Genomic DNA, 70,026 nt, shown 5'->3' with positions numbered 1-70,026 from the left:
ACAACAGAAATTTATTTCTTCCAGTTCCGGAGGCTGGAAGTCCCAGATCAAGGAGCCAGCATGGCTGGGTTCTGGTGAGAAGCCTCTTCCTGGCTCCTGGCTGTGTCCTCACTGGGCAGAAAGACAGAGTTCTGGTCTCTTCCTCTTTCTACAAGGTGCTAATCCCATCATGGGGGCTCCACCCTCATGACCTTATCCAAACCTAATTACCCCCCAAAGGTCCCATCTCCTAATACCATCACATCGGGGGTTCGGGCTTCAATGTGGATTTGGGGGGCACACAAACAAGACACATACAGACAAACATTTAGTCTATAGTGAATTCAAACCGATCTTTGGGATCTAAAGGACTATGTGTCCCACAGTGGGTCACTGAGAGGGGACTATGCTGAACCTCACCTAAATAAATTAGATTTTCAAAATCAGTTTTAAAAAAGGCAAAATACTGTGGAATGCTTTTGAAAACTGTTTGGCAGTTTTCCGTAAACTTAACATATTAAACATACCTTTGACCTACCCTGTGCCCAAGCAATTCCACTCCTAAGCATTTATTCATCAAAAATGGACACATAGGTCCACAAAGACTTACACAAAAATGTCCATAGCATCCTCAAACTGGGAACAACACAAATATGCTTCAGCAGGTGATGAGGTAAAGAAATAGTGGTACATCCATACACTGGTACACTAGTCAGCAAAAGGGGTGAACTACTGGTGTCAGCAACAATTTGGATCAAGCCCCAGAACATTCTGCTGAGCTATAGAAGCCAGACACCAGAGAGCAGATATCACGTGAGTCCATTTATGTATATGAAATCCTAGAATGGACAAAACTAATCTATACTGACAGAAAGCAGGTCAGTGGTTGCCTGAGGCTCCGGAGGGAGGGTGATTGCAAAAAGTGGCTAGGAACTATCTGGGGAAATGGAAATGCTCTCTCTCTCTCTCCCTCTCTCAATTTGGTGATGGTTACACGGGTGTATGCATTTGACAAAACTCACTGAACTGTGCACTTTAAATTGCTATATTTTTATGGCATGCAAATTATACCTCAATAATGTTTTCAACAAGTCAAGATGGTAGGGCATATTGAAGAGACCATGCTCTCGAGGTGTGAGGACTTGACCTCCTTGGCCCCACAATTTTATGGACTCACCCCATGGCATGGGAACATGTTACTTAACCCATCAGAGCCCCAGCTTCTGCATCCCTTAAGCAGAGGTGAAGATGCTAAGGCTGTGCTGGGGAGGGTTCATTTGGGCTGCACAGAATAGAATCCTGAAGCAGATTTCCTGGAGATGTTTACAACACTTATGTTTGGACCTGGGTGGCTAAAATCTGATAGCATGGTCCTCCCAGCTGCAAGGAGGTCCCTATTCCAGGCAGCAAGGTGCCCTCCTAAAAACTGTTTCCAGGGAGAGGGGTGAGGATGCTGGAGGAGGCATCCAACAGCCTCTGCCCCAAATAGCTCTTCTCCCCAAATGATCTGAGGATCCAAAGAATCCACATACCTGTTCTGTGGAGCTCAGAGCACACGGTTACTGATACCAGTTATTAATTAGATATTAGTGATTGTTCCTTTTCTGAATGGAATGTGTTCTACGCAAAAGCTGTAACTTTAGAACTTCATTAAATAGCACCTGCCCCTACTTCTTTGTATCTTCATCCCTTTGCCAGCAGTCAGAGTTCCTGGCAGGGTCAGCCAATTGTCCAAGTCTAGGCCTCAGGTGCAATAATTATTAAAATAATAACAAATATAATCATGACAACTAGAGACATGAATGAGCTCATATGGTGTTCCAGGAGCTGTGCTAAGTGCTTCATATTCATTTTCCTACTTAATTCTCTCCACACCACCCTGAACTTGAGCGGCAGACATTTGCTATGCTTCGGCAGCCCAGCACAGGAACGTGTCCAGGGGACCCGTCCAGGGACCCCGATCTTGGAGGTGGAGGCAGAGGCTCACGTCTGTCCTCCCACCGCCGGCATCAAGGACGTGTCACGTGACCTGGGCTTGCCCAGTCAGCTGCTCCTGCTGGGACTCTGTGCCTTGCAAGGGAGCAGAACAGTTGATGGGTGGGTGGTTGTTCCCGGCAGAGACTGGTGGCCCTGCTGGGGGAGACCCGCCCCCCCACACCCACACACACTGGCAGCCTCTGCAGCAGCCAAGCTCTGACTAGAAAGTGCTTCTGGCCCGACTATGTGCTCATAGCTGTCTAGATTCCTTTGGCTCCTGCTTTTTTCTGAGCCAGGTCTCCAGCATTCCCATCTCTTCTTGACTTGCCCCATATCCTTCCAAAATGATTTCTCTCTGCAGAATCCCATTGCCACTTCTGCTGGGACCTGGCATGAGCCTGTACCTGGAGGTGCCCAATGTCACCTCTGTAAGCAGGTATGAGACTGGCCTCTGACTCCGTACCTGAGCCCAGACTCTCTTAAATTCTGCATGGAAATGGCTCCTTCACTTTCTGTCCCCAGCCTCTCTCCCTTTCGGGGCTCCAAACCAGTTCACTGGGCTGGGAAGAAGGGGGCAGACACCGTGCCATTCTTTGCCTCTTTTCTCACTGTTCTTTCAAGTTAAATAAAACAAAATTCTTGCTCTTCCCTCTGCCTAAAAACAAACAAAAACAAAAAACCAACTTCATCCACATTATTAACTTACCAAAAAAGAGACCATCAGGTCATCACGTTTAAAAATGAGCCAAATTCTAAATCCAGTTATGCATTTAGCTAGGAACCACCATGCTACCAAAATAATATCAAATACTGGGGCACCTGGGTGGCTCAGTCGTTAAGCATCTGCCTTCGGCTCAGGTCATGATCCCAGGGTCCTGGGATCGAGCCCCGCACCAGGCTCCCTGCTCCGCGGGAAGCCTGCTTCTCCCTCTCCCACTCCCCCTGCTTGCTGTGTACCTGCTCTCGCTGCCTCTCTGTCAAATAAATAAAATCTTTAATAAAATAATATCAAATACTCCGCACACATATAAGCCCACTTCTGATATTCAGATGGAATCTGAGGGGATAGACTCATCCACTAGTTGACTGAGCTGGCTGGTCATGTCAGGACACGGCCAGTTTAGTTTATTCTTAACCATCAGCCTCGCCATTAAGTGAATTCCCAATCTACTATTATTTGTTCAAATAAACTTATTTGAATTTTTTTGACAATCAGTTTGTCCTTAGATTTCAAAACAAATAGGAATCCATACCAACACACCAACAAGGAAAACTTATGCTGATGTAAATTTCCAATAGTGATGCAAGAATATTTTTCTTCATCTTCACCAGCATCAAGCATTATCTTTCCCCCTTAGTTTTGCTAATTTAACAATGAAGAGGTATTTCCTTGATGTTTTCATTTGCATTTGTTTGATAGAGAGTGTAATCTGTTCGTCATCATAAACTAACTTCTGAACTAAAGGCGATCTTTATGAAAGGCACATAACTCAGATATATGGCCCTGCTGGTTCTCCTTTTTTTCAGCATTTTTCATGTGCTTCCTTGTGGTTCCCATTTCCTCCCTCTCCACTCCCCTCTGGTGGCCTTTGATCTTAATGAAACTCCTTCCTCCCTCACCTTTGTCTCTGCCTTCACACAAATGTTCTCCACAGGTGTCTGTCAAATACTTGCTGTCACAAAAGAGAGGACCCTTGGCATCAGGCTGACCGGGATTCAAATCCTGCATTTGCTGCCTATTTGCCGTATGACCTCAGGCAAGGTGTCTGAGCCTCACCTTCCTTGTCTGTAAAGCAGGGTGACCATGAGGTTTAGGATCAAGGTAGAGTTCAGCACAGAGCCTGGCATACAGGAGCTCAGTAGCAGCTCCCATTATGATTGTGGTTCCCCCAGTTCCTTGTCCATCTCATTTTCAAGATCACCTCTCCCATTCCCCTGCCCCAGACCTGTTACTCATTAGCCGGGTAACTCAGCAAGGCATCTACTGGAACAATTCTTATACTATGCTATTACAAGTGAAATTTCTTGTATTATTTAATAATACTTTTTTTTGCTATTTTTAAATAATGGAAAATGTGTGAACTGTTCCTCTCCTTATTGCCAGGTGCTCCATTACTGTAAATTGTAAAATAACATTTTAGTGAGTAATATTCCTTCTTCAGATCATACATCAAATATATGCCATCTTCATTGTTTAATTGACACTTTATTTCCCCCATTAAGATACAAGCAGAAATAAATTTCACTTCCCCTCCTGTAGATGCAATTTCATTTCGATCACACGTGTCAGTGGGAGCAATAAAACATCAATTAAGCAATGAAATTGTGACAAATACATGGCATTTGATACATAATTGCCCCCTCCAATCTCGTTTTCCCCAAGGCCAAGGCTTCCTGGGCCATTTATGTTCTGTTTCACCCTGAAATCCAGCCTGAGCTTCCACCCCTTTTCCCCCAGGATGGATAACTTGAATACATCCCACCCAGAAGGAGCTGGGCTAGGGGTTTGGATCTTATCATCACAAAGTAGTGGTCTTGTTATTCAAGTGAGGAAACTGAGTCTCAGGGAGGCAAAAGCCTTGCAAGTCCCCTCTGGGGTCCCTCCACCCCCCACCTCCTAGGATCAGAGCTGGGGATGGAACTCAAGCCAGCTCACTTTCCACCAGCCCATTCATGACTGTAGGGCAGGGTAGCTCCCCACGCAGAAGGAAGGTAGGAAGGAAAGCGCTGGCTACAGGGGCTTGTATCTCAGAGAAGGGGGGGCTCCCTGGTAGGTCTGGGGCGGTGGGAACTTGGCTGAGACGGCCCTCACTCCACTCCAGGCCCCCAGAGGCTGGCTGACATTCTGCAAATATGTTTGCGTGTCCTATAGGTGCTGGGGCAGTTCCTGGGGGCTCCTGTGGCGCTGGGTGCGGTGGAGACCATGGGGGTGGGGGGCATCCTCTCGCCTGGGGGAGTAGAGGGGGAGGGACACAATAACACAACGTGAATGCTCAATAAAGAGTGTTCAGTGTCTTAAACATAGGATGCCTTGGCTGGAGGCAGCACAGAAGGGAATTTGCTCCCCCGGCCCACGGGAAGGGGTGTGAAACGGGCCGCGCCTGAGGTGCCATCGAAGGGGATGTTGAACTTCCACTTCCTGTTTCTGAAGAGTAATTTTCCACAAAGACATGAAGAATAATAGGAGGAACTTGGCTCATTTTGGCAAATTGCTCCAATTTTCCCGCATTCTCAGCCCCCTGTATCACCTGCCCCCACCTGTCTATTTGGGCCACTTAACGCTCTGGATTCGGACCTAATAGAGGCTGTTTATTTGGCCCTGGCCCAAAGGCTAGACTTGTTTTCAGGACAGACGCTGGACGAAAAACCAATCTGGACATCTAAATCACAGCCAGGACTCATTACATAAATGATATATTTACACAATTGATCCCTTTTCTACTGGGTAATTAATCCGGCATCGGAACTCTTAATGATTTAATTGTCATACGTTCCAACTGAAATGGTTGCCACAAATTTGCAAAGACAAGGCACGGATTGAGGAGAGGGCCCTCTTTTGTCCGCAGAGCAGGGCTGTTGCCCTACCTTTCAATATTGCTAACAAAATGGGGGAAAGCCAGCAGATAGCCCCCAAAGCGCAAACGCGGAAGGATGTAGTTCTGTCTTGGTGCAGGTCTTGCTGGATTGGATTGTTTAAGGGATGGAGGGGCCTAGGGCGGAGGAAACTTAAATCTGGAAGCTATAGATTGGGGTCCTGCCTCCACCACTGAATAGGTGGGTGCTGGTGCTCCAGCCAGATCCCCAGATCCTGCACACACACGTCTGCCCCACACCACCCTGGCACTGCTTTGGGTCTTTCCACTTCCCACTACAAGCACCTGTAACTTTTTTGCAGGACTGCCAAAGGGCTACTGGAGCCACTTTGCCCAAAAGATAAGGCTGCTGCAAGTAAGGGCTTGGGACTTTGTGTCCCCCCAGGGTGGCCTTACCCACACTGCTTCCAGGGAAGCAGGAGCACGACAGGTGCAGCACCTTTGCCTCTGACTAGGGCACGTGGAAGCATAACTGACTCATCGGGGCTCCCCCACGGGATCAGAACGAGCCCACCCACTGCAGAACTTGGCCTGGAGTTGCACCTGACTTGGCTTCCTTGTCTTCCCTGTGCAGCTTGCCCCACCCCTTCCCCGGCCCCCTGGGACCACTGCCATAATCCAGCAAATCCTTACCTGGGGATCTGCTCTGGGGGGCCCCCCACCCTGGGACGACAGTGTGTAGCTGAGTGACCTTGGCAGGCCTCTTGCCTCTCTGCGCCTCAGAGCCATCACCTGTGAAGTAGAAGAAATAGTAACACTCATTCCACCTGTTACCAACAGATGGCATCGATGGGGTGTGTGCCAGGAACCTTCCATGGGACACTTCCACACATTCTCTCCTCTGATGCTCTCAGTGGCTCTAGGAAGAAGACACTCATATTATCCCCATTATACAGATAGGAGATTGAGGCACCAAGCGGTTAGGCACTTTGTCCTCATTCACCCAGCTGGTAAGTAGCAGGGACAGAATTCAAACCCAGGCAGAACCATCCCCCCACCCCCCACCGCTCCCTCCTGCACAGTGCAGCCCACCCTGCAGCGCTCTGCTCCACACTGAACTATGGAAGCAGAGGGCCCTGGATCACTCCAGCACAAGGGATGCTCACGCCCGCACTTGTTGCTCCTTAGGCCCCAGGAAGAAAGGGCAGGGAGCTTGTCTCGGTCATGGGCACTGCCACTTCACTACTGCCTCTGCAGACCTCATGGTCTTATGGGGAGAGGCAGAAGCACGCTTCCCCCAGCCAAATCCCACAGCTTCTCCTGCCTCAAGAGGCTCTTGCCTAGCTTGAAGGACCCAACACGCCTCTTTCTGGAGAAGCCATGCTGGCCTGCGCCCTATGTGGATTAAAACACCTGTGCAACTGGGGCGCCTGGCTGGCTCAGTCAGTGGAGCATGAGACTCTTGATCTTGGGGTCATGAGTTCGAGCCCCACGTTGGGCGTGGAGCCTACTTTAAAAAAAATAAAAAATAAAATAAAATATTAAAACAAATAAACCCCTGTGCAACATAAGGGGGTAATGGCCATGTCCTAACGTCACAACCAAGATTTGCCGAGAGAAAACACTCATGAGGTGTCTGCACCACCCCAGGCCTCTCAGCTGGGTCAGCCAAAGAGCCTTTGCTGGTTGCATCTGCCCAGACTCTCCCCGACCCTCCAAACCCTGGCTGACTGCTCGGGTCTGACATCCCAAGTTTACAGCTTCCTACTTATGGGTATTCTCCACCAGGGACACGGTGTTGGCATAAATTTAAGAGCATGTACATGAGGCATTTAGCATCACGACTGACTCCTACTCTCTAAACACATGCTACAAATATGTTAGGGAGCTTTTTTTAGTCATGCACACTTGAGTAAGAATCAGTCAAACTTTCTCAATTGACAGGTGGAGAATAAGTTCTCAAGCTAGCCTGAGCAGAAAAGGGAAATTTAGTATAGGGATACACAGAGCCTAAAGATGGAAATGTAGTCAGGCCTCAGGAAGTGAGTGCAACCAGAGACAAGAAAGTCATCAGGGATAGGGCCAGCTCCTCTCTGTTGGGCAACCTCTTGCTTCTCTCTCCAGACCTCCTTCCTCCACTTCATCATGCACGTGGCTAGAAAAACACGTCCAAACGCTTCCAGTCAGTGGGCATTGCGGTGTGTTACAAGTAGGGCTACTGGGAATGCAGGGTGGGGAGGAGAGGAGAGGGAAAATCTCCAGGCAAGGGGGTGTCTCAATAACCTGAGGTCCATTTCATGCTGAGAGTGAGAGTATAAGGCCATGCGTACAAGGGAGGCAGGAGGGGTCTGTGAAAAAAAAAAAATTGCTGTGCTTGGAATTCATACCTTGGTCCCGCCCCTCCCAGCACTGGGTCCTTGGGCAGGTTGATCAACTTCTGCTTCCTCGGGTGTCGTCTTGCAGATGGGAGAGGATTGAATGCGATAACATTCATCAACACGCGCCTAGCCAGCACCAGCCCTGGAGTAGATGCCCAGGACATTTTGATGAGAGGGTGATGGAGAAAAATGTCACTCTCGCTAAAGGTTTGCCCTGATCACTGGGCTTAATCTCTAGGTTTAGTCACCTGGAAATTAAATCTACAATTAAAGTCTAATGATGTGAGAGGCTACACACTGGACCTATCAAAGAAGAGGACCATTTTTACAGTCGGCCATTAAAAAATCATATCATTATTCTGTTTCTTTTTTTTTTTCAAAGTCTGAAATCTTGTTTCTCTCATTTACTAGTTTGGCTTCCCCACCAGAGTGTGAGCCCCGGGAGATCAGGGCCCTCCTTTGTCCTGGTCACCCCCGTCTCCCTAGATCATAGGCTGGCACCTGCCACTCAGAAAGTACTCGAGAAATATTAATCGTGCTGGAGGGTGTGCCCCACCGTCTAACTCTGGAGTCCGTGGAAACACCAAATACTGATGCCACAGTGATCTGGTTGACCAAATAGAAACCAGGTGGAATTGGACACAGGAACATCACAAACCACTACAGTTTTAGGACATTTAAATGTTTGGGCAGAACCCAACTGCATTAAAGTTTTGAAATTATAATCTATATGCACCTATCTGGGAATGTACTATCAGGTCATTTTTGTTGAGCATTGTGTTTGGAACTCCAGGACTCTTGTTAGTCTGGAAAGAGCCAGGCCCAGAATATTGTGGGTAAGCCAGTGTTCCCTCTGTCTTGTTGTTTTCTCTTATTCTGACTGTGCTTCTCTACCCAACCAATCTAAACCCAGATTCATTAATAATCCCTCTCAGTATCAATCACCATTTATTATGTGAACTGGTGGATGGAGCCTCAGCTTGGCTGAGAACCTCTACTTGAAGCTGAGTGTCCGATCAGACTTGACGCCTCCCTATCTGGTCTCTGGTCTATCTAGTCCGGGGCCCAAGCTAAAAGAACAGCCTAAGCAAAGCAGACAGCCAGACCTGAAGTCAAGGGACAGGCAAGTGCATGCCTCATCATAAGGCCAAAGTAAGTCCAGGGCCAAGCTGGATGTCTTTGGAGTGGGAAGGGCGGGCCTCCCATGGATGGGCTGACTATTTTGAACAGCAGTTTAATCTGCCACCTCCTCAAACAGGTTTTCTTCTATGTTCCCTAAATGATGGTACTTCCTTGATTCTAAGGTAGATATGCTTTTATATTTAATATTTCTGAAATTGAGATCTGAATGACAACTAGTGTGTTTATTTATTGTAGTGAATTCATGCTTTTTTTTTCTTTTTTACCTAAAAGGCTGTTGCGAAATTGATGGTGTATTTTAAGATCGATAGTGTCTGAGAATTGTGGAAATTCAGTAATTTATGACCATCCTCCTGGATGCTGCACTCTCAAGCACGTTCAGCTCTTCCCGCTCCCTGACTTCTGTGTATAATTAGTTAGCAGGTCCTGTGGCTCTGCCTTTTTGATGAATCTCAAGACAAGTCGCTCCTTTCATCCCCATAGCCACCTCCCTGTTCAGACCCTCATAATCTATCTCCCGAACTGTTGTCACAACCTCCTGCCTGGTCTCCCAGCCACCAGACTCTCCCTGCTCCCACCCAGCCTCACTCTGATGGCAGATTTCTCTTTATGAGCTATAGCTTCAGTCCTACCATTCCCTTGCTCCAACACCTTCTCTGGCTCCCCACTGCTACAAGAATACACCCAGCCCTCTAGCTGGGCATTAGGTATTCTCATGACGTGGACCCAATCTGCCTTTACAGCGAACGCTTGCTCCCACGCACCACAGATAGGACAACCCCAGCCTCCATCTGCAAGTGTCTGGGTTTCTGCACATGCTGTCCTCTCTCCCTGGAATGCCCTCTACCCGCTCCCGTCCATGCTTGTTGAAATCCCTTCCACCTTAAAGACCCAGCTTCCATGCCACACCTTCCTCTCTCCTCCCCTTCTCCGTAAGACTTTCCAAGACAGCTACCCCAGGGCCCCCTCTTCAGAATCCACCTCCAGTTTCTCAGATGTCACCTGCTGCTTTCTCTCTATCTCTGCGGTGGCACTCACCCTGTGCCAACTTGACTCTATAGCTAATTGTGACCCCTATCTGTTTCCTGCCTTACACAGTAAGTTCCCAGTGGGCAGAGACCACATTCTGATCAAACCTGCGCCCCTTTAAGGGGGCTGGACACATGGTAGTTGCTTAATACATGTTTGCCAAGTTGAATTTGATTTTTCAGCATTCTAGATACCCCACGTTGCAGAAAAACAGCATACACCCCCGGGAGTGTCAGCGTGCAAATCGCACAAATCACGGTATCCTGCATACTTCAGGGGAAACAGTTTATCTGATCAATCATTACAACCCTTTCAGAGTTTTAGAAATTGCTGACACCTTTCAGGGAGGAATCTCCAGGGCTGGAGTTACTTTAGGACTTCCTATTTATGGAGAAAATTGGGGCAAACTCGTGTCCGGGGATGACTACCTTCTGGCTGGCATTTCTGAGAAAACCAGCCTCATCAAAGGTCAGTTGTGGACAGCGAGTGTGGGAATGTTCTTCTTTCTCAATTGTGTCTAATCTGCTGGAGTTTCTCAGCGAGAAAAGGACACAGCAAAATCACGGTTTGAGCTGGATCTGTCTAGTGCAACCCTTCACTTTGCGGAGGAGGAAACAGGGACTACTGAGCAGGACGGAGAAGAGATGACTCAGCCACACCACCCAGGAGGTCAGTGACACCCAGGACTGACTCAGATCCAGGCTCCAAGCACCTCCCCCTGTTACGGACTATTTGTGTCCCCCCCCCCACACCCAAGTCCATATGTCAAAGCCCTAACCTCCAAGGTGATGGTCTCTGGAGGTGGGGCCTCCAGGAGGTGACCAGGTCATCAGGGAGGAGCCCTCAGGAATGGGATAATGCCCTGGTAAGAGGCATGAAATGAGAGAGATTTCTTTCTCTGCCGTGTGAGGATACAACAGGGACACAGCTGTCCGTAAACCAGTAACAGGGTCTCACTAGAACCCGGCCAGGCTGACACCCTGATCTCAAACTTCCAGCCTCCGGAACTGTGAGAGACAAATATTTGCTGTCTGAGCATCTCTAGTTTATGGTATTTTTATTGTAGCATCCTGCAGGGACTAATACACCTGTCACCTCCATCCACACCCCCAACATCTGATCAGCTACCATTTACTGAGCAGGGACAAGCCTGATTCCACGCCCAGCACTCCTCACTCAAGACCTCCTCTCAGCCCCACGGCTGTCCAAGAAGTGGGCACTGTCATGGCCATCATCCAGATGAGGAGACCAAAGTGACAGGGAAGCAGACAGCTTGCCGAAATCTGTGCAGCCCAGAAGGAGCCAGGCTGGGATGAAAGGAAGGTCTGCCTTGCTTTAGATTCTAAACCGCTCATTCCATGCTGCTCCCCAGTTCCCAGCTGAATTCCCATTCCCTCTCGGGCCTATTATAATTACAACGCGAGGAGAGAACTTTCTTTTATGACGGCATGGAAAACCTCCGAGCCCTGCATGAAGACCTCAGCTCAATCTGACATGACTCTCAGCAGCTGAGGGCCTGGTACTGACTTCTAATGAACAGATTTGCACCAAGTTGTCAGAAAGGGTAAAGGCTCAGCAAAGCAGATGAGGAAGAGGAAGGCAAGTTGTCAACTTTCCTGAGACTTGGTATTTTGGTTTTGATTTCCCGGAGGGAGTAATAACTACCCTTGACCACAGAGTCACGAAGAAGATGTGGGAGGCCAGGTGAGAAAGTGCTTTTCAGAATGCAGCACATCTGAGGCCTGGCCAGGGTGATCTGGAGAGATCTGGGAGCACCAGGATCTCCGTGGTGCCTCAGCTCTGACCCTCTCTGGATCCTTGCTTCCTCATTGCTATGGACTGAGTTGTGTCCTCCCCCCGACCCCAAGTTCACGTGTTAAGGCCCCAATCCCCAGCGTGATTGTATTTGGAGATGGGTCTGTGGGGAGGTAATTGAATGAAGCCTCATAATGGCCATGAGTCCTCTGTCTGCCATGTGAGGGCACAGCAAGAATGTGCCTTCTGCCAACAAAGAAGAGGGCTCTCACCAGACCCCAAATCCGCTGGTACCTTGATCCGGGACTTCCCAGCTTTCTGTCCCTTCCTCCTCTGACAAATCCTTCAACTTATTCAAGTGACCTTTCCAGAACTTAAACCTGATCATATCCTCCTGCTTCCTGTTGAAGATCCTTCCATGGCTCCCCATTGCCTACCTCTTCAAGAGGCCGCCCTTCGTTCGTCAAAGCATGTAAGCTGAGAAGGCAATAGGTTCAGTTAGTTGATAAGACAGAGGTAACCTATTCATGGAGGTGACATTTTTCATCTTCGCTGTCCTCCCTTGGTTAGAATCAAGTTACTAGGCCCAGCCCACACTCAAGGAGAGGGCATCACACAAGGTCGTGAATGCTAGGAGGCAGGGATCACTGGGGGCTGTGGTGTCCCCCAAAAAGATATGTTGGAGTCCTAAGTCCCAGTACTTGTGAATGTGACCTTATTTGGAAATAAGGGCTCAGCAGGTGTTAAGATATAAGTCAAGTTAAATTAGATGATATTGGGTTAGAGTGGGCCCTAAATCCAAGGACTGGTGTCCTAGAAGACCATGTAAAAAGACACAGGGACGCACGGAGGGGGAAGATGGCCATGTAAAAACAGAGGCAGAAATTAGAGCGATAAAGCCACAGACGAAGGAAAAACAAGGACCGCCTGATGCGACCAGGCGCTAGGAGAGAGGCCTTCCTCCCCAGAACAGATTCTTCTCTAGAACGTCACAGGTAGCATGGTTCTGCCAACTCCCCGATTTCAGATTTATAGGCTCCAGAATTGTGAAAGAATACATTTCTGGAGCCCCCTAGTTTGTGGCCCTCTGTTAGAGCAGCCCTAGGAAATGAAAACACAGATCATTAGAGAAGTCTGCCTACCCCAGCGAACAGAAATGGCAGAATCCTGAGCCCCCGACTCACTATCACCATGTGATTCACTGGGTTTGGCAGAGTCTTGTTGATTTTGACACAGGAAGTCAAGGGCCCACGAAAGGGAAACAGCTTCCCTGGTCACATGTCAGCCTGCCCCTCCAGCCTTCTGTGCTCCCTGCCCAGCACGCAAAGCCCTTTTCCAACCTCTGTGGCCATGTCCTGGCTGTGTCCTCTGCCTCTTTGTCCTTGTCTCTTCTCTACCTGATAACACACACTGTAGCCAAACACCTCCTCCAGGAAGCCTCCCCTGACCACACCATACCCCCAGACTGAATTCGTTTGTCAAAGTTCATCTAACCATATTCTTAGAATGTGCGCATTTCTTTGCACACAAAAAAGTTGATTTTGGGGGGAGGGCAGAGGGAGAGGGTGAGAGGGAGATTCTTAAGCAAGCTCCATGCCCAGGGTGGGGCCCGGCATCGGGCTCAATCTCACGACCCTAAGATCATGATCTGAGCTGAAGTCAAATCAGATACTTCACCCACTGAGCCACCCAGGTGCCCCAAAAGCTGATTTTTTAAAACCTACAACTCTGTGGTGGTCCTCCTTATTTTGCTCAGAATAAAGACAAAATTCCTACGAAGGCCTCCAGAGGCCCATGTGTTCAGCAACTCTGACCGTCTCCCAACTACCCTACTATGTTGCCTTTGGTCACACCACCGTGCAGCTCCTTGAACATAACAGGCCTCCTTCTGCCTTGAGCCCTTAAGCACTTCCTTCTGCTTGGAACATTCAGCCTAATACCCCACCTCCTCAGAGTCTTTGCTTAAAGCCCACCTTCTCAGGCAGCCTCCTCTGACCGCCTGACTTGACACCCCCCCTCCCCCACCTCAGTGCCCTGTTCCCCTTTAAGGTTTTCCCATGAGAGTTATCATCCTCTAACATATTATGATTTACTTACTCCCCCTACTAGAATGTAAGCTCCGCAAGGGCAGGGAGCTTTGTTTTGTTCACCGGGGCATCTCAGGCGCCTACAACAGAGTCTGGCTCGTATTAGGTACTCAACAAACATTGACTGGATACATTATGGTGGTATTCTTAGTATCTATCGAGACTTGCTTTGGAAATCCCAGCCTGTCTCAGCAATGTGGGAGAAACCAAATAACAGTGGCTGTGTCCACAGTGGGGCCTTAGGCAACGTCAGGGATGGCAGCCTCCCCCCCCGACACACACACCCCGAGCAGAGGTGTGGAGAGCGTGAGTGTTCTCAGAGGGCCAGATCCGGGAGTGGGGAAGACCCAAGGGTGGGGTCTGATAGCTTGTGAAGCCTTTTCTACAAGGAGTATCTTCTTCTAAGACACAAGGGGTGCCCCGCCTTGTTTTCCTAATAGAGTCATTTTGGTGCACCCCGTTGCTTTTCAGATAGAGAGGCTGGGACACAGAGAAGTTCAGAGTCTTGTCAAAGATCATAGCAAATTATTAGCTGGAGCCCACAAAATATCCAGACACTTACAAATAGTAGGATATGGTAGAGCAAAATGCAGACACACACCCACACAAAAAAGCATTTGTTTTCCCCTAATGAGAACACGTGAGAAATTATTGGTTGGGGAGAAAGGCTTTTTTTTTTTTTAAGATTTTATTAATTTATTTGAGAGAGAGAGTGAGCACAAGTGGGGGGTAGGGGGAGAGGCAGAGGGAGAAGCAGACTCCCTGCTGAGCAGGGAGCCCGATGTGGGGCTCGATCCCAGGACCCTGCGATGATGAGAAAGTCTTTTTTAAGAAGAGAAAGGGGGTCAGGGATGGGAGAACTAGCTTGCTCCTTGATAGCAGAGTAAGGCCCCCTTGAGGCAAGGCATCAATTCCTGGGGGTATCTCTCCCTTGTAAGACTTCTAGATTTCTTGGAGAAACCCCGTAAGAATGGATTTCTGGCCCATTCTGGGCTCATCCTAAAAACTGAGTAAAGGATACCATCGACCATCGCTTACATAGCCCTTGCTGTATGCCTGCCTTGTCCTTATAACGACGCCCTGAGGCTCAGTATCCTTTAGGACTCTCTCTACCCTGCCTTTGTCATACTCTCTGTGTCTCGGTTTCCTTGTCTGTCAAAGAGGAATAATAAAGCACCCACGTCCCCAGGTTATAGTGCCTGCCAGCCATATAGTGGGGACTCAATGACTGTTAGCTGATATTACGTCCCTGTAATTTTCACCCTTAACTCTTGGGAAAGGACTAGACATTCAGTCACTTAAAGGAAATTATGCTTGACTCAGGATTCAGATGTGACCCATCTCAGAGTCACAATCGTTAGCCAAAGGGAGGGGTCTCTGGCAGCATTCCTGGCAGCCCTGGAACAGATGAGAGAACTTTCCAGTAAAGAGGGCCAAAACACATGCAGGCTGGGGCACAGTTTCCCCAAGATGGTAACTCCAGGCTTTTATCCATTCTGCCTGCAAATCAAGGACCTGCTTGGTGAGAAGAGTTAAGTGATAAAGTGTGGCCGTCAGGGCCTGTGCCTGCTGTGTGGGGAGCCTCCATGCCTGGGAGCTTGGCACCCTTGGCTAAAAGTCTGAGCAGATCCTCCCCACTCCATGGGTAAGCAGGTACCCCAGGAAGCTGCACATCCAAGGACGACCCTGTGGAGGAAAGCAGGTAAAGTTCTGAAGAATATGGAATTGCTCCTCTCCCCTGGAGAGCTCACTACTTACTGACTTGTAAGTGTGCATATGTATAGCTATTTTGTGTGTGCGGTGGTTATGGGAGGGGGGATGGACAGGAAGGCAGGTGAGCCAGGCCTCATTCTCTTTTGTAAAAGTTGGGTGCTAATTACTAGCATTCTCCAGGCCCCCTCTGCCCTTGTGCGGCAGAGACCCCATTCTAAACAGCCCATCTACCCAGGATCAGACTGTGAATGTCCCCTCCAGTAGTCCCATCCCTGGGGCTCCTTTAGATTTTGTAAAACGTGTTATCAAAGGACCTCGGGTTCTCATTAAAGTTTTTGAAAAATGCTATTGGATAGGATCAGGCTATCTGAAGAACCATAATCAACTGGACAAATCCTCTGAAATGGGAACTGTGAATTCACTCAGTCATTCATTCTCTCATTCACTCAGGCATTCAGACATGAACACAAGTGCTTACTGAGCACCACTGGCCCTTCCAGGGTCTCCCATCGAGCCTGCAGTCAGGATGGGCACCTCAGGGATCAGTTAGTAGCAGGAACAGAAAATGGGCCCTAAAACAGGGGCAGGAAAAGAGGAGAGGAGGGTGCGAGGCAGGGGAGACCGCTTCTTATGGTGGCCAGGTAAAGATCAGCAGTGATCTGCAATGCACTTCACTCTCTGCTTCTTCAGGAACCCAGAGAAAAAAAATGCTTTTGTTCTCTAGCCTGGCCCGGAAGGGTAAAACAGCAATGGCTTTTAAATGCTTTTCGTGTGGACTGTGGTTTCTCCCGCCGAGCCCGCAGGTTTGGTTTAGAGGATGTCCCATAGAGGGCGCTGTTTGCCTGCCGTGGAATGGAGTCCTGGGCGTGAGTAAGCAGAAGCCACACCCCTCGCCAGAGGGCGAGTAAAGGGCTGTGTCCGCGCCAGTGGCCCCACATCCACGAGCTTTCTGGCAGCGGAAAGGAAAGATTTACTCTGTGCAGGAAGCCCAGCATCCCTGAAACTCAGGGTATGGGCCGAGGGTGCTGACAGCCGAGAAACTCCTCTTTCTGGTCAACACGCACACACACGCGCGCGCGCGCGCGCGCACACACACACACACACAAACACACACCACGCACACCGGCGCACCTGCGCGCCCCCTGGGAGGGGAGACACCGGGAGAACTTGGGAAGACAAGAGAGAGTAAGGTTCGGGTAGCGGCGCCACAGGGGGCGGGGGCGCCTGTCCGGGACTCTGCTCCCGCCAGCCTGAACCCCTTGCCATCTGGGTCTAGTCCTCAATTTGCGGATCAGCCAAAAACCCACTTCCCCAGCCAGAACTTTGCAGCGACGTCTGCCGGCTGCTGCTTTTCCCCGGGAAATGAGCAGCTTTTCGGCTTGTCTCAGTTTAAAGGCGGTGTCCACGAGTCAGAACTTTAGCCAGCTTTGCACGCGTCCGCTCGGGATAGGAGAGCTCCCACAGCACGCGCGAACACACGCAGGGGCCTCTCTCTCACAGCCTCCGCCGCGTGGCAGGCGGGTCCCGGCCGAGCCCACCCAACCTGCGTAGACCGGCGCGCATCGAGCTATTTCTGAATGGAGGAGAAAATGACTTCTGGGTGTCCAGCACCGATTGGGTGACCTTGGCCCAGTCTCCTCTCCGGGAGACCTGTTCCACCTATAAAACCCGAGTGTGAGACCCACCCTGCTTGAGTCTCGGGGCGGTGATTGATTTCAAACTCAGATTTCGGACGCTTTGGCGTTTTGCATTCCATTAAAGCTCTGTACAAACTCAAGGGAGTAATAATAATGAAAATAATGATTATTTATGGAAGCACCACTTACAATGCTTCCAGGTTCCCAAAGCAAAAATAGGGTTCACTACTGTAGATGAATGTTTGCTGAAAGAAGCATTAAATGCGCCCATCGAGATTTGTTGGGGGGGACAGTCTGAAGACCAGGATCAGAAAATAATACATACCCACTTCTCTACTGGGGAACCGAAGCGGTTGCACCTGCCAACGCAGGACGGCCTTGACTTAGCGGAGGGATGGATCTAACCGGGGGAAAAAAGTCAATGGAGAAGCGAGGGGGCCATGAAAAGATCTTGGGTGTATGGAAGTTCACAATGGGTGGAGAGAGTGATGGCCACTTTGCCGCCTTTCTCTGACCAGGGAGCTGTCTCTCGGGAAGGGACCCCACAAGCAATCCTACTTTATTTGATGCTCAAATCTAGAGTCTTAAATGCCTGCCTTATGGGCTTCTTGTGCAACCTGGGGAGTTGTTTTTTAAAGCCGAGAGAGTAGAGTGACCTTCCGCCCAGCTGTCCCTCAGAGGCCCAGCAGAGTTCTCTAGGGACTTGGCGGCCCTGGGGAACATGCTGCCGTGCCGCTGCCACGGGCCACCGCCGAGGAAGGTCCCGCCGCTGTGCCTTCGGTTCTCCTTGCCCCTCTTAAAGCTTTAGGCAGCTCCAAACGCTGGCAGGAGAGACTTCCCAGGAGAAAGCGCTGTCTTCGCTGTCTTCGGGGCCGCGAGCCGGCCCGAGAAGAAGAGCACCCTTCTGAACGTAGCCGTCGGTGCCGCGACACTGCTGCCTTAGCAGCCCCAGCAAATGACGCGCGGGCGTTAGCCCGTTTTGCGCGCACACGCGGGTGCGCCGAGACCCACACCCACTCCTGCTCCAGAGGAAAGACTCACTCTTCGGTTTCCCAGGGCCAAAGGCCAAGGCCACGCTGATTCTGAGCCCGCCGACGCAGTGCAAGGACTTACACCCCGAGTGCCTTCCTATCGATTAGACGGGAACCCAAATCCCCCTCTTCGTGGCCCGCGCCCTTAGCAGGCTTTGGGAAACATGCTGAGGCCGCCGGACCCCAAAGGGTAGGAAAGTGCTGACTTCGCCGCGGGCGGGAGGTTGCGTCCTGCCTGCCTCCTGGGCCGGGGCTGCGTGGCTCTCCAGCAGCGTGGGGGCGGCGGGACCCTGTCAAGCCCCTGGGGGCGGAGGATCGGCAGCTGCCAGCGCGGATAACCCCGAGGTGACCCGGGCGGGCCAGGCCCGCCCCTTCCCCCTCCCGCAGGCCTGGCGGCTGGAAGCGGGTCCCCGAACTGCAGGGGGGAGAGGAAGGCGCGGGCTCCCGGCGCCTTGGCTGTCAGTGCGCTCCGGCCGGGGGCGCCGCCGGCTCTGCGTCCCTCGCTCGCCTCCTGCGCTCGCCGCAGCACTCCGAGTGCCTCTTTACCGGGAGCCAATATCCTTTTGTGCTAATAGGCTTGTCCTCATTTGCTGCCTAATTGGACTATATAAAGCCAATAACAGGCAGGCTCTTATAGCCCGAAGCCAAAGCGCCAAAATCCGAGCGAAGGCGAGGAGGGGGCGGTGGCGGAGGCGGCTGCGGGGCCCGGGCTCGGCTGCGCCTTCGCCTGCCTAATCCCATTTGCCATTGTACGCGCCCAATCGCCGTATACTCCCCGCATTTAACTTGGATGACATTTTGATTTCATCATTAGCATCCGGCGCCGGATTGACGCAGCCCCAAGCCGGGGACTGCTCCTGCCGCCTCCTCCCCGGGAGCTGCAGCCGCCGCCGAGCCGCCTCGCTCCCTCTGTGCCGCGGCTGGGCCGCTCCCCGCCCCTCAGCACCCCTCCCACATGCGAGCCCACCCCGGCCGGGTCCTCACCCCGCCCTCGCGCGGCTGGATTTGCGCCCGGGGCGGCCCCCGACTTTGCGCCCCGTAGTTGAGTTCGGTTTATGGTCTGATTTCCGGCCGCCCGCCTGCTCGCCCGGCCGCCCGCCTGTCCCGATCCCTCCCTCCCCGGGACCCGGAGGAGAGGGGACCATGCCGGAGCCCGGGCCGGATGCCCCTGGCACCGCTAGCGCGCAGCCCCCGCCGCCGCCGCCCCCACCTCCCGCGCCCAAGGAGTCCCCGTTCTCCATCAAGAACCTGCTCAACGGAGACCACCACCGGCCGACCCCTAAGCCGCAGCCGCCCCCACGGACGCTCTTCGCGCCGGCCTCCGCCGCCGCAGCCGCCGCCGCTGCCGCCGCCGCTGCGGCCAAGGGGGCTCTGGAGGGCGCCGCGGGCTTCGCGCTCTCGCAGGTGGGCGACCTGGCTTTCCCCCGCTTTGAGATCCCGGCGCAGAGGTTTGCCCTGCCCGCGCACTACCTGGAGCGCTCCCCGGCCTGGTGGTACCCCTACACCCTGACCCCCGCCGGCGGCCACCTCTCGCGACCTGAAGGTACCGACCTCTCTTTGAACTTTCGTTGTCCTCCCCGCGCGCCAGTACTGTGCCCGTCCCGCGCCGCCTCCCATCTCAACCCTGAGACCCTCGCGCCCTCCAACCCGCTGTTTGGCCAACTTCCTCCGGCCCCTGGCTTGTATCTACTGCCCGCGCGCTCGGTTGCGCTGCCCAGGAATCCAATCCCACTTGGTGAGAAAAGGAGGTGGGATTGGAGCCCGGGGCGCGGCGCTTCCCGGGAAAAGTGGCCTGGGGGTATGAGTGGGGAGGCTTCGGCCGGCTGGGACCGGGGACCGGGCCTGGATGGAGGCAGCGACCCGGTAGGCCCAGGCCAGAGGCGAATCCCTCCGTGGGCCCCTGGCGGGAGATCTGAGGGAAAGAAAGGAAGTGGCCGCTCTGCCACCGGCCGGGTCTCTCGCCTGCCCTCGGGAGGAAGGGGATCCCCGGACGCGGAGTCCCCACCCTGGCCCAGCCAGGAAGGAGGCCCGTGGGAACGCTGAGGCCTCGAGGCCTGGGGCCCAGAGGCCAGTGTGGATCGAGCCTTCGGCCCCCAGGCGCCAGGCCTCGCTGAAGGCTGTGTCCGTGTGCGTGTGTGTGCGTCCGTCTGTCTGTCTCTCCCCAGCTTCGGAGAAGGCGCTCCTGCGAGACTCCTCCCCCGCCTCGGGAACCGATCGCGACTCCCCCGAGCCACTGCTCAAAGCCGACCCCGACCACAAAGAGCTGGACTCCAAGAGCCCGGACGAGATCATTTTGGAGGAGAGCGACTCGGAGGAAGGCAAGAAGGAGGGCGAGGCAGCGGCGGGAGCAGCCGGGGCGAGCGTGGGGGCGGCGGCGGCGACGCCGGGCGCCGAGGACTGGAAGAAGGGCGCCGAAAGCCCGGAGAAGAAGCCCGCGTGCCGCAAAAAGAAGACGCGCACGGTCTTCTCGCGCAGCCAGGTCTTCCAGCTCGAGTCCACTTTCGACATGAAGCGCTACCTGAGCAGCTCGGAGCGCGCCGGCCTGGCCGCGTCGCTGCACCTCACCGAGACGCAGGTCAAGATCTGGTTCCAGAACCGCCGCAACAAGTGGAAGCGGCAGCTGGCGGCCGAGCTGGAGGCGGCCAACCTGAGTCACGCCGCGGCGCAGCGCATCGTGCGGGTGCCCATCCTCTACCACGAGAACTCGGCGGCCGAGGGCGCCGCGGCCGCGGCCGCGGGGGCCCCGGTGCCTGTCAGCCAGCCGCTGCTCACCTTCCCGCACCCCGTTTACTACTCGCACCCGGTGGTCTCTTCTGTGCCGCTGCTACGGCCGGTCTGAGGCCCGACAGGGGAAGGGGAGGGAGCGCCCGGCCGCCTTCCCAGATCCCGGAGGAGACTGGGCCGGGCCGAGGGCGCCAAGACTTCCAGCGGCCTTCGGGAACCGGGGCTTCGGCGCGCCGCCCCGGCCTCCCCTCCCCCAATCGGTAGCGTTTTGTAAGTATTTGCAACGCATTTTCGTGCAATTCACCCCTAACGGATTTGAGGCGCTTCCCCTCTTACTTTTGGTTTTGGTTCTCTTAAGAAAGAGCAGGGAAAAGACAAAATTCCCGGGTCAAATACTTCGTCTGAAAGCTTTTGTAAAAGGTGCAACTCTTCCCTCCCTCCCCCCAAATTTGCTTTGCGCTGTGGCTTTTTGGTTTTATTTTTATAGGAGAGAAATAAGCCGCAAAAACCTAAACCCCTCTGGTTTATTCATTTTCTATAGAACTATTTTCAGAAGTCCAGAGAGAGAGAGAGAGTGAAGGAGATAATTCACATTACCCTACTTTTATTCCTGGATTTCTAAGTGTGGTTCTCCCTCTCCAGCCCTAGTTATCTTCCCCAATTTTCAGAATCTGAGAAGACTCTGGTAGGAACCCCGACTCAGGCCGCTTTTTCCGCAGAGGTGTGTCGCGGCTGACCTCTTCATCTGTCCTGCTTTGTGACTGAAGAATTCTCTAAGTGTTTAAAAGGAAAAGACAAGACAGCCCCAAATTAGACTTCTGATTATTGAAACAACTCCACATCTGGCCCGGTGTGAGTGGTCTTATTTATTAGTAGCATTTATTTTGGGGATTTCATTTGTTGGTAAATTATTATTATTACTATTATTGCTTTGTTCCCTGTTTTGAGAGAGTGATTTCAATATTAAAAAAAAATCGGTTTTTTAGCCTCTCCCCCTTTTTGTTCTGCAGTCACTGTTGTACTTTTGACCTGTGCAATATTGTACAAAATTTCCTGAGAGCCCTGCCTCTTTCTCCACGGAGAGAAGCAGACGTTTTCACTGTGTAATCCTGGTCATTCGTTTGGGAGGAGAAAATTAAGAAGAGGGAAGGGGGGGAGGAAAGAAAGAGCGCTTTAAGTGAAGGACAATCAATTTAGGAGAATTTTAACTTATTTGATATATGTACAGATTTCTTGTAAAGTTCACCCTGAACTCCACAGGGCTCCTTGCTCTGCCACCCAATCTGTTTCCTTTCTGTCGGCTACACCTGTTGTTCTGCGATAGCTTGTCGTTCTCCCCACCCCCCATCTCCCTCGTCACTGCCCGGGTTCAGTCCCTTTTTAAGAAAAAGAAAAAAGCCCACAAAATATTGTTACATTTAATGTTGTCGTGAAATTGAATTAATTAAAAAGAAAAGAAAAGTGAAGCCTTTTGTGTGGCCAGAGTGTGTAACTTCGGATGATTTTCCGCAGAGCAGGTGTCTCTGAAACACTTTTCCGCCTCGCTCTCTGGCCTCCTCTGCGCTCGCTCGCTGAGTCTGACCTGGACGCACATCCCTATAATCCAGGAGGCCGCAGAGACAGAGGCAGCTTTGTTCGCGACCAGGGCTGTTCTCTCCCCAGTGTCTTTTGCAGCTTGCAAAGCCCTGCGCTCAGGGGAGAAGGGGGCAGAAGGGGCGAGAACCTAAGCTTATCTAGTTTGAGAAATTGAGCAAGGCGGCAGCCGGGAGCTGAAAGATGGCAGATAAATTTCCGAACGTAGTGCTGCAGCCTCGCATTCCGTTCCCAGGCCACAGTTCCCTCAAGAGCCGCGAGCTTCTGGGCAGGACATTTCGGGGCGCTCGTCAGCGGGCCTGGAGTGTGCTGGGCTCCGTGGCATCTAGGGTCGGGGGCAGAAAGGGAGTGAACTCAGCATTTAGCCGTGGCCAGAGGCAGGTCACAGAGTGTCGCTGGGAGAAGCCAGATTGAGAGAGGGCAGACCCAGGGAGGCCAACCAGCTCCCAGACCGGGAAGGTTTTGAGGAACTGTGGCTCTCGGGGCGGCTCAGGTTGGGGCACGGTCCTGGTGTGTCCAGTGCCAGGGAACAGAGACCACCTGACTGTGGCAGCGGCCACTGAGAGGATGTTGTCTCCTCCGGGCCAGGCCCTTTTCTGTCCACCGGTACCCACCACCTCCAGGGCAGCCTCTCTGGTCTGCTGTCCCTGTCTGGCCCATGCCTGGAAGCGCAGCAGTGGAGGTTCCCATGCACTTGGTGGGCAGCCTGCGGAGGAGGCGCAGGGTGCTGGGAGCCGCTGGGAAGCGCGAGTTGGCAGGTGGAAGCAGGTGCTTGGGCGCTCCTTGCCAACCGCCCAGCTGCCTGCCTTAGAGCATGGGGTCTGTATGCCCAACTCCTGGCAGGGCAAGTTCGAAGCTGGGGAGCCAGAAGGGGGAGATGAAGAACCTTTAGACCGTGAAGATTCCGAAGAGCACACCGCCTGGCCTGTCCGCTGGGGAGCGCCTGCACATGCTCCCACTCCCTCTCTCAGTGCTTTGCTAGGTTCCCTAAACCCAATCGACACAGTTGAGTCTACTATGGCTGAAATGTTGAATATCGTTTTCTATTGATGGGAAACTGCCCCCAAATAAACTGGCATGCGTATTTATGGCACAATTTTAACCTGAACCTCAGTGAAGATAGATCTCCCTTTATTTCCCTGTGGTTTGGAATAAAAACGAGGGCATGTGTCGTAAATGAAAAATAAACAGAAATTCGGGGTCAAAATATGTTGTTCCTTGTGTTACCTGCAAACATAGTGATGCCTTTTACTGTTGGCAATACTAACTGTGGGACAGGCCAATAACAGCTCATTAAAAATAATGTTGCAATAGCAAACATGTCCTTAGATTTTACAGCCAGAACATGATGCTATCAAACGCCAAGAAAATACTTCTTTATTTGTGTTTGGATTCTAGAAAACGGTTCTTGACTGACCCAGTATATACAAAGTCAAGAAATAACTGGTTCCCCCCACACACAGTTTATTCTTTGTCCTGCTCCCCGAGGCCTCCCTTTCCCTCCTATTGGGGAGCTCCACTGCCCTGCACCGGCAAGCTTCTCCATGGAGCCACGGTGCCTGCCCTAGGGGAGAAGGGTGGCGCCAGGCCTCCAGGGACTGGCGGCTGTGTGAGCCTAGAAGCTGGCCCAGGCGGGAAACTTCCGCTTCCCTCGTGTCTGGTCGGGGTGGTAGTATTTCTCACAATGCAAGAGAAAGAATTGAGCCTGAGTGTGGGAGCACCAAGCATCACTGCTCACAAGGAAGCATCCTAGGCTCTACTGCAGGGCTTTCTGAGGTCTTGGTGTCAGGACAGCCCAAGAAACCTCTCAGTGGGACTGTCACATCCCAAGAGCTGGTTGGGGTGATCTTCCCCTACAAAGAACGCCCTTCCCCACCCCCACCTCCACAGGGATTGCCAGGGGCTGTTGGAACTATGCGGCAGAGGGGGCTGGCTATCTGAACGGGTGAGGGTGCCTCTATGCAATTCCTCCAGGACATTCCATTGTGGGATGTCAGCCCCTGTCCCCTACCCTAGGACAGTGGACCAACACCCCAGATTTTATACATTCACCTTCCTTTCCCTCCCATCATAGAACCTAGCTTTCTTTCCACCTACCTTAACTTCAGATCTTCCCTATCTGCACCCCCTATTAATCTTCAAGTTAGTGCAAATGACAGGTCTTTCTGGCTAAATCCTTTCTGCATCATCCAAATAGACACACCAGCAAACCACACATAGGGTCCACTCACGTGTGACATAAACACTCACCACACAGCGCGTGCACACACACACACACACACACACACACTTTAGACAGACCTTAACAGACCTGTGCCCAGGGGCCCACAGTACACCTGGCCACATATGTGTTTAGCATCACAGCTATCGTTAACACACAAAATCAGGCACACTTTGAGGTGACCCTGGGCAGCTGGTTTTCTCTGACGGCCCCAGGCTAAGGCAAGCTGGGTAGAATCCCATGGAACCGACTGAGCCTGAAATCAGTCCAACAGGAATGCCTCGTGCATTCCTTCTCTCCCACCTGCGACAAACTAGTGGAGCCTGTCAACACCCCACCGTGGACTTCCATACTCCCATAGGCCGGGACCTAACTCAGAGCCCAGGTCCCCACAATGTGGGTCTCTGCCACTCTGAGCGCCCTGGATCGCCTCCGGGCCCTGGGAGACTTCGGAGTCAGCGCGCGAGCTGTTTCTGTTGGCAACACAGATGTATTTCTTTTATTTGATAGTAAATAGAGTGGGTGTGTGTACATCAAACAACAGCAAGACAGATATAAACTGCCCCCCCCTCCCCGGCACTGGGCGCTCATTCTGAGCCGGGACGTCCTGTTGGCAGCCAGAGCCTGAGGCCTCGCGGAGAGAACCCCAGAGCGCGCTCCTCGCTCCCAGAGCCCGCGCTCGAGGTAGAGCTGGGGAAAAGAGGAGATGGCAAGGTCGGTGAGATTTGCTTTCTCTTCTGCAGGCGGGCGCACGCTGGGCCAGCTAGGGCCTGGGCGATGGGGGTGGGGGGACGAGCAATGGGGCCCAGAGGGCTGAGCAGCCTTTGGCCTTTGGGAGCTTTGTCTAGGCCCCGCGTTGTGGGGCTTCCTGGGCCGGGCCACGCTCCCCAGTGTGCGCGTGGGACACCTCAGTTTCCCTCGAGGGGCCCTGTGGGGTGCAGACTTAACTGCCCGCCTCCAAGACTCCATTTTGCCCCACCTCTCGCGGTTGTCCACGCCCGGCGGCCCAGCGACCCACCCAGGGGGCCTCTCCCCTTTAGCGATCTAAAACCAGACTCCGCAAAGCAGCTAGGAAAAGAACTCTCCACTGGGTCGCCAAGACAGAGACAGGGTGCAAGAACCATGAGCACCACAGAAACGCCCTCTTAGGATCCGAAGCACGGCTGGGCAAGCTCAGGGGACTACTCAAGCCAGGGCGCGTACACGTGGCCCCGCGGAGAAAATCCGCCAGGCTCCTCCTCCAGGCTTCCCGCCCACTCTCTGCCCACCACCTCGCCCTGACTGCGGGCTCTCTCCGGCTTCGGGGTGCCAGTGGGCCGTGTGTCCCTGCGTAAGCTTCTGGAAGTATGCACGCCTGTGTGTGCACGTGCGCCCAGTCGAGGTGTGCTGGGCGGATGTTGACCCTTTGATCTCTAAACAACTCGGGGGGAGGCGTTGAGGAGGGATGGCGAAAGAGAGGAAAAGGCCGCAAAGATAACTAGGCCAGAGGTACTTTGGAGCCCTGACTGGTGCTCGGACTGGATCTTGAGTTGAGATTTGGGTGCACTTGTCCCCGGGCGTGCCCCGCTCCTGTGGAAGTACCCTAAAGGCTCCTCGGGTGGGGAGCGGCAGCTTCGGGGGAATAGGGTCTCACTGCAGCGCAGCCTTAGCCCTCTCTGGGATCCATTTAATCGCCTGGGATTTCTTCCCAGCATTCTGCCTCTAGGGTCCCGTAGACCTTTATTCGAGCGTCGGGCAGTTTCAGAGACCCGAGGCAAGGGATGACTGGAGGCTGCGTGCCTCCTTGGAGAGTTCCCAGGCAGTGCACACTGGTTGTACTCGCCCAGATCCCTTTCTCGGCTGCTGCTCCGGGCGATGCACCTGCGGGGAGAAAAGGCCCCAAATCTGGGTCGCTGGGATTCCAAAAGGATTCCTTCTGGTTGCGGTGGAAGGAGAGGAAAAAAAGCTGGGGTAGAGGTGTAGAGCGAGCGAACGAGCGCCAAGGAGAGCGCATTGCGCCCATCACTTACTTAGTCGGGAGAGGCGAGGTGGAGTCACCTGGTGTGCCTCACCCAAGCGCTAATGTCTTAAAGAAATAGAAAGAATCCCCTTCTCTCCTGAGCTCCTTCGCGGCCCTCACCCCCCTTGGTGATGGAGTGCACGCATCAGATTTTCATCAAAGTTCTATTAAGTGAAACATAGGTTGCAGGGCACCCTTTGATTGAAACAGTTTAAATTTTAATTGTGTTTTTAATTTGACATATAGTTGCAGAAAGGAATGACACTGCGTCGCCAAGGGGCGGTCGATTTTCTTAATTTCTCCCAGAGGAATTGATGAGTCTATCAGGCCACTAGATTGGAAACCCATTAAAGCTCTCTGGTTAGGCTGTTAATTGGAACTTGATGGATGTGGGGGGGGGGTGTCGGGACTCGGCTATGCTGATCCAATCTTCATGACTTTCTGTTTTCCAATAAATTACACAATTCATTTTCCAGCCGCAGATTACATAAATTGTACACCTCTGGGGCTCTCTTTTTCAAATAGGGAGCCCTTTTCCCCAAAAGCCTATTGCGAGATGTCATTTGCACCAAAGAACGAACAGCAGAGGTCCTTGAATGAAAATCGAAACATAATCAACGTTTATACTTAGAAAATTTATTGAGATCATTTTCTCTGGTATTTCCTTATTTTAAAGTTTGGACGCGCCATATATCATAATCCACTCCCGTAAAGGTGGGGGGGGGGGCAGACTGTGTTTAATATTTATCGAAGCTTGATTCCAAGATCAAACTTGTTTATGACTTCATCTGTCATTTCGGAGGGGGCCTTCTTCCACTATTACCCGGCTCAGCCAGCCTATTTCCCAACTGCTGCAGAGCAGAGAGGATCAATTTTTATTAGGCTCCTCGGCAAGTTTGCTCTGGGCCGCTTTAATATTGAGCAGCTGCATACTCTCGAGACCTAAACTTTAAGCGTCCTTTCAGTCTCAGAAAGTTTATCATTCCTTGGAACCCGGTTGTGTCTAATTCCTAGGGAGGGGGCGATCCCCAAAATGAGGAGGGGCCACACACCCGAGTATCTGCTGTTAATCTGAATGGTGTAGGGAGGGGCGGAGCTATCCCTAGACTAGGAGGGTGGGGAGGGAGGTGGTACAGAGTTGAAAGATTGCCACACTGGAGGACAGAGAGACGGGGTGTCTGTGGGTGGTGGTTCCTACAGCTGACGGTTCCTGGGAGTGTGTTTTAAAGCTGTGCTGGGCCCAGGAGAGGGCGTCTGGGCCTTGCGCTCCGGGTGAGGTCTCGGGGACCCCCGGATGCCCCAAAGGGATGACGGGAAGATTGAGTCTTGGCCTTCGGGCCCCTGCGGTGTGACCGCTATCAAGGCCCGAGGGGCAGGAGACCCTGCCTGCGACAAGTTGAGAATTGCGGAGGAGAGCCCAGAGGAGAGTCCTTCGGGTTGCCGAGCCAGGAGTCTTGCTCGGTCTCTGCCATGGCCTCCCCGCCTCCGTCCTGCGCCCACCATCACTTCCCTGGCTCAGTGTAGAGTGTGAGTGAGTGTGGGTGTGTGTGTGCGCGCGCACTAGTCGGAGCTCAGCGAACGTTTGCTGACTCAATGCGTGCGAATGCGTAACCGTTTATGCAAGTGCGTGCATGCGGCTTAATGCGTGCGCGTCTGAAGATGTGCGGGGTGTGGAGGCTATGCAGGACTCAAGTGTAGCGCCCGTCTTTGTAGACCAGACGATCAACGCGAGAGGAATTAGCGAGCAAACGGAGTACGAGGAAGACCAGATGGCTCCTTTTGACTTCCCAAACTAGCCTGGGGTGGGTGAGGAATGGGGCAAGGTTGTGGGGTCGCGGGGCTGCGTGGTTTCCTAGTTTTGAGAACTCAAACCAGTCCTCAAACCTCAGCACCCCCCGCCCCCGCCACACTCCCCTCCCCACTCGCAGTCCCTCGCTGCTCCTGGCCTTGGAACTGCTTCTCTGAGGCCCACTCCAGAGGTCTGGCTCCCACCTCGCATGGTCCCCTCCTAGGGGAGGCCAACCCCGTGGATCCTTGGCCCCACCCATACATCTGCCCCGGCGGTCGCGAGATTGCTGAAGTCCTCACAGTCTTCCCCGCAGCAATTTCTCAAACTCCGTGCCGAAGCCTGCTCCAGCCCTCGCCCCCTCCCAAGGGCCTGGTATTGGCAGTGGAACAACCTTGAGCTTCAATCTTGCTTACTCTGCTCGGGATGGTCACTTTTCTCCACTGGGCCTCAGTTTCCCGGCCTGTACAATGGGGGTAAAGATCTGCACCGCAGGTTTGCCATGAGGATTAAAGTGAAGAGAGATGGGATGCTCCGGCGTGTTCCAGGTTGCCGGCACCAAGTATTTCCTAATTAGGAAGGGTCCAGCCAATGCCCACCCCCAACTCGGCTTTCTTCCCCAGAGGGTGGCGGGCTCCTACTCTCCGGGTTGGCCCATTTCCTTGGGGTAGCCTCGGCCCGGGCCGTGAGACAGAGCCCACTCAGGGTGCTTGAGGCAGGCGGAGAGGCTGCAGGCGGGTGAGAGAGTCGGCTGTGTCTTTCCAGGAACCTCCCCTCTATCCCCCAACCAAGCGGGAGCGCGCGGGACAGGCTGCGACGTGGCCCCCGAGCCTGCGCCGCGGCCGCGCAGAGGACGCACAAATTGTATTTCAGCGCCGGGTCCTTCCGGGTTAATGAGCTGACACCATGATTAAAGCTGACCATTTGTAATGTGTCTCGACCCCGCCGCAGAGCCCTGAAGAGGTTAATGCGGTGACGGAGGCCGGCACCTGCCCCTCGCGGGCCTCCCGGGCCGTGGCGCACAGCCCCTAGCCTCCACCCCCTCGCCTGCCCCTGCTCGGCTGCGCCGCCGACTCCTAATCAATTAGCCCATTAACGAGCCCTTCGAGGAGTTAAGTAGCGAGAGGTTCTGCCACGGGTAGGGTTGCAGTCGGTAACTCACCGCAGCTAATGATATTATAAGCGCTTTACTCAATAACCCGGCGCGGCACGGGCGAGGAGGGAACTGCACCGTCATGGTGCAGCGTCTGGACATTTGTGGGGACTGATTCCAGAGTCTCCTATCACCTTGGTTGCTTTTGGGGGAATATCCTAGGAGCAGGGGCCTCCCAAGAGCTCTTGGTCCAGCATTCTCGAGGCCGCAGCGGCGGGGCTGGGGGGGGGGGGTTGTGGGGGTGGCGGCGTTGCCTGAGCGCCTTGGGGCCTTACCTCGTCTTCGTTTCCTCCATGTTTGTGTAGACAACTGTGCCCCGGTACCGTTTTGCCGGCACCAGGCTGCTTCTAGATCCACTAACAGCCGATCTGGGAATTAAAGGGGGGGAGAGCCAGGGCTTAGAGGCGGCCGCAAGGAGGGAACGAACCACGGTTTATTAAACACTTAACCCGCGCCTCGGAGTTGGCCACTTTGACCTAACTTCTTCGAGGTAGGCATTTCTTCCTCTAATTTTAGGAAAGGAGGAAACCGATGCTCAGAAAGTTTTAGTATCATGTCCAAGGTCACCCAGATGAGATTTGAATCGACTTTGCCTAATTCTAAAACCATAACCTGTTCTCACCTCCTTCTCTTCTTCCCAGCATCAAAGCGCTTCTATTTCTGCAGCAATTCCATGGCCTGCAGTATTTGCCAAAAACCGGAAATCACCTGTGAAACAGAGGGTGGGCGGTTGACGGTGAGCTATTAAGCAAAAGTTTACAGAGTAGGTACTATGAGCTCCTAGTTCTTCTGGGTTTTCAGCGCCTTTCCCATTCCTACCTAATGCCATCCTCAAAACAGGAGAAAGGGGGAGGATGCTAATGAGAAGTTCATTTCACCTGTGAGAGCAGGGAGGTTCTAACTGGAACTGGACTTGTCCTAGTTCACGCAACCTGTAAATGGTGGTGTTGGGACTTGAACCAGGATCTCTTGCAACAAGATCTAGGTCTCTCCTACCCCAGGGATTATGCAGGCCCGTTGGGCCTGTGACAGGGGTGAGTTCTGTAGGAGGGGATGGGCAGAAGTCGTCTGCTCCCGGGCCTCCCAGTTAAGCTCCCAGGAATGGCATCAGTTCGGAGGCGCATGCTCCTGAACCCCTTCCCTCCCTTGCCGGACGCAGCGGTCTGCGGGGTGCCAGTTCTGCCCGCCAGCCCCGAGGAGAAGGGGTGGGAGGCTAGGGGAGGGTCCTCGAGCAGCCTGTTTGAGCTCCTCCGACGGAGGCGTCGGGCCACTCCAGCTCGGAGCCCCGCACTGCCCGTGCCCCTCGAGGGGGCCGGAGTCCCACCGGTGGGAGTCGATACAGAGGCTAGGAACGTGGGCTGGAATCTATGCTGCTTTCGGCCCTGCTCTCCCTGGTTGGACACAGCAGATGCCCGCCGGGTTCTCGGTGCGCTCCGGGGCGCACAGTGGCTGCGTGCCGGGCCTGGGCTTTTTGAAAATTTCCGGGGCCGCTCGGCGGCGCTGCGATTGGCCGCGTCCGGGTAACCTCTATGCAAATGAGGCCGCGCCACCTCCGCGCCGCTGGAGACCCCGCGAGCTGGCGGCCAAGGAAGGGGCATTCGCGGCGGGGCTGGGCGGGCGCGCCCAGAGCCGGGCAGGCAGGGATCCCCGTGCAGCCATCCCGTGCCCGCGTGTCCCCCGCGCAGAGGGGACGCCTCACCAGCTTCGCCGCCCCCTCCCCCTGGCTCCCCTCCCCGCCCCTCCCCCCGCCTGCCTGCCTGCACCACCTTCCACCCAGATCGTCTCTAAAGGGAGTTCTTGGTTTCCTCCGATTTCTTATGAACCCAGGATGGGCAGCAAGGAAGATGCAGGCAAGGGGTGTCCGGCGGCCGGCGGCGTCTCCAGCTTCACCATTCAGTCCATCCTGGGCGGGGGCCCCTCGGAGGTGCCACGGGAGCCCGCCGGCTGGCCCGCCAGGAAGCGCAGCCTGTCCGTGTCCTCGGAGGAGGAGGAGCCGGACGACGGCTGGAAGGCACCTGCCTGCTTCTGCCCAGACCCGCACGGCCCCAAGGAGCCGGGCCCCAAGCATCACCCCCCCATCCCCTTTCCTTGCCTGGGTAAGGATCGCACGCCGCCGGGTCGGCCGCGAGCAAGCTCTAGGGGAGGGAAGCTGTGCCGGGGTCCAGGCCCCCTCTGGCCAGAGCCCCGGCCGCCCGGGGTCCAGGGAGGAGGGGAGGGGACACGCGCGCGTTGTTGTCTCCTCCTCCCGGAGGGGGCTAGGGAGGTGACGGGAACCGTCTTGGAGAAGGTTGGGTTGGAAGGAGAATATACCACAGCGGGCTGGTACAGGGCGGGCCGCACACACGGCTGTGCCCTCAATATCCCCTTTGTACATCGGTGGGATACTTTCCGAACAAGAGGTCTAGAAGTCGGGTCCCAGCGGCCCGTCTGTCTCTACTGCAATCTCGTCCAGCTTCTTTTTTCTCCTCTCTCTCCCTCTCCCCGCTCCCCCCCCCCCCGGCCTGATTACCACTCCAAGATGATTGACAATGGTGCCTTTCAGAGATGGTTCCTCTTTACAACACTGACGAAGGGGAGCCCCGCGTTAGTCCTTAGCGTGATTTCCGAACAAACGGCCTGTGAAATGATGCCACACTATAAAGCTCGGGGAACTCTTCCAGCTCAGTTATTACAAGGCAAAATCACCTTTTAAAATGATGCTAATGTCCCCCCCGTCCAGACTTGCTCCCCGTTGCCACATGTCCTTTCACCGAAGCTGGGGGCACAGAGACCCCATACTCTCGAAATAGCTGGGTCCCGTTGCTTTTTCAAGACTAGGGTGCTGGGCTTTGGGTTCCAGCGAAAGGGAGCAGAGGAAGGGGTTGGGACCAAGGCTGCAGCCGCCTGCCATCCCCCCACCCCGTCTTGGCCAGGGCTGGGGGGTTCGGAGGCTCCCCAACTCCATGCCTTCCTGTCTGTTCTCCCTCCCCAGGTACCCCCAAGGGCAGCGGAGGCGCGGGGCCGGCGAGCTCGGAGCGCACGCCTTTCCTCTCTCCTTCGCACCCGGACTTTAAGGAAGAGAAAGAGAGGCTCCTGCCCGCGGGCTCGCCGTCGCCAGGGCCAGAGCGGCCGCGGGACGGCGGCGCCGAGCGGCAGGCGGGCGCCGCCAAAAAGAAGACGCGCACGGTCTTCTCGCGCAGCCAGGTGTACCAGCTCGAGTCCACCTTCGACATGAAGCGCTACCTGAGCAGCTCGGAGCGCGCCTGCCTCGCCTCCAGCCTGCAGCTCACCGAGACCCAGGTCAAGACTTGGTTCCAGAACCGCCGCAACAAGTGGAAGCGGCAGCTCTCGGCCGAGCTGGAGGCGGCCAACATGGCGCACGCCTCGGCGCAGACTCTGGTGGGAATGCCGCTGGTGTTCCGGGACAGCTCGCTGCTGCGCGTGCCGGTGCCGCGCTCGCTCGCCTTCCCCGCGCCGCTCTACTACCCCGGCAGCAACCTCTCGGCCTTACCTCTCTACAACCTCTACAACAAGCTCGACTACTGAGCGGCCGCCGGCCCGCGCCGCGCTCTCCCGGTCGCCTCCAGCTGCCCCCTCCCGGGGCTCCGGAGCGGGGCGGTGTGTTGCCAGAAATATTAAGAAATACACCATGTGTATTCATTATCTCTTATTTATGGCCTCTGCCCTACTTTTTGTTTTGATTGTTTCGGGTATTTATCGGCATTTCTCAAGCCAGATCGCCTGCTTTCTACCCCAAACAAACCAATACGCTTTGAAAACCATTGTGGAGGGGATGTTCTCGGGTGGTGGTGGGAATGGGAGTTTCGGCCAGATCTACATTGATTGGTAGGGGGGAAAAATCAGAAAAACACCAACAGAACCAGGTACACCCCTCTCCCCATATATACACCTGTATGTATGTACATGCACACACAGCCGGCCAAAGCCAGCGAGGTGTTTGCACAGTTATCTCAACGCCTCTTCGTTTTCCTCGTTCCGAGGATGGGTAGGAGGAGATTTCAGATCTGTAAATATTTTTAAAGAGGAAAAAAAATAAAACATTTTAAGCATCGTTGCTAACTTTGTTGAGATTGATTGCTCAGCGTGCGTGCTAACGCGCGGCTTTTCTCGATTTTCGGTGGAGGCGTGCGGCAGGCAGTAGAGGTACTGCTCGCCCCACGTGGAGGGTGGGACTGGGGTCAGGGGTTAAAGATGGGGACCTTGGCGCCGTCGAGGCGGCACGTGGGCTAGAGCTGCACCCCTTTCCGCTCCCGGGTGCCCATAGACCTGGCGCTGGCTGAGGCGCACCTGGGCAGGAATCCATCTCCCGAGCCCGCGCTGAGAGGGACAAAGGCTGGGAGCCTCACTGCTGAAGCGCTGCCTTCCCCGAACGAGCATCTTCCCAGCACTGGGAGCGCCTCGGGCTTAGCCGCAGCAGGGCGCCGTGCGACGTGGTCCAGCCTGTGCCACGCGCCTCCTTCCAAGGGCGAAGGTCAGGTGGGATGGCGCTGCCTGAACCAGGTGCAGAGCCCGCTTTGCTCATCCCCCAGCCTGGCGCGACAGGCTTGCAGCCGCGTACACTTCCCGAGCGGGTGGCACAGTTTTCCGTCCCCCGCCGCGCGGGAACTGGGTGCGGAGAGGCGGCACTTCGGCTGAGGAGGGATTTGAGTCTGGAAACTAGGCGCGCGGCAAAGGCGCTCCCGCGCACTTTTTGATTGTTGTTTATAGTTTATAGTTTGCATTGTGTGTGGCTGAATGGAGGGGTCACGGGCAAGCACGTGGCCAGTCGCGCTGAAAGGAACCGCGGCGCGGGGCCTGCGTGCCCACCGGCTTCCGTGCCCTAACACTTGCCGCCGCGCGCGGGTTGGGAGGGCGCGGCACCCAGAGAATAGCAGCGCGAGTGTCATGCCAATCGCAGAGTTTTGCAATGTTTGATCGCAGCCGCTTGTTCCGTGTAAAACGTCGGAAAAGATGACTGGACCTTAGAAGAGGACGATGGTTCCGTGTCACGTGGGGAGACCTCCCCGGTCCTCCCGCCTCCGGTCCCGAGGTCTCCTTAGCGGGTGTAAGGGTGCTGGGAGGGCGCAGGGCGGAGGTCGGACCTCATCCTCTAGAAGGAAAACACTTGCGTGACGGACTTGTCTCTGAGGCGAGAGGCATCGAAATTATCAGCATTTTATGAAAATGTAGAGGCTATCTGTAAACCAGATCTATGTGACCCGCAGTATTCTGTCTTAAGTGCTTGGTCTCTTGTTCATTTTGAGGTCGTTGTTTTCTTCTCATATAAGATTTCATGAAAATTACAATCTCTTTCAAGATGACGTCAGAGGGTTGTTATCCAAAAACACACCTGCAGATGCTAAGTTAGTTCTAGTCCGCTTATTTCATTCCAGCTGAGTTCAACTCAGTAAATATTTACTGAGCCCTAGAAGTTGCTGAGAACTAGGCTAAATATTGGATAGACACAGAGAGAAAACAAAAGTGACACTGGGTCTGTTTTCTTCTGACTTATTTGGTACATGTATTTTATTCCAAAGAATTTTTTCTTTCCAGATGACCCACTTTAAATTCTTCCTGTCCCTTAAAGTTCTTATTTGAATATTCCATGCTGAAACAACCAATTTGCTCAAGGACCTACTTGTATAGGAATATTCCATCCATCTCATTATTGTCTGCATTTCAATAGATTATGTTTTTGTCAAGAGATGATGGTTTTAACAGTATCGGGTCACTATATCCTCCTTATGCTTACTTATCTTATAGGAAGTGGTTTTCTCTAGCCACTCTAGGCTCTTAATTGGCAGAGTGATTTTGCCCTTAAGATTTCAGGGATGATATCATATAGTGGATATTTCAGTCCTTTTACTACTTCAGAAATTAGCAGTCAAAGGTGATCCAACACTGTAATTAGTTTCTGGGACTTCCCTGCTCCTACAGGTAACTGAGGGTTAACACACACACACACACACACACACACACACACACACACACACACACGACTTTGCATTTGGATTTAAAATGTTCAGGATTCCATTGTGGCCAGATCTCCTATCTCAAGACTATCAATTCATTTGAATAATCAGCAAAATCATCAGCCTCCTTTTCAGGCTGTAAACTGGATTTAAAAGATTGACGTTTCTTAAAACTCGAATAGAGTCCGGCTGCAACTGCGTGCCCAGAGGGACCTGAATCATACACACACTGTATAATGAAATACACTTAGATTTTATTAGCAGATAATTCATGCTCAGAATCTTGAAACTCTAATAGAATTAAATAAACAACTGGGAGAGGGAACCAAATAGAATTATTTGGAGATAAAATTATTTAGCCAAAGTTAGAAGGGAGGTAAGGCACTACATTTTAAAATTCTTAACCTCACCATTAACTTGTTGAAAGAGGAAATATAGAGAACCAAGTATGAGGATTGGCAACGAGGGAGGGCAAGTTTCTGTTCTTTTAGCAGTAATATCAACACATTGGGCAGAAGGGTGGTTACTGTGTGTGTGTTTATTGTGTCAAGAATCCTGAAAAGAAGTGCACCTGCGTAGGGTCTGTGAATGGGTAAAGACCAACAACACTTTTCCTCTATTAATATACCTTAAAAGTTAAACACTGTAACTCCAACAATTTCCTCCCGCTTCATACAAAATCACATAATAAAATAAATTTTTTTTTCACAAAAGGCAGTGAAAAAGAGGTTACACTATGGATTAAATTGAAAATTATCAATGAGTTTTTGATATTCAAGAGTAACTGAGTCACAGCATTCTAGTTATAGATTAAGAATTACTTTTCTTTCATGGAGGTCAAGTAAGTTCCAGAAGCAACTTCTCGATTCTCCTATTTCTGTAGGAGTCTAGAAACAGATAATGGGAGCAAACTGAGCCTGCAACTCTAGGGAGTTTTTGGGGTGGGAAGGTGAATGGGGAGAAGCTTGTAGCTGTCATTTTAGGACGCTGCTTAAATATACAGAAGCTTTCGAGCTCTAACGCACTGCAGAGTAATTCTTTTCCAGGCTGTCCACCCTTCTGGACAGTGAGTTCCTCCCCGAGAGCAAGGACTGTCTGATTAATGTATCTTCCCAGATGCTCTCACCAGGCCTGGTATTCAGTGGGTGCTCAATAAATGTTTGCAGAAAGATGGAATGGAGGGATAAAGCATAGTAAAAATAAGGATGAGTTTTTATGATATCCATAGATCTTAAGACAATGGAAAATGTGAGTCCCTGGCTAATGGGTGGAAACGCCAGGAAAATGAGAATAAATCAGGGAAGAGTAATGCAATTGATTAGAGCAAATATTTCCACTCCAATTTTTGGTTAAATTCATGGGCGTATGCATGTCCGGTGAAAGGGAGAATAACTTACTTCTACAGAAGTATTGACCAAAATGGGGTTCTTGCGTCTGAGAGACCGAGTTGGGGAGTGCGCCACGGGTCCAATTGGAAAGAGCATCTTTCCCGCCTACTACTCAGAAGACCGACCAGGCGTCGGCCCCCAGGAAACTACATTTCCCAGCGTGCTGCACACGGGCGGGAGAGAGCGTGGGCTCAGCCTCGGCGCGGCGCACTTTGGGAATTGTAGTTTCCCCTCGTCCTTCCCGAGGACCCGTGCCTCAGCCTTGTGATAAAGGGAGACCACGTGATCGGAAAAGCCGCCGTTTGCCTTTGAGCCGGAACAAGATGGCTGGGTTGACCGTCGCCGGGCCCTCCGAGCGGACCAATTGGCTGCCTCGAGCGAGACGTTGGCGTTTGAAATTAGCCAATGGCGGCCATACGCTGGAGCTTCCTCTCCGCCTCTTTTGCCCAGCCCGCGAGTGCTCGGAGCGAAGCGAGGTTGGTGGTGGCGGCGGTCAGCGGCGGCCAAGTTGTTTCTGAGCGGAGCCCAAGGTAGCAGGGGCTAGGCGACGGGGCTCTGGGGCGGACTCTTTAGTGACATCCCAGGTCGGAGCCGGCCGCGGGGAACCCGTTTCCCTTCCAATCCTCTTTATTTTAGGAGCGTCCGGGGCGGTAGGCCTGGCGGAGGGGCCGGGGTGCGGGAGCCCGCGGCAGGCTATGCTGGGGGCGGCAGTTAGGGGTACCCGGGCGCGGGCCGGGCGGCTTGGGACACCTAGACGGGGCGGCGGGGGATGGGGGGGGTGAGTTCCGACTGCGGCGGGCGCGCAGGGTCTGCGCAGGCGCAGACTCCGGGTCGCCGAGGTTCTCTAGGTCCCTCCCCTCTAAGACTCCCCCCGCGCGCCCGTAAGGCACCTCCTAACCGTGAACCCCCTGAGTACGCGGCGTGCAGTCAGCCCAACACCCCGAACCATTGCGGACTGACTGGTCGCTTGTTCCGTAGATGACCGGTTCTAACGAGTTCAAACTGAACCAGCCACCCGAGGACGGCATCTCCTCGGTGAAGTTCAGCCCCAACACGTCCCAGTTCCTGCTGGTCTCCTCCTGGGACACGTCGGTGCGCCTCTACGATGTGCCGGCCAACTCCATGCGGCTCAAGTACCAGCACACCGGCGCCGTCCTGGACTGCGCCTTCTATGTAGGTGTCCTCAGTTCGAGCACCTGCCCTCTTTGTTTTAGGATACCCTGTGTTGATACCGTCCTTCTACCAGTATCGGTTAGAAGCTTCTGTCGGTAGTTATTTGGCCAGCTCTTAAGATTTTCCTGAACACTGTGTTGAGCCAAATACAGTTTTTTGGGGGGTTGGGGTCATGCAGACGGCGGAAACGGTCTCCTCTTTCAAAAAGAGTAACCCTGCAAACTTTGTGGATATCTGACATTTGTATTTGAAATTTACAACAAGACAGTAAAATTTGGTTGCCTTATCAAAAGGAAGGTTTTTTGTTTTCCCTAGGAGATAGGAATACCTGTGTGCTCGCAGCCAATGAGGTGAACAGTCCTTCCTTAATTTGCTGTTATTTTGGTGACCACTTATTTGCTCTATTTTGTGTGTGTGAGAGCCCAGTGTACATCATCCTGAGCATAAAGTGAACAGCTGGCTGTAGAAACAGGAATTTTGAAACACTTTGTAAACGTCTATAACTTTTGAATGACTTGAAACTTCTATTTTGTAGGATCCAACACATGCTTGGAGTGGGGGATTAGACCATCAATTGAAAATGCATGATTTGAACACTGATCAAGGTAATATGGGCACATTTTTATCAGTTTATTGTTTCCTCAGCTAGGGTACTAAAGTGTAAATGTTTATTTGGGAAGAGTGGTTCCTGAATTGCTTAGTTCCCAAGTTGTTTACAAGTAATAGTGGCTTCAATTTAAGACTTTTTTGTTTGAATGATAACCATTAAATTACTGATCACAAAATATGCATGTACTTTCTCAGTAAATTTGTTCCATTAGGATCACCACTCTGAGTATTTACATGAAGTTGTCCTTAAGTATGTGACCTGTACCTGTCCTCAGAGGTGGACTGGACCCCATAGTAGTCTACTGCTCATTAAGATTTTCCGGGACAGTGCTGATGTTTGAGTGTTCTCTTTTCAGGAGCTTATTTAGTTCAGACTGAAAGATGATAGGTCTTTAAAAATCTGATATTATAAAATAGCCAGTCCTGTCCAGCTACTGTATTAATTCTGCTTGTGTGATGATTTAGCATAGAATATGCTTCAGTTAACATTTATTGAATGAATAATAAAATGACTTTTTTTTTATGTTAGTTTCTTAGAGGCCTGGATAGGAAATGACTTCACCAATTTTTTATGGTGACTTTGGAACAGAGCAGAAATGGAATGGAACTCAAATGCACAGAGCTCTTGGAGCGTTAAAAAAATTTTTTTTGTACTTGCATACATTAGGTATAGATGTACTTGAAGCAGTTGGCAAGTCACAGAGATGTGACTAGCTGAGCATTAGCGGGACAATGGGAGAATGGAAAGAAGTTGAGCACAATATTTTGTCAAAAAAACAAAAACTTAGAAGAGGTTATTTCATGAAAGTCACTTTGTCATGTAACTTAGAACTGCAAAACTATTTGGTTTTGTTAGATTATATAGTAAGTTAGCTTGCAGGTTTGGGTCCTATTTGTTGGAAAACTGAGAAGAAAAAAACACTGAAATACAAAGATTTTTGATATGGAGACCATAGTTAAGGGAATTAGCTGTTTATTCTCAGGAGGTCATTGCTGAACTTCATGAGGTCCTTTTTTTTCTTGTTTAAATGATATATTTTTTAAACAGGTAGTTTTCCTGGTTGAGGATCAGGATCACATATTTTTATTTGTCGTATCCTTAGCATGTGGCATAGATTTTGGCACATACTTGACATTTAGTAGATGTTCGTTGAATGAATGGATGAGATAGTGTGAAGAGTTGAAATAGAAAGGAAAAAAATTGTCTGTTGGAAATTTGACCCACCATGAAAACCAAGGGGACTAATCATAAGACTCCCTGCCTGCCTTATCCCCCAGCTTTCAGATATCCTGTTGCCACGTAAATAAGTTTCTTATAAATGTTGGCTTTAATGCAGTAAGTTTTATCCAGATCCAGGAAACCAGAGTTTTCTACTCATTCTTTCATTCAGCAGGTATTTGAGTACCTACCGTGTATCAGAACCTGCAGTAGATAAAGTCAGAACTATGGCGTTCAACAAGGTTTCTGATTTTAAGGAATCTAGAATCAAATGAGGGAAAAAAAACAGATATGCCACCAATTTAATGTAATGTGAAATTCAAGTCAGCCTTTGGTATGTACCACGTTAGTGAATCAAACTATGCATTGTAAGGTGAACAGAGAGGAATGGATGACTATTTATAGTCATGTAGAAATTTTTCCATATGCAGACATTTTCATTGAGTTGGTGGAAGCCGATTCATTACAGTTTAATCAGTGTTTCCTTCTATTGTTCACTTGAGGAATCTTTGTTTAGTGGAGGTAGTAGTAAAGCTGGGTGATTTTTTTTTTTTTCCCCCTGTAGAAAATCTCGTTGGAACCCATGATGCCCCTATAAGATGTGTTGAATACTGCCCTGAAGTGAACGTGATGGTGACAGGGAGTTGGGACCAGACAGTTAAACTGTGGGATCCCAGAACTCCTTGTAATGCAGGGACCTTCTCTCAGCCTGAAAAGGTAGGCTCTTTACATTCAAAATAGAAATTATAATCTTTGGGGTGATTTGATTTGATGCACGTTTGATGAATATGGTGTTGAATTTGAAGGTTAATTAAGAGTTGATGAGAGGTGCCTGACTGGCTCAGTCAGTAAAGAACACGACTCTTGATCTTGGGATTATGAGTTTGAGCCCCACATTGGGCGTAGAGATTACTTAAAAAAAAGTTGATTCTTTTTGAAGCAAAGGGATTGGATTTTGGTATTTGGGTCAGCTTTTTTTTTCTGTTTGTTGTCATCTTTGTACTGGATAGTAGTGGCTTAAATAAACCCACTGCTCTGTATTGTTAATGCTTTAAATCCCGGGACTGAGAAGCAACTCAATGCCTTTTCAGAGAAGTCATTTAGCAAAGACTTGTTGGATTGCCTTAAATTGGGTTTGACATGCCCAAACCAGGAAGTGGGACAGAGCATCACTCATTTTCACTTATGACCTGAGGTTTCATTTGAGTGGACTGTTAAGAGGGTGGAATGGGTTATTTTGAAGTTGAAGTTAGTGAGAAAGGTGTCCTATATTCCCTGGGTTTTGCCATTTATTTATTTATTTTTAATGTTGACAGATGTCGTTTGAAGGCTCTCCTGAAGAAAGCTTTTTTAAAACTGAAACTTTGTGTATTATTCTGATCTTTTGATCTGTACAATGAAAGTGTAATTGAGCATTCTTGCTGTAGCCTCATCAGACTTTATCAGGTGGTAGTTAATTTTAAAGATTGATTGTTTTAGCAGTTTGAAGGTATCCTTCACTTGAGTCTATTTCCTTAGTGTAAATATACTATTCAGTTCCTGTTAGCCATCATTATATACTGTAGTGCATCCAAAGAGCCATTATTTCTGTCACATCACAGTCGAATCTACTCCTGGCAAGACCTTTGTTCAGAATAAAATAATTGCATTGTTTCTAGTTTTGATTTATGGTTGTATGTAACATGTTAAGAGCTGTGATAAATTGCTGACAGAATATAGTATAATGGACAGCCACACTGAATCAAGCTGCTTATTGGTTCAGCAAGGTTCATTATGTCACCTTTTTTAATACTTTCTTTGATAAATGTATATACCTAGTCAGTAGCATGACAGTGGTTTCACATGATTTACGATCAGCGGGGATAGAAAGCCCTATTAGAAGCTTGTGTGTCACCTGTATAGTAAAGATTTAAGATAAAATTCCCAATCTGATTGTACTGTTATAAATCGATCTCTTTCTGGATTCTGTGTTTTTTAAGTTTGGCGTTTCACATGTCTGAGGTTAATTTCTATTTTTCTGCAAACATTGTGCTTTCTGAGTAAACTGCGGTAGATCTCGAATTTCTGTTATTTAAATATGCTTATGTTAAATCTGCTGTTTTGAATCTTTTTAATTCCTGATTTTTCCCTTAGTCAAATTAGTTGTTGAATTTTGAGGTCAGAAGTCTGCGACTATTGGGTTGTTGTATTGTTAAACCTAACTTGGTATTTTGGGGTGGTGGTATATAGTTAACACGTTAGTGATTACTAACCTTGTGGTTTAGTTACTGAATGTTAAAGAGATGTCTTACTAGGCCATGGGCTCTCTTCATTTTTTAATAGTGATTCTTCAGGTTTTAAAATATTAACTCAGATTAAATTAGTTGCTTCTTAGTTGAAATAACCAGAGTACAGCTTTATGCCTGAAGTCTAGATTTAAAAAAATTATTTAATGTGATCAGGAAAATACATTTTGGCACTATTTTCTTGAATTTGCTATTTGAAAACAAACCACTTGAAATACTTGCTGGCAGGAAATTCTGTGATTATAAAGGAATTTTATATGGAAATTTTTTTAATATTGTAAAAAGGGCATCATGTGGGCAAAATAGATGCCTGTAAGGGAGAAGATGCTTTTTAAATTTTCACTAAAGATGAACTTTGTCTTGAGTGTTTAGTAGGACATCAAGGCACAAGAATGTGCTTTGTCACATGCCAGACCACTGTTCTTGGCTTTTAATTTTGAGTACATATGCCACCAAAAGCAACTAAGCAGCTAATTAATGATGGCTCCTTCATTCTTCTTGGAAAGGCCTTTTTATTCACTGTGACAGCTAGAAAATCAAGATTTTTAGAGTTAACAACATGAAATCTTTTTTTAAAGGGTGGTCATAAACAAATAACTTGGAAAATGATTATTTTATGAAAAGCTAGAAGCCTATTGAGAGGTATCTTGAATTGTTTTTATGACTTTATTATCTCCTTTTTGAGTAGTTTTTACACTTACATTGTTACTAAATGAAACAGGAGGGCTGGAAAAATTGCTTAATAATTGAATTTGTTTCAGTAACCAAGAGAATTAAGTCTCAAAAGTGTTTTTGCAGAATTAATTAGAATGTACATTATATGATACATGGCTAAGTATTAAGAATATTTTGGATTGATTATTTTGTGCACATTACTTGGTTTGTGTAACTGTAGCATTTAAAATTTAATACCTGTGTTTGAGAACCCGATCAGCCAACTTTTATGGTTTCACAGTTAGTGGACTTCTTCAGGGATTAAACGGCCTGTTTAGGCAAATAGGTGGATTTTAGTAAGTTTTGGTCTTCTTGAAAGGTGTATACCCTCTCAGTGTCTGGAGACCGGCTGATTGTGGGCACTGCAGGCCGCAGAGTGCTGGTGTGGGACTTAAGGAACATGGGCTATGTGCAACAGCGCCGGGAGTCCAGCCTCAAGTACCAGACTCGCTGCATCCGGGCATTTCCAAACAAGCAGGTACTGACATATTCCCCATCCCCTGTTTGCGAATTTGAAAATAAGATCTCATCTCATTGGTCACTGCCTTTTAAAGCTTTGCTTTTTAAAAAATGTTTTGAGTACTGATTTAGAATTTGCTATAGTTACCTTTTCAACAGCTTTGTGTTAAAGAGTAGTGTGTTAACCCAGTTTCAGATAAGATCTTGATGTTCAGAGAGGTTAAGTAACCTACCAGTGGTTTGAATAGAGGTCTTCTGATTTCCTTGGTCCAGGATGCTTGACAGGTATATGGTAATCAGGGAGCGTTTTGCACATATTTCAGTTTACCAAACGGGTGAATTCAAATTTAAATCTGGAGATTTAGGATTATGGAATTTGCTGTACTCTTTTTTTTTTTTTTTTGCCTCTGTAACTCTGATACTAATAGAGTTCTTTAGCTGGTCTGACAGCAGAACTTGGATTTTTTTTTTTTTTTTAGAGAAGGCGCTGATCCTTATGTAATGACTACCTCTTGAAACATGGGGTGGGTTCCCCTCCCCATCATCACTGCTAAACAAGATTGCCCTGTTTATTAGTGAGCCTCTTTTCCCCTCAAATCCTTAAAGTTTGAAGGAGAGTTGGTGGTGGTGTCAGCTGCTATAAGAATTTTATGAGAGGAAAAGTCATTAAAAACGGCAGATATCTTTGAAATCTTATGCTATCCTTTAGTGGTTGAGGAGCTAGATGCAATTATGTCAGTTATTCTCTTGGCCCTTTATCTCGAAAGGCTGGTACCTCAAATGGTGATCACAGTTCTTTTTCTCAGGAAATTGTAAATTTCCATTGAAGATAAGGCATTGCAGTTATGTGACTTTTAAAGATTTGACTGTGATGATAAGATATCCTTGTATTTATAAATATTATTTTTATGTCGTATGTCTAAAACTTTGTTAGTACATGTTTCTAGTTGATGATGGACGTTTTAAGATTTCACTGATTTTTTTTCTCCCCAAGTAGTTTTCCAGGAATAATTCTTCTTCATACCTTTAGAATTAAAAAAATAAATAAAATATAGGGTTCATAATATCATATCCTTTAGTTTCTTTGACATATTGTCTTTTCAAGGAAAGGTGAGAAAAGGTTTGAAACGGCAAACCAACTTTGAACATTGTTGAAAACCTGTGTTGTCTTGTGTGTGAACTCACCATGCTGTACTTAAATGCAAAAGGCAGAATGACTGAGGCGGAAGGCTGGTGTTGTAGTTGATTCGGATCATTGATAACCCCACCCCCACCCCCGCCGAAGGACACACAGTTCTTAAGAGTTGTTGGAGGTGAAGAGGCACAGAGCACAAATTTGAGCCCCCTCTGGACAAGACAACAAATAAATGATACTAAAGCACTTTAAAAATCTTGTCTAGATTTGACAAAATTACTAGATGTGATAGCCTTATTTTTCTTTTTTTATAGAACGGGTATAAATGTTCTTTAACTCTTGGACTGGTCATAGCTATGTTACTGTAGTTTAAAACCTGTACCTGGTTAAAACCTGGCTGTACTTTAGTTTCTGAAATAATCCTCTTTAGTGCAGATTGAATTTGGGAATTAGTGCCTTGTTTTTGGAAGCTGGAGTAACCGTTTTTGTCCTCTGGTTCCCTCTTGACAGGGTTATGTATTGAGCTCCATTGAAGGCCGAGTGGCAGTTGAGTACCTGGACCCAAGCCCTGAGGTACAGAAGAAGAAGTATGCCTTCAAGTGTCACAGACTAAAGGAGAACAATATCGAGCAGATTTACCCAGTCAATGCCATTTCCTTTCACAACATCCACAATACATTTGCTACAGGTATAGTATAGCACGTGTGCCTACATCACATCGTTGAGATAACAATTTTGCTTTATTTTATTTCAGTTAAATTAATTGTAGAGAGAAAAGGGGGTGAGGGGTAGAGGGAGAGAGAGAATCCCAAGCAGACTCCGCACTGAGCGCAGAGCGCCCCGTGGGGCTCGTGGCGCTCGATCTCACAACCCCAAGATCATGACCTGAGCCAAAATCAAGAGTCGGACGCCCAACCGACTGAGCCACCCAGGCGCCCCAACAATTTTGCTTTAACTGAACATTAGACAGTTAATTGCACTTAGGAAGAGTTTTTAAAAAATTGTGCTTGCTTTTTCTGATGTTTAGGAAGTAAAAATTTTATCATCTGTGGGGAAAATGTAACTTCTGTGACCTTAAAAATTAACCATTAGGGATAATGGTTTTTTTCTGTACCTGCTTTTAAGAACCGTTTTACCTCTTTTGAAATGACTTGCAGGTGGCTCTGATGGATTTGTAAACATTTGGGATCCATTTAACAAAAAGCGACTGTGCCAGTTCCATCGGTACCCCACCAGCATTGCATCCCTGGCCTTCAGTAATGACGGGACCACGCTCGCAATAGCATCGTCTTATATGTATGAAATGGATGACACAGAACATCCTGAAGATGGTATCTTCATTCGCCAAGTGACAGATGCAGAAACAAAACCCAAGTGAGTATGCTTCACCTGTATTTGAGCCTTTTCTTGCATTCAACCCAGGATTTATTAATTTTTCTAAATTCATGAATAGCATTGTTGATGCCTGCTCCATATTACAGCTGACTGTGGGGTCGGACTTGATTTTATCTTGTTCTCCCCAAGCTTTCAATATCCGTAGGTTGATAGACGTCTGATGGATAAAATTGTGCCTAGTTGTTTGGTAGAGAAGAATGTCAAACTCTCATTCTTCTTGAATAGGCACTATTATTTGAATCTCTGGAGTTATTACTAGCTCACTGCTTCAAAATTAAGTTGAGGAATTCAAGAATAATTTATTTTAGCAAATTCTGTTTAAGATATTTAAGAATTTGAACTGCCAAAAATCTTTCCTCTCCACAGAGGTTGTTTCTTTAATATTTACACAAAGTGAATGACCTTCAGGTCTTACTGGAAACCCAGAGTAATATGGCCTCGCCTGGAATAGCAAATTTCCGTAGTTTTGAAATTTTTATAGCTGTCTTTGGCTCTTGGTTGTAACTGTTAACAGAGAGGAACGATTTACATTTTTTTGGTATCAACAGGGCAAAGCTCTTTACTTAATTACCTGCACCAGGCCTGAGGGAAAACCGATACTTAGGCTCTTGTTAAACCATAAAATACTTGCCCCCAGGGGTCTTTGTCTGTTCTCTGTCCCTCTCTACCCAGGCCTCAATAAATATGGAATGACTGAATGTGTTCAGGATTCTTCTACTTGTCTGAGTTAAAATGGTTTAGCACCCTTGCTAAATTGGTTGAGTCCCTGAAAGGGGGCAGAGTATTAAATATTCAATATCATGCATACTTTTACAGGTTTGACATTAGCAAAGACTTAGCATGTGAGGCCTGTTGGATAAAGGGCTGTGTTTGCATTTAATCTCTCACTTTTGTGTTTCTTGTCCTGGCCGGCCATTTTGATCTCATGCTGTTCTTTTTTCTTTTGAACTTGTAGGTCACCATGTACTTGACAAGATTTCATTTACTTAAGTGCCATGTTGATGATAATAAAACAATTCGTACTCCCCAATGGTGGATTTATTACTATTAACAAAGAAACCAGGGAAATATATTAATTTTAATATTATTAAGAACCTGAAAATAATGGAAAAGAGGTTTTTATTGATTTTTTTTTTTAAACGAACACTTTTAAGTGCATGAGATGGTTGATGGTTTGTTGCATTAAGGGTATTCTGGGCAAACAAAATTGGAGGGCAGTGATTACACTTTTGAGAATCAGTTTTGACCTTGATTTTGTTTCCACTGTGGAAATACATATTTGTAAATAAATATAGGTAATGAAAATCCTTTTGCATTCTTTCTGGACCTTAAATGGTGGAGGAAAAGGCTCTCGAGCCATTTGTTTCTTTTGCTGGTTGTAGTTGCTAATTCGAAAGCTGCCTCAGACTGCCTCATGAGGAGGTTAATCTACAATTAAACAGTATTTCCTCTTGGCCGTCCATTATTTTCCGAAGCAGATGGTTCATCGTTTCCTGGGCTGTTCAACAAAGCAAGGTTAAGGTTAGACTCCTGGGAATCAGCTAGTTTTCAATCTTATTAGGGTGCAGAAGGAAAACTAATAAGAAAACCTCCTAACTTCATTTTGTGACTGTAAACAATTATTTATTAGCAAACAATTGATCCCAGAAGGGCAAATTGTTTGAGTCAGTAATGAGCTGAGAAAAGACAGAGCATATCTGTGTATTTGGAAAAATAATTGTAACGTAATTGCAGTACATTTAGACAGGCATCTATTTGGACCTGTTTCTATCTCTAAATGAATTTTTGGAAACATTAACAAGGTTTACATATTTCTCTGACATTTATATAGTTCTCATGTCCATTTCAGTTGCCCAGCCGCTGGTGATTAAGGTTAAAAAGAAAAAAATTATAGTGAGAATGAGATTCACTTTAATGTAATGCCCTGAAGCAGAACACGAACTTAGCTTGGCCTATTCTAGCTAGTTCCAAATAGTATTTCTGTGGTCAAACTTGGGTGTTTTATTTATATTATTTGCAAATGTATGTTTTGGATGGGCCTTGGACCTTTACTGAAATTTACCCATGACATGTTTTTTAAGAAATTCTTTTGATACAGAGAAAGGTCTTTTATTTTCTAAGTGTTTCAGTGAAAACTTAGTGTAAGTCTGAACCATCTTTTGAAATGTATTTTCTTCATTGCAGGTCCACCTAATCATCTCGTGAAAGTGGTTTCTCTATGGAAAGCTTTGTTTTGCTTCCTACAAATACATACTTATCCCCTAAGGGATGCGTTAGAGTCATTGTGGACACCTTATTTAGTATGTGGATTTCTCTGTTTTCTGTCTTAACAAAAAACTTGTCTGTGTGCCCTTTCATGCTGACTGTATAGGATGAGGAGTCTTTGTGTCCTTGTGTGGTAGTCTGAAGAATTGTTTTTATCCCCAGAAAGCCCAGTTGCTGTTTATGAGCAGCTAGAGCTCTTTTTGTAAAATAATTTAAACCTGTTATTTCCATGCTGTCTAATAAATCAGAGATTCAGAACCCTTAAATGTTGGATGTTTTTAAATGTTGGTAATTAATGTAATTTACTTCATAAAAAGGCTTCTGTAAAGCAAAACTCGCTTCATCAAGGGCCTGGTGGGGATGACATTTTACCTTTAAGTCCACACTGCCTCGTTTAATTATGTCTATTCTGGTGTACGTTGGAGATTCAGTCCTGGCTAAAGTGATCTGTTGGAGTTCTGCCATTTCCCTCATGCCCTCTTGCTGGATCAGCAGGGCCCTTGAGCCAACTGTGTAGCGTCACAGGGTGGGCACAGACAGTGTGGCAGCTGACGGGTGCCCTTTGGCAGGGCTCTCCCGGTGCTGGTGCAGTAGGGCTCATGTGGCTCACACATCCCTGTGCTGATGCGGCCATTGTACGCGCACACACAGAGCCAAATGACAGACCTGTCTGTACTTATCCATCAAACGCTAAATCAAAGTGAAGCCCTTGGGATGGTAAATAATGTAATAGCCAGAGACTGATGGCATTGGTTCTTTAGTGCGATTATGTGCTTTTCAGAGTCATAACCACTTGGTTGAGGACAAAGCATAAATTCAAAACATTGTTTAACTGAAAGGGAATTAATATGGTATTGTAAAAGGTGACTAAAATTAAAGCAATGTTGGGGACCTGTTTTTGAGTTCGTGGTGTGGGAGAGCTATTTGTGTACTTCCATCTGGATGTCCTCTGTCTCTTGAAACCAGATATGTCTCAACCTGAATGTGTCTCCCTACCTCCCTTGTGGACCTGTTAACCTGCTCTCATTCACAGTTTGCCTGTTTGGGATTACAGCCACCTTTCCCCCAAATGACCCAGGGCGAATACCTTAGTGTTTTCCTTGATTTCCTTCTCCTATATTCTCTTCACTGTTTTTAAGTGTCTCTTCTGATGATGATTCTTTCTGCTGGCCCTCTCCCACTGCTCCTCACTCAGCTGGCGAGTACAGCAGTCTCCAGCCTCCGCCCGGAGTTCTGCATCTTCTGAACTGTGACTTTCAGACCTTTTAGCTGGGATCCAAGTAGGAAATACATTTGAACAGAGGTCAATCCAGTATGTGTAATAGAGACAAATTTCATAAAGTCTTCCTTGCCCTTCGTACATGTGGTGCATCTGGTTTTTTTTTTTTTCTTTTTCTTTTTCTCTTTCCTTTCCTTTTTTTTTTTTTTTAAGATTTATTTATTTGACAGAGACAAAGCGAGAGAAGGAACACAAGCGGGGGGGGGGGGCGGGGAGCGGGAGAGGGAGAAGCAGGCTCCCACAGGGAGCCTGATGCGCGGGGTTCGATCCCAGGACCTTGGGATCACGACCTGAGCCGAAGGCAGACACCTAACAACTGAGCCACCCAGGCGCCCCTTTCCTTTCCTTTCTTTTCAGTCTTTTTATTATTTCCTTTCTTTCTTTGAAGAAATGCTGGTGATGGCCCCCTGAACTGATTTTATAACACATAAGCCGGCTTGCCACCTCTAATTTGAGAAAGCTGCTCTATACCACACAAGACTTGAAAAACGCTTGCTGTTTTTCTCATACTGTGCTTGGGATTGTCCGGTGCTCCCCATTGCTCATAGAGGTCCCTGAATCACTTTACGAGAAGGCATGTGTCCAAGGCCTGCAGATCACCAGGAAGCCACTGCTGACTGTCCAGGTGGTCTTAGAAGAACAGGGATGGGGCTGGCCACTGGGGATTCTGACAAGTAGATGCTTATGTGGGGGCAGCAATACCTGGTTTGAGTTCTGTGTAGAAACTTAAGGGTACATCAGCAGTTCCTCTTGTAGTGGGGAAAGTCCAGGCCTGATTGGACCGAGGCCGGACCTCAAAGTTTGCCTTTGGCATTCAAGCCCTTTATTGTTTTGCTTTTGTTATCTGTTAAAGAGGTGTGTCCTAAGTTGTTTTGCTGTGTTTGAATCTCTTCAGTGAAAAAGGACTGAGTGGTCAAATAAGATGATTTCTTCCCCAGGAGGAGGAGGCTCAATGCACGTTATCCATTATCCGTGCTAGAGCTTGGAGAACTCCAGCAGTAGAGACATACCTGATACTTTGTTAAACCTAGTTTTCCCAAATGTCTTTGCCCCGGAGCCTCTACTTGTTGCCCCATTCCCTTCTCCCCACACCCTCCATACCCCCCCATCCCCAACACTGTACTTTTTACCATTTCCCAGAGAAAACATTAGGATTCTGTGCTCTTGAGTGAGTGCCGGGTGTTTGCTTTACTGTTGCTCAGTTACACACACTGACTGCCAGATTTCACAGTCTGCTCAGGCTTTTCCCTTTTCTGAATTGCTCTTTCAGTTTTACTTGAATCCTTGTGCAAGGTCCTGTTCAAGATCCTCTTGGCCATGAAGCCTTCCAACCTTACTCCAGCTTACAAGAGTATATGCTTCCTCAAAACTTGCATGAAGCACCTCCTGTTGATATACCTTTAGCATATACTGCCTGGCATTTTAACATTTTTGTATGTACACACCTTGCCTCCTGTGTTAACGTTCCATCAAAAGCAGGGACCATGTCTTTTTGTACTCTGGCACGTGAGCATTGGGCCACTTTGGTATTGCTGGATAACAGAGGAGATCCCTTTTTCAAAAGCAATTTTCAATATAATTTTGTTTTTTTAAGATTTATTTACTTTAGAGAGACAATGCAAACAGGAGGGGCAGAGGGAGAGAGAATCTCCAGCAGACTCCCCACTGAGTGCAGGGCCCAAATGTGGGGTTCAGTTTCACAACCCTGAGATCATGACCTGAGCCGAACAAGAGTTGGATCCTCAACCAACTGAGCCACCGAGGCACCCCATCAATACAGTTTTGGAACAGTGTCCAGTGTACTGGACATGTGACTTTCAGCCTTGTTAATTCAATAAGCATTTAGTAACTGTTACAGAATTAATTTGTTAATTGTAGAAACATTTAGATAACAGCATGCGAAAAATGAATTGCACTATATCACCCAGTCCTACAATAGGAGATAATGTTTTGGTTATCCAAAATCCATCCTTCAGAATTTTCTGTGAATAACCGGTTTTGTTTAACCACATCAAATGAAAATGCCTGGGTGAACATGTTTGGAGATTTTATTTGGGATGGTGTGATGTATGGTACGTGCCATGTGTCTTGGTGACATTTAATTTGAGGAGGTAACCTAGATGTATTTAAAGTAATGGGTGGCTGGTCATCCCCTAGAGCATTTGAAGCATGAATGCAAGAGATCTTATGGCGGTGGCTGAGAGGAGCCTGGCCCTGGAGACTTCATGACATGTTTCAAATTTGTACCCGCAAGTGTCATTGGGCAGGTGCTCCAGATGACTGGTGACAGTTTGTAAGTGAGCTGCTTCTCACATGGCCTCATTCTTCCGGCTGTTCCAGAGTGAGAGGCTGCAGGTGACTGTTTACCTACAGCTAGGAGGCTCCTGAGCAACTCTGCGGGCTCTAGTATATATAATTTTATAAAGTTTGGGTCATATGGAAGAATCTTGCTTTATACACTTAATGTGTTAGGAAAATTCTCTTGTTTGTTTCTTGCCTTATTTTTAATTGCCACCTCGTATGAGGTTTTGAACAAATATTTAATGCCTGTTGTGTGTATGCCAGGCACTGTCCTGGGTGCTGAGGCTCCGGTGGTCAGTAGGATAAAGTCCCTGCTCTCCCTGGGTTTCCAGTCTGGGGTAGGAATTGTGGCTGGTAGTGACGACAATTAGTGACATGCAGACAATTATAACTGTTAAATGCTATCATGCTATAGTGTGACCGAGCTTTGCTTTTAAGCACTTGGCTGACCTTCGGTCCTCACATCTGCTATCCTATCAGTGAAGAGGGCTGGGGGCAGTTAAATTTCGTGACTGCTTTTTTTTTTTTTTTTTTTGATGTGGTGATCCATGATCCATTGTTTTCGTATAACACCCAGTGCTCCATGCAGTACGTGCCCTCCTTAATACCCATCACGGGGCCAACCAATCCCCCCTCCCCCTCCCCTCTAAAACCCTGTTTGTTTCTCAGAGTCCATAGTCTCTCATGGTTCATCGTGACTGCTTTTAAATCTAAGGTCACATCACTGGTTAATAATGAAGATACTATGACAACCTGGGCACCAGGAAAAGCAGTTTGGACAGAAAGCCCCTGTTCAAGAACCTTCTGGTTAGTACTTTAAAGAGGAAAGAGTGTAGCAAGATACCATAGAGTCGTAGAGCCTATCACCTGTATGGCTCGTTACTCCTCCAAAATTGCATCTGCTTGTTTATTGGATTGGGCATCATGACGAGACAGCTTGAGTCTTGAGTCTAGCCTTTGAACCTGACTCTGAATCCTAACTTTATGCTTCATCCATTGTGTCACTGGCCAAGTTAATTTCTGAGCCAGGTTCAGCATCTGTAAATGGAGAAAATACCTAATTCATGGAGTTACAAATGAGTATGTAGCATGTTTCTGAGGGTGTGCCTGGCAGTCAATGAATAGCAAATCCTTGCTCTCCTTGGATAAAAAATACTCCATCTGTTGCTCTCATTCATTAGTCAGCTGACTTTCATTTTAGGTTTTTTTCTTTTTAGTAGATTAATGTGGTTCTCACGTATCTGTAGGATTCCTAGTTCTTAAGTTTGCCAGTATATATATTGTTTTAAAAAATTGATAAGCTTTTTCAAGCATTCAGAAAAACAGTCACAGAAGTCCACCATCCAGACTTTACAAAGTTAATATTGCCATCTTTACTTAATTGCTTATTTTTACAATAAAGCTTTGCACATACCTGAGACCTCATTTGTACCCCTCTCTCACCCCATTCCCACTTTCCTTTTTAAGAGTTGTACCCATTTATGCCTTTAGGCTCATGTGGTATCCACATACATGTTTTTAAAAGTTGCAGAAATGGTATACTGTTTCTGTCCTGGAATGAGCCCACCCCTGTTCTTCATTAAGTGTGTTTAATAAGATGTAGAAGGTAAAGGACAAAGACAGGATCATTTGTAGGGAAACAGCAAAGCAGCAAGGTTATATAGTGGAGTGACTGAGTGCCCCCTTTTTCCTAGGAGTGAGATTAGCCACCATCTTTCACTTGGGAAAGAACTTACTTAAGCTATTAGGTCTAGTTACAGCAATTTCCTTAAAAAAAAAAAAAAAAAAAGGCACCTGGCTGGCTCCATTGCTTTGGAAATAAATAGCACTAAGAGAAACTCACTGTTGAGCCTGGTGCCTACAAATACCCATTGGACCACTGAGTACAAAGGTACTTTTCCCTTGATCAAGGGCATGTTGCAACAATGCTTTCATTTTTTTTTCAAAAAAATTTTTATTTTTAAGTAGGTTCCACATCCAGTGTGGAGCCCAACGTGGGGCTTGAACTCACGACCCTCAGGTCAAGACCTGAGCTGAGATCAAGAGTCGGAGGCTTCCTGACGGAGCCACCCAGGCGCCCCAACACTGCTTTCATTTTTGAAGGATACCCACAGAACTTGTCGGGTTGTCGTGGGTCGTTGGCTTAGTTGGGAAGTATTTTATATCCCGAGGGAAGAAATCTGAAGGTAAAAACGGGACTGATTTATGGAGAGCTGTCATTGAGCAAATACAACACAAGTTAGCTTGCCTGATTAATAAAACTTATGATTTGGCAGCCAGCTTTCAGAACTTATTTTAAATGAAAAGCAGTTGGTTTTATTTTGTTGTTTGGCTTTCTGTGAATACACCGCTGCTGGTCTTACTTTCCAAATCACCTGACTTGAATAGAGAAATGGAAAAAGAAATGTTTTGCTTTCCTTAGCTTTGATGTCGCAGGGTGTCACACTGAAGTAATTGAAGGCTCATTTCCAGTGGTTTATTTCATTAACTGATTTCCCAAGAAGTATTCTTTCACCTCTGACCATCCTAGCCAACAAACCTGAAGAAGCCGTACAAATTATACCTCCTGGTCTCTGAAGCACCGAAGTTTGCTTTTCCAATGTTGTAATGAAGTACCTTTCATCCCCTTTATAGGACTGTGTTATAGGCTATTGCAGTAATTTAAAACCTATGTACCTAGACTCCTGACCTTGTTATAACATCACTTTATAATTCTCAAAATACTTGGCTCTCGAAGATTTTCTTAGTACCAGCCATGTATTCTTAAAGAGGCCAGACGATTTGTCTTCGGTGTTTTATTAGCCATATCTCCTCAGCCGGTAAGACCGAACATTCTTATTGAATTGCCTGACAAAAATCACTCAATTCTTTCATTATTTCACAGCTTAACATGGCAGTCAGTTATTAGCATTCTCCCCTTTACAGAAATACCCTTGGTTGGAATAATGGCAGTGTGCACCTTCAAGCTTTGGATGTGGAAGCAGCTCTGGTGCTGGGTTCACTGTTAGTTCATCAAGATTGCTGGGGAGACCGGAGAAGCCCAGCTTTCCATACGTGACCAACACAGCGGTCCTCCTGGACATGGAGGACAAGTATGTTAACAACCACTCAGCACGTTGCCCTTTGTTGCTGTTGTCCGTCAGGTGAACACTGACTTCACTTACTAGCAGAAGTCTAAAACAGGTGCTGTTCTTTGAGAGCTCAGTCCTTCCTTGATGGCCTGGCTTTCTGCTTGTGCTAATAGGATGTTAAATGTACTTGTAAAGGTTGGACTTTACAAGTACTTTGCTTTGCAATAATATATACTATTTCAAAACATCTCATGCTTATGCTGCACACCGTTACCCAGGATTTGATTTTTGACTCCAATCCAAAGCTATTGAAGAGGAAGAGAAATCTCACTTATTTGGACTTACTAACAGAATTTGTGATAAATTGACTTGACTTAGGAGAAAAAGCAAATGCGATCAGAGGGAATATATTTAACTCCTGCAAGGTGAATTCTTCATGGCGATTTAGCACATTGTTAGAGATAGTAGTAATATTTGATCTGTGCATTGAACAGGGCTTCTGCCTGGACACACTTGAGTAGGCATCCCCATTCCTGAGTCTGGGCACGTTTAATGTTTCTAAGGAAACACTTTTTGGCCGAAAACAGTGGAACAGTTTGATTTACCCGAGACCTCTAAGCTGGTAATTGGGGACAAACCTGTGGAAACAGGCAGAGACCAGCTTCTTGGGATTAATTGGGAAACAGTAGGACTAATCCGAAATTTAAATTGGGCTATCGAGGCAAAACTTTATTTTGGCCACCAGCAAAAATTTGAGAAAAGGTGAAAACCAGGAGAGGAGGGTAATTCCTGTTTCCTCTTTGGACAGCATTTAGACCTCTCAGCAGGTTTCTCGATAGATTTAATCTTTTTTATGTTTTTTCCTTGACTAGAGCTTAAGAGTGGAGTAGATGAGAAGAAAAAATAAAATTAGGGAAAGTTATTTTTAATTCTTGTTGCCTTGAGCATATCTAAGTGTAGATTTGGAATTAAAGAGGCAAAAATGCTTGAAAAACTCCTTTCTTGGCACCTTGGGAGAAGGCGGTGGCAAGAGAGGGACGGGGACGCGCTGGAAGGGGCGGCAGCTGTGCCAGAGGCTCTGCCAGTGTTTGTGGGTGGGATTGTCACTGCTTTAGGCAGAAGGGGATTCGTCTTTGTTTTTCTTAGCCCTCCAGAAATACAAAGGTTGGGAATTAGAAACTGAAGAAATCAGTTTGAAACAAGCCTCCTTCGACCTCTGTCAGAACTTGCCGAGTGAGGGGTATCCCAGATCCTTGGACACCTGGAGAACAGAGATCTGAAAAACTTCTTCAGGCCTGGCCTCTTACTGAACATTGGGGGCCTCATAGAAAACGTGGAGTCGCGGCCATTCCTCTAATGGAGTCATCCATCACTGCCAAGTACTTGCTGGAAAAAATATCAGGGGTCTTTGACAATAGCCTCCTCATCCTCAAGAGATCAGAAGCCTATGCCAGGCTGCATGTTACAGTGGCGCATCGTTCAAGGTCTCTTGGCCACTGCATAGAGCTAATCCTCAGATCTGTAATTCAGGGGATACAGTCCTTCATACCCCCCCCCCACCCCGCCGTTCCTCTCTCCCTTCTTCGTCTTTTTCCCTTCTTTCCTTCAATCAACGGGCAGGTAATAATAGACATTTGTGTAAGAGTTAGGAAAATAATGCCATTAGTGGATTTTTGAAATAGACGCTCAAGACTGCATTGTGCCATTTGGTCCAGGCGGTGGTGGGTGACAATGGGTAAGTCAGCCCATGGTATGTGTTATGCCATGAAATCATTGGGCCATTTGAAGGCACAGTGAAAGAGCACATTTTACTTTCAGTACGTTAAAACACAAACACACAAGCATCGTGGAGGGATTCTGCCAGGTAGAAGCTTAGGAGATACTTTAATTCCTGCTTCTCAACATGGCTCATGGTTAGCAGAACATGCCTGTGGCCCACTTAGCAGGGTGCCCTGGGGTGCAGGGGGGACCCGAGGCTCCAGCTTTTTCTGAAAGGCTCTGAGGCTCCTCCCCACGCTGACATGGCCTGACCCGCTGTCCCTTTGCCTTTGAAAGGCAGGGGTTCTCAGCTTCTACAAGTATGGACTTGTAATGTTTCTAAGTATTTGAGTAGATGAAGGTTAAGAAAAACCGAAGTGCCTTACCTCTATCTGCTCAGAGTCCCTCAATGATTCTATCATCTAAACCACCCTGGATCATTTTTTTCCTTGCATCGTGTTATCTCTCAAATCAATGAGGGTGATATTGTTAACCTATTTGACAGACAAGGAAACCAAAGCTACAAGAGATTAAGCAACATCCTCCAGGCCACACCGCTAGTAGGGAGGGCCAGGATTCATACCTGGCCTCACTCCAGAGCCTGAGCACCGAACCTCCTACACCATTTTTGTTTCTCTGTATCTATATAGTTGATGAAGATGTATATTATTTTCCTGTTTGTTCGTTTGTCCATTCATTCATTCATTCATTCATTCTCTATTTATTGGCCCATACTGAGTTCCAGACTGTGCTAGGTAGTGAGTTCATTTAGGATAAGGATGGTGTCTTGATTTTCATTTTTTCTACAGTGTCTGGACTAGAGTAGGTACTCAATAAATATATGTATGCTACATGAATGACTGCCTGGAAGGATGGACATAGTTCATGGTACAAGAGTTTGCTTGACCCATCCAAGAGTTTCCAAATTCCTCCATAGGGCGTGAGTTCTTTAAACCCAGGGTGTGCGGTGCCTGGGTGGCTCGGGTGGGTGTCTGCCTTCCGCTTGGGTCATGATCTTGGGGTCCTAGGATTGAGTCCCTGCCCAGTGGGGAGCCTGCTTCTCCCTCTCACTCTATGCTCTCCCTTTCTCTCTCGAATAAATAAATAAAATCTTAAAAAAAAAAAAACCTAGGACGTAACACTTGATAGAAGTGTTTATTACTGTATTTGAGATTTAGTGGTGGAAGCCCTGGACACTCACTTTGCTGTAGGTTAAGGGAGATGCTTAGAATGTTTCAGGTGACCTGCTGCTAAGTCACGCCCCCACGAACCTCACCCAGTGAGTTCTTCAGTTTATCTTAGCTACATTCTCCCTCCTCCTTCCTTCTCTCCCCGCCCCCATCTGTCTCTCTGCCTGTCTCAACACACACCTTCCTTTGATGTTTTAACCTTCGAGGTCTTCTCCCACCACCTCTTGTAAGAAGCCTTCCCAGATTTCCCACATCACACTGATCTCACCTCTTCCCATATTCCCCAAGGCACGTTTCTTTATACTTTTCAAAGTCCAATTTGTTTCTGTTTCAGAATAAATTTTGCGCACGAGTCGTCTCTTGTCTCCTGTACTGGCTAATGAGCCCCTAGGGGTCAGGAACCCCACTAGTTCACAGCAACCCAGCATCAAACATAGTGCTGTACGAAGTAGGATGCAGTAAATATGGAATTGGGTTGGAATTTGTCAAGAGTTACATTCCAAATGCCAGTCTTCCTGGTATTAGGTGCTGTGAGGGCCTTTAGAAGTAACAGCACAGTCCATAACCTCAAGGGGTTTGAGAAAAAGAAGATAATTTTCACAATGAGTGAAATGAATACCACTGCCTTAGCAATGGCCAGAGAAGAATAGATACTGATTTCATAAACTGGCTAAAATATTTCCTGCCAGATTTTAATGTGAGCTAGATAGGTTTTGACCCCAAAGAGCCATAAAATTTTTTTCCTTTTGGGTCATTTCCATTTCAATGCACTTTTTAAAACACCTGGTTGTGACATGTTTCTTGGGATATCATGCTTAAGGACCTCGAGTTACCTTCTGACCATATTTCAATCATGGCTTTAATCACATCCTCAGCCATTTGAATTATTTAGCATCTTTTTGAGATTACATTTTTTATTCCTAATTATATGACAAAGATATATACCATGAAATATTTATCATGTAATTATGATTAAAATGTACAGTCTCCCCAAAGATATGAATAATAACGTTAAGTATTCTATATTTAATTAAAGGAGTCTGGTGGACTGTGCTGGGTTGCCTTGGTTAAGCTGAGAACTACATTTCCCAGCATCCCCTTATCTGTATGGTTCCGGGTGAGAGTTGGCCCAAAGAGGAATGTACACAGACTAGAAACGTGGCCATTATTCTTCAAGCTTTGTTGGCTGTCAGGTGCAGAGATGGATGGCAGCAGAGGTGTCTAATGGGTGCCCAGCTTGTCCTCGCTCCAGCATTTCTTCCTGGCTCTTGGCCCTGACACCCAACTGGAGCCTAAGACCCACCACCAGTTGTGTGGCTGTAGACAGGACGGCAGCTACACAGAGACCTCTGCCCGGCTCCCCTCTGTAGTCCCTTTTGTGCCTGGACATGCCTGCCCTCTCTGATCGACTGCTTGGTGACTGCTGATCTGCCAGCACCTCTTTTGGACCTTCACGCCCCCATCTCAGCTCCTCCTACAACTGTGTATAGTCAGATTCCTATAATAAAATCTCATTCCATTTCTTTGTGGTGTCTCTGCTCCCTGACTGAACCCTGACTGACACAAGGAGGAAGAGAATTAGAAGTAAGTGTGAAGTCTTTTTTTCCAAAGGACTTTCATTCTTTGAAAGCCTTTTGCTTTTAAAGTTGTTAAGGGCAAGTGTTTAGTGGTGGACGAAAGTGCTAAAACCTTTCTGCCTTGCTTCTGTGGCCTCTGGGACGTAATGAGATGTCCTTTTTCATATGAAGATGACCCTTCTGACTCACTACCATTTGTGAAGGTGGGTTCGTGCTGATCCAGACAAATTCGGATTTGTGAAAGCTCATGAGAGAGAATAGACACTCACATGTTTATTTCTGTCCTTCATCCCTTCCTCCTTTCCTTGTCACATGACCTCTTATGCTTTTAGGACTAGTGGTGGGGATTTAAAGTTTTAGCAAGGCCAGCAATACAGCAAATCCATGCCTTTCACCTCACTCAGGAACATGCTTTAACGCTGCTAAGCCCACCGGACCCCAAAGTATTCCCTTTTGTGGGTCACTTTTTTGTTTTCCTAACATATTCATTCACCCACCCACCCACCTGCTTACCCATCCATCCATCTCCTGATCTTAACGCTTCTGAATGACCTGCCTTGGACATAACATTGGGTTTAGAAGGGTGGGCTTTGGGGTAGACCTGTCGGGTTTGAATGCAGGTGCTGTAACTCGCTAACTCTGGGATTTGGGGTTGTTCTTTAACTCCTGAGCCTTATGTCCTTAGTCTATGTGGTGATAATAACTGTGCGTATTTTATAGAATAGTTGTACGGATTAGATGAGCTAATGGGTGTCAAGTGATTTGCACTGATATGTGGCATATTAATAGTACACAGTGTTAACTGCTGTTATTTTTTCCAGCTTTATTGAGATAGAATTGATGTATAACTGTTACTATTAATCAAAGATGAATCACGTGTCATCTTTGTCTTCAAGAAGCTTTACAGTTTACTGGGGTGGGGCAGGCACATAAGCCAGCAAAGTGGCTTGAGGCTGAGAGGAAGGGGACAAGAGTTAGGTATTTTTCTTTTAAGCTTAGAGATATTGAAAGTGTAGGTGGATAAGCATTATGTGGCTATATACATATTTAAATATATAATCATAATCATCGTTAAAACAGTCTCCCAAATTATCACCTCCCCAACATATCTTCTGCACAATTGCTCTTTCAGTCCTGGACCGAGTCCCCTTCCTTGGGATAGTATCTGAAGGCACAGAACTATATACAACACCTCCTGCTCCTTCTTGGCACATTAAATGGACTTGAGATGGATACTTGACCCAAGGGCATCTGATTTTCTGGTTGGAAATAGGGTGGTGACCTTGGACTTTCATTGTCCTGAAAGATGAGTTGGATCAACTGGAATTCATTCCTAGGGCACTAAAGAGACTGAGCCAGTTGGTGGTAGGCTCAGCAGCTGGATGGAGGCTCTTGTACCTTTGGTGGCTAGGAAAGCTCCTTCTGGTCCACGTGCAAGCAGGTAAGTAAAGTGGGGAGAAGGGAGCATAGGTGTGCATTGAGGAGCAGAGACCATGGAGCCCCCGAGAAATGGAGATCTTGCTTCCATTGAGACCTTTGTATGCAACCTACTGTTGTATTTCTTGCATTCTTTGTTTGGGTCTCTGGATGAATTTCTACAGGCTCATCTGTAGGCCTTTTTTTCTGTTCTGCAGTGTAGTTATAAATCAGTTGACTATTGATTGCTGGATATATGCTATTACATTTAAAAAGTGGGGGCTTTATTTTTGGAGGTTCAAACCCTATCCAGCCGTCTTGTGAGTTTGCAGGGTGGTCCAATACTGAAACTTCAGCAGTTAATGTGTGCCACAATCCAAAGGGAAGTAGCTGGGTGCATGCAATCTGTGCTCTCTACTAAAGAAAGAGTTTTGTCGATACCCGGGAAGTGGCAAGTTCTTAAGAGAACTGCAGCGTGGCTAAAAGAAATCCTTCCTCTTCAGAGGGGCTTCCATTTTCTGAAGTCTGTGGCAGCTAACTTGGTGAGCAAAGCTGAGCTTAAATGTGAGTTTTACAAGAAAGAAAATTGGAACAGGAGAAAAAAATTCCTGAAGTCTTATGACTTATGGGCTGGGACATTCCAAGCCGGACAGCCCGAGACTCAAATCCTGGCTTTGCAAGTGACCAGCTATGTGATCTGCGTTAAGTTTCCTGGGTCCCAGGCTTCATCCACCTTGTCTGAACAGGTGGTTGTTAGGAGGATGACATGAAAAGATATGGAAAGGTATGAAAATTGCCTCGCCCAATGCCCGACATAGAGTGAGGACTCAATTCATGCTAACTGGTTACATAATATATTATATAACATGATGATATTATGTTACATTGGCTATTATATAAAATATATACCTTTGGAAGGTGATCTTTGACCCACAAAGCCAAAAAATAAACACAAATTCCTATTTTCCTTTTATTCTTCCTTTTGGCCTATAGGAGTGCCATTGTGTGGTGGTGGACTCTCATGGGACTCAATAATCGAATATTCTCTTTCTAATCTAAAAGGACTTTTATTTCAGGCCATGCATCTTATAACTACACCGCCCCCCCAGCCCTGCCTTATTCCCTAGTCTCTTTTAAAACACAAATTGAGCTCTAAACTGAGCTGTTACTGTGGGAACAGAAGCCTTCTTCCAAGGATGCCTGCCATGCATCTAGTGTCATGAAAATCTCTCTGGCCGTAATGGGATGCCATGCACACCCATGAGAGTGGCTGTCGTAAAAAACTCAGAAACTCTCAAGTGTTGACGAGGGTGTGGAGAAATCGGAGGCCTTGTGCCCTGCTAGTAGCAATGGAAAATGTGCAGCCTCTATGGAAAACAGTATGGTTTGTTCCTCAAAAGAGGAAATATAGAATTCTCATGTAATCCAGCAAACCGACTTCTGGGTATATATCAAAACGAATTGAGAGCAGAGACTCGCAGAGACATTTGTACACCTATGTTCACAGCAGCATGATGGACAACAGCCAAAAGGTGAGCAGGTAGGCATCCCTCAGCGGATGAACGGAGAAACAAAATGGGGTCTACACATACAGTGGAATACTATTTGGGCAGGAAATTCTCACACATGCTCCATGTGGATGAACTTTGAAGACAGTATGCTAAGTGAAATAAAGCAGTCACGAAAGGACAAGGACTGTGTGATTCACTTAACAGAAGGTACCTAGAGTGGTCAAATACAGAGAGACAGAAAGTAGAGTGATGGTTGCCATTGGAGCGGGAGCTTGGGAACTGCGTCTGGGAAGATGAAAAAGGTTCTGGAGATGGTGGGTGATAGTTGCACAACTGTAGGAATGTACTTCATGCTGCCGAACTGTATACTTGAAGATGGCAAAACCAGTAAATTTTATGTGTATTTTACTACAATCAACACCCCACACACAAGTCTTTGCATAGCGCCCAGCACACAGTCTGAAAAAATACCGGCTGTTAGAAAACCAAAGTCCCCCTGGGTGTGCGTGAGACTGGACGGGGTGTCTTTCTGGGTAGAGTTTGACTGATTTCCCAACCACCTGACTTCACCCATTTGTACTGAAGAGCAAGCAAAACATGGCTTCTAGATTGTACAGGGGGAAAAAAAAGAATTTGAATTCTTGCTGGATTTCTACTTGAAGTTGTCACAAAGCTGGTAGGGTGTAACCTCTCTGGCTGGAGTTGGGGTGCCCCAGCTGCTGGATCGCCATGCCTTTCCTGGCTTGTGCTGCAGCTCTGCATTCTAGTGCCGTTCTTGTGTGCTCTGTGATTTCTTTCTTGCCCGGGTCTCGTCCAGTTCTAATATCAAATTTATTGTCCGTCCTCTAAGACAAATTGGGTAGTTTCCCCTATTTTTCTAGTCTCTGAAACAATTTTAAGGATTACTTGATCCTTGAAGATTTGGTAAGAGCTGCCTTGTAGGTTTTAAGTGGTAGGGATGCTGGGGAGACTTGGTTGGCAATTCAGTTTGGTTTATTCCATTTTTCTGTTTCTTCTTGTGTCAATTTTGGTAATATATGTATATGTACTTCATGTAAATTTCCAAATTTATTGTTTGTAACATTCTTTGATGATTTAAAAAAATCTCTACTACTTACTTTCTTATGCCTAATATTGGTTGTGACTTTTATTGCCTGGCCTTGCTAGAAGAATGTCTACTTTATTAATTGCCTTCCACCGGAGGACATTTTTGGTTTTGTTGTTCCTGTCTCCTGCTACTTTTCTATGTCATTAATTTCTCCTTTCTTCCAACTTCTTTAGGTTTTCTCTTTGGTTCTCTTTCTCGCTTCTTGAGTTGAACACAGAGCTCAGTAATACACCGTCTTTCTCGATGTAAAATAAATGTATATGAAGCTATACACTGTCTACTTTTAAGTATATTCCTTGCTGTATGTATCTCACCAGTTTTGCTATGAGTTATTTCATAGTTATTTGGTTCCACATACTTTATAATTTCCACTGAGAATTTCCTCTTTTGGTCATGAATTATTGAGATGTGCATTTTAAATTCCAAACATGTAGGCTATTTGTTGATTTACAACTAAATGACAGTGTAGTCAGGGAGGGTGGTCTGAATGATACCAATTTTTGTGATTTGTTATGTTTTCCATTGTGACACAAATAGTTTTTATAAATGACTCATGTGCATCTGCAAAGAATTTTCTCTGTCAGGTGTAGAGTTCAATTTTTATATTTATTAGATTGTTTGTTAATTTTGTTGTTCAAATCTGTTATGTTCTTATTAAATTTTGAACTACATTAGCTATCGATTTTCTGATGTGTTAAGCTCCCACGAAGTTGATTTGTCAGTTTCTGCTTGTAATTCAGTTTTTGCTTTGTGTAATTTTTTACTTCATATATTTTTATATATTTTATGAATTACATTATTTTGAGATTGTGTTATTAGGTATATACAAGTTTGTGATTATTATATTTTCTAGGTGGATTTTTTTCCCTTTGATTATTGCAAAGTATGCCTCTTCGTCCCTATGAATACCTTTTGCTTTACGTATTATCTGATGTCATATTACTCTGTGGGCTTATTTTGGTTAGCATTTGCATCTGATATATATTTATGTTCCAATATTTTCAGCCTTTCTTGTGGGCTTTAGGTATGTCTATTTTAAGCATCATATAGCTGGGTTAAAAATGCAAATGCAATCTAATAATTTCAGTCTTTTAATTGATGAACTTAATCCATTTAGATTTTTTTTTTTAATTTTATTATGTTATGTTAGTCACCATACAATACATCATTAGTTTTTGATGTGGTGATCCACGATCCATTGTTTTCGTATAACACCCAGTGCTCCATGCAGTACGTGCCCTCCTTAATACCCATCACCGGGCTAACCAATCCCCCCTCCCCCCTCCCCTCTAAAACCCTGTTTGTTTCTCAGAGTCCATAGTCTCTCATGGTTCAACTCTCCCTCCAATTCCGCCCCCCCCATTTTTCCCTTCCTTCTCCTAATGTCCGCCATGCTCTTCCTTATGTTCCACAAATAAGTGAAACCATATGATAATTGACTTTTTCTGCTTGACTTATTTCACTTAGCATAATCTCCTCCAGTCCCATCCATGTTGATGTAAAAGTTGGGTATTCATCCTTTCTAATGGCTGAGTAATATTCCATTGTATATATGGACCACACCTTCTTTATCCATTCATCTGTTGACGGGCATCTCGGCTCTTTCCACAGTTTGGCTATTGCGGACATTGCTGCTAATCCATTTAGATTTTTATGTGACCGCTGATCATTTTTATAGTTTCTACTATTTCATTGATTTGGGTATTTTTGTTTACCATGCTTTTGTTTTCTGTTTTCTCTTTCTCTGCTCTCTGTGGATTGATAAAGTTTTTCATATTCTTCTCTCCTTCTCCATCTCACTTCGGTTTGAAGGTTATAGATTGATAGCTACCCTTCAAGTTTAAGCACTCATAACTCACTATAAAACTTTATTTTTTTAAAAAAAGATTTTATTTTTAAGTAATCTCTACACCCGGTGTGGGGCTTGAACTCACAGCCCCAAGATCAAGGGTCACACTGAGCCAGCGAGGTACCACAAGCATAAAACTTTCTATCAAACTCTATAAAATATTCAGTATTGCTAGCCTCCTCCCAACAACAGTGGTCTCGCACATGTTACCCGTTCACTGAACACTCCTTCCCGCTTTCTTATAATTGATGTTTACAGTTTTAATTTTAGTTTTATTCACTTTTAAAATACCAAAGTTAGTTATTTTCTTTTTATAGTTAATTAACTACATGTATTAACTTTTTTAAAATCTTTGCCCATAGTGAGCATTAGTATATCTTTGTATTCCAGATAATGTCTTTATTTTGTTCTTGCTCTTGAAGGGTGGTTTAGCTGTATATAAAATTCTAGGTTGACAGTTAATTTTCCCTCAGCCTGCTTTTTCTTTTAAAAAATATTTATTTATTTATGAGAGAGAGAGAGAGGGAGAGAGAGAATCTCCAGCAGACTCCCCACTGAACATGGAGCCCATCACAAGGCTTGATCCCATGACCCCGAGATCATGACCTGAGCTGAAATCAAGAGCCAGATGACCTGAGCTGAAATCAAGAGCCAGATGCTTAACTGACTGAGCTGCCCAGGCTCCCCCTCAGCCTGCTTTTTGTTAGCATCTGTACTTTCCTGTTGAGAAGCCTGTTATAAGTGTAACTATTGTTTCTTTATAGAATATCTGTCTTTTTTCCTTCTGTATATATATATATATATATATATATATATATTTAAAGATTTTATTTATTTGACAGAGAGAGACACAGTGAGAGAGGGAACACAAGCAGGCGGAGTGGGAGAGGGAGAAGCAGGCTTCCCGCACAGCGGGGCGCCCGATGCAGGGCTCGACCCCAGGACCCTGGGATCATGACCTGAGCTGAAGGCAGGCGCTTAATGACTGAGCCACCCAGGCGCCCCTTCCTTCTGTATATTAGTCAGGATTCTCCAGGAAAAGAATCAATAAGATGTATATGTATATGTAAAGAGATTTATTTTAAGGAATTGGCTCATGCACTTGTGGAGGCTCGTGAGTCCAAAATCTGATCAGGGGAAGCTGGCAGGCTGAACACACTCAGGAAAGAGAGCTCTTCAAAGGCAGTCTTCTGGTGAACAAGAAAGTGCTGATGTTGCACACAAAATCTGAAGGCAAGCTGCTGGTAGAATCCTCTCTTGGCTGGGGGAGGTCAACCTTTTGTTCTAGTCAGGCCTTCCACTGATTGGATGAAGCCCACCCACTTTATGAGGGTAATCTGCTTTACTCAAAGTCCACCAATTCAAATATAAAGCTCATCCAAAAACACCCTTACAGTAACATCCAGAATAATGATTGGCCAAGTATCTGGCCACTGTGGCCCAGCCAATTTGACACAATAAAATAAACCATTACACCCTGGAAGCTATTAAGGTCGTCTCCTGATCCTTTATGTTCTATAGTTTCACTGTGATTTATTTTATCTATACCGCTTGGTACTCAAAGTGTACAAACTTTAACTTCTTGAAAATTTGTCGCATTTATATTTGTGAGTATTGCTTGCCCCAAATTCATTACATTCCCTTGTTCTGGCACTCCTGCTTGCTGGATGTTGTGTTTTCTCTCCGTGCTTTGTTCTGAGTGAGTTCCTCAGAACTCTCTTCCAATATATTAATTTTCTCTTTGTATTTAGTGTAGAATTTATTCCACCCAGTAAGTGTTTTTTATTTCTAGGACTTCTGGGTTGTTTTTTTTTTTTTTTATATCTGCCTCTTCTTGTTTTATATTTGCCTCTTTTTGATACATAATTTCTTTAATTGTTTTTAATGAAGTCATGCCTTCCTTTATCTCCTTGAATATTTTAGATATCAATAAAGTCTTTGGCTGACAGAGCTATAAAATTAATGTCCTCTGGAGTAAATATATGTTTCAATTTGATTTTGATGGCTGGCTTATAATTTTGTTTTTTAGGCTTATTATTTCCCCCCAGCTCTATGGAAGTGCAGTTGACAAATAAAATTGTAAGATATTTAAGGCGTATGATGTGATGATTTGATATATGCATACATTGTAACAGGAATTCCCCCATCAAGATTTTGAGTAAAGGTTCTTAATTTTGGTCCTTTGTTGTTACTGCTGCTGTTTCTCTCTCTGTACTTCCTTCTTCCTGTCTCGCAGACCCCTTGTACCCAGTAGATACCAACCTCCCAGCTACTGCTTTCTGCCGCCAGCCCCAGAGATCAGCTCCGCATAGATGTCATTGGGGTCAAAATCTGTCTTTTTGGTTTTCTCTTATAATTTTAGCCATTGTTGCTGTGGTCCCTGGAGCACAGGGTGATCAGAACGTGCGCTTTCTGTGTCATTGTGATGAGCTAGCTCATGTGGTTTAAACATTTTGCTCTATTTGCACCAGGTAGATGACTTGATGAGAAACAATTAGAAAAATAAAAGTAGTGGCTCAGATATTTCCAGTTTCCTGATATTGCCAACATTGAGAGAATTAATTCTGATTGGTGAAATGAACCAACGGGTTGGGCTTACACATCTTAGGCCAGGTGTACCTTCTCTCAGAATTTGTTTTACCGCCACTACCAAGATGACCACCGGCTCAGGTGGAAGTGTCTCTTGTCTTGGCTGCTTGTTGGCAGGTTGACTTCCTCCAGATCATTTTCTATTTTGGAGTGAAGTGGATATTGGGCTGTCCTGATTTACTTCACTGGAGATTGTAGGTGTGCAAGCACTTTGAAAAACATTTGGAAGTCCACTGCTGCAGTGAATGGTGTTATTATTAATACTCCTTGGCAGTGCTCGTTGGAGAAGATAGTGCGGTATGGCCCAAGAGAAGGGTTTTAGAAGCAGGTGGATCTGAGTTCTGATTCTGGTTCCACACTTATTAGCTGTGTGATCCTCGTGGGTAAATCAGTTAACCAGACTCTCCTTCCTTAAATGAGATAAGCAGCAGCTGTCATTACTGTGCCCCCTTTTACTTTGCTCCATTAGCTTGGGATGGGAGGTCAACTTCTTGGTTTCCTGTCCTTTGGAAACTTCAGTAGTGCCAAGCTCCGTCCTGGAGTTAAGGGAGAGGATTAAAGAAGCCCAGGGCACTTTGCCCTTTATCATCCCCCCAAGTGGTTTTTCCTTCCAGAGCAGCATCTGTATGAAACTTTTCTCATCCCTGAGGAAACCAACCGATTGCCTTTCATTATTTTCTGATTTCTTGGGTACCAGACCTAGAAAGTGGTTCAGAGGGTCAGGTCCAAGTGGCTCTAGGAGGTAGAGGGACAGACCAGCCTCGGGTCTTTCCCACCCTAGCACCCCTGCCTTCCCTGCCCACCATCTGCAAGTTCCCCAAAGGCAGGTGCTTGTGATGAGCACACCCATAGTGCCGGCGCTTTGTGGGGTTCTCTTCTGCGATCATTCACAAGGGCTGCACCAGGAAGGAATGCATCTGGACCGCAGAACCTCCAAGGCAACAGAGTTCAGACGTGGTGTGGAAGCAGGAACGTCATTCCTGCCTGACTGAAAGGTGACTAGTTTATATGTAAGAATCTGGACTGGGACACAAGGGACCTGAACGGGGAGCTCCATAGACTTGGCCTGGTTTTAGTTTCCTTACCCCTGATATGGGGGGTCGCAGTTGCCAATGGCTAAAAGTCCATTTGGAAGGAATGGCACCTTTTGTTGCTCAGGCTGTGCCTGTCCCAGGGAAGGGAACTTGTTGTCGCTCAAGGTTAGGGGTAGCTCCTTAAAGGGTCTTGGGGCGGGGTCCTCAGGATGATACTGCAGTCCTCCCTGACTCTCGTTTCTTCTTTACAGTGCCTTCTTCAGTTCCTTCTTGGGGCATTTGCTAAGAATCTGACCAGTACCAGTTCCTTTCTGATCTTACTTGCTCTAAAGTGAAGACACTGACGAGGCAACCAGGATCAGTGCACCCTCCTCTTCTGGCTCCCTATGTGAGTAAAGGGTGCTGGTGCAGGAAGCTGGGGTAGTTCTGTTAAAATCACGGCTTTGATGCTGAATTTTGACAAATACTAAAAGTGACCAGAAAAGGGGGAAGGGGATCCCAACCCAAGCCTGGAGGCTTTTGAGTGGTTCGAAAAATCATTGTATGAAGCTGTAATAAACATCAATCTGCAGGTATGTTATAATTTTCTGTTTTAAGAGAACGTGGAATAGCTGTAACTGCTTTTGTATTGGAGCAGGGAAGCTGTACCCGAACCTGAAGATCTTTCATCTGTCGTCCCTTAATACATACAAGTACGTCGCAGTCTTGAGGAAGCACAATTAAAAAGGGGGTAATCCTTTCTTCAAGCCCTCAGGTTTAATTTTCATGATTACGGTAGATTAGGAGTCATTCTGAGTCTTGGTCTCCAGGAGAGACAGCACCTTCTCTCCAGTCCTTTCAACAGTTGTTTATGGCAGTTTCAGCCTCTTTCTGCCTCTCGGAACCTCTTTATTTTTAAAGCAAGGCAGACAAGGCCGAAAATTATTCCATTAAAGAGGGGCAATTTTTGTAATGGGACTTAGAGTGCTTTGCAGAAGTGCAGGCAAGTTTCTTCAATATCCTGAGCATTATTCGC

The 70,026-nt window shown here is 47.6% G+C and overlaps 3 protein-coding genes and 1 long non-coding RNA gene across 5 annotated transcripts in view; all 4 read left to right on the top strand.

Annotated features, from left to right (window-relative positions):
- Positions 1-19,402: 19,402 nt before the first annotated feature.
- On the top strand, positions 19,403-21,098 carry HMX3 (H6 family homeobox 3). Its single transcript, XM_028119885.1, has 2 exons — positions 19,403-19,802; positions 20,425-21,098. The coding sequence occupies exons 1-2, from the start codon at positions 19,403-19,405 to the stop codon at positions 21,096-21,098; spliced, it is 1,074 nt and encodes a 357-aa protein (XP_027975686.1).
- A 10,465-nt stretch (positions 21,099-31,563) lies between these two features.
- HMX2 (H6 family homeobox 2) lies at positions 31,564-33,260 on the top strand. The gene is made up of 2 exons (XM_028119880.1): positions 31,564-31,831; positions 32,707-33,260. Exons 1-2 carry the CDS (start codon positions 31,564-31,566, stop codon positions 33,258-33,260), a joined length of 822 nt encoding a protein of 273 aa, XP_027975681.1.
- A 4,234-nt stretch (positions 33,261-37,494) lies between these two features.
- Positions 37,495-48,594, top strand: BUB3 (BUB3 mitotic checkpoint protein). 2 transcript variants are annotated; one of them, XM_028119983.2, is made up of 8 exons: positions 37,495-37,604; positions 38,053-38,247; positions 38,783-38,852; positions 40,641-40,792; positions 43,394-43,552; positions 45,179-45,356; positions 45,826-46,042; positions 48,248-48,594. In XM_028119983.2, the coding sequence occupies exons 2-8, from the start codon at positions 38,053-38,055 to the stop codon at positions 48,255-48,257; spliced, it is 981 nt and encodes a 326-aa protein (XP_027975784.1). In that variant the 5' UTR covers positions 37,495-37,604; the 3' UTR covers positions 48,258-48,594. The 2 variants fall into 2 exon arrangements, with proteins under 2 accessions (XP_027975784.1, XP_027975783.1); XM_028119982.2 differs by having other exon boundaries at positions 47,019-48,594.
- An 18,599-nt stretch (positions 48,595-67,193) lies between these two features.
- Positions 67,194-70,026, top strand: part of LOC148162132 (uncharacterized) — a 6,439-nt gene continuing 3,606 nt past the window's right edge. The window contains exons 1-2 of the long non-coding RNA XR_015767101.1: positions 67,194-68,972; positions 69,263-70,026. The exon at positions 69,263-70,026 is cut by the window's right edge and continues 3,606 nt beyond it. This is a non-coding gene — a long non-coding RNA (uncharacterized LOC148162132). The remainder of the gene's footprint in view (positions 68,973-69,262) is intronic.

Source organism: Eumetopias jubatus, unplaced genomic scaffold, assembly GCF_037043125.1.
Source record: "Eumetopias jubatus isolate StellerSeaLion01/CBP00866 unplaced genomic scaffold, mEumJub1_p1.0 scaffold_17, whole genome shotgun sequence".
Classification (NCBI taxonomy): domain Eukaryota; kingdom Metazoa; phylum Chordata; class Mammalia; order Carnivora; family Otariidae; genus Eumetopias; species Eumetopias jubatus.
This window is presented reverse-complemented; position numbering and strand designations above follow the sequence as displayed.

What these genes read in the sequence shown, in the direction of transcription:
- HMX3 (XM_028119885.1), top strand. Translation starts at nt 19,403, where the DNA reads ATGCCGGAGCCCGGGCCGGATGCCCCTGGCACCGCTAGCGCGCAGCCC. An exon ending in CCACCTCTCGCGACCTGAAG is followed by an intron (nt 19,803 to 20,424) that starts GTACCGACCTCT and finishes GTCTCTCCCCAG; the next exon opens with CTTCGGAGAAGGCGCTCCTG.
- HMX2 (XM_028119880.1), top strand. Translation starts at nt 31,564, where the DNA reads ATGGGCAGCAAGGAAGATGCAGGCAAGGGGTGTCCGGCGGCCGGCGGC. An exon ending in CATCCCCTTTCCTTGCCTGG is followed by an intron (nt 31,832 to 32,706) that starts GTAAGGATCGCA and finishes CTCCCTCCCCAG; the next exon opens with GTACCCCCAAGGGCAGCGGA.
- BUB3 (XM_028119982.2), top strand. Translation starts at nt 38,053, where the DNA reads ATGACCGGTTCTAACGAGTTCAAACTGAACCAGCCACCCGAGGACGGC. An exon ending in TCCTGGACTGCGCCTTCTAT is followed by an intron (nt 38,248 to 38,782) that starts GTAGGTGTCCTC and finishes TCTATTTTGTAG; the next exon opens with GATCCAACACATGCTTGGAG. An exon ending in CCTTCTCTCAGCCTGAAAAG is followed by an intron (nt 40,793 to 43,393) that starts GTAGGCTCTTTA and finishes TCTTCTTGAAAG; the next exon opens with GTGTATACCCTCTCAGTGTC.